This window comes from Triticum urartu, chromosome 3A, assembly GCF_056163025.1.
Source record: "Triticum urartu cultivar PI428250 chromosome 3A, HENAU_Tu73, whole genome shotgun sequence".
NCBI lineage: Eukaryota > Viridiplantae > Streptophyta > Magnoliopsida > Poales > Poaceae > Triticum > Triticum urartu.
Window position 1 is genome coordinate 675,565,343 of NC_141875.1, and position 71,302 is coordinate 675,636,644.

The 71,302-nt window shown below is 47.1% G+C and overlaps 4 protein-coding genes and 3 pseudogenes across 5 annotated transcripts; 3 read left to right on the top strand and 4 right to left on the bottom strand.

Moving 5' to 3' along the window:
• Positions 1-347: 347 nt before the first annotated feature.
• On the bottom strand, positions 348-1,118 carry LOC147981428 (uncharacterized). The gene has a single exon (XM_087515966.1). It carries the CDS (start codon positions 1,116-1,118, stop codon positions 348-350), a length of 771 nt encoding a protein of 256 aa, XP_087372092.1.
• A 3,219-nt stretch (positions 1,119-4,337) lies between these two features.
• Positions 4,338-9,009, top strand: LOC125545913 (uncharacterized). The gene is made up of 11 exons (XM_048709970.2): positions 4,338-4,621; positions 5,055-5,130; positions 5,268-5,364; positions 5,805-5,907; positions 6,023-6,153; positions 6,358-6,535; positions 6,633-6,790; positions 7,008-7,217; positions 7,378-7,725; positions 8,349-8,475; positions 8,562-9,009. Exons 1-11 carry the CDS (start codon positions 4,405-4,407, stop codon positions 8,711-8,713), a joined length of 1,797 nt encoding a protein of 598 aa, XP_048565927.1. The 5' UTR covers positions 4,338-4,404; the 3' UTR covers positions 8,714-9,009.
• A 3,380-nt stretch (positions 9,010-12,389) lies between these two features.
• LOC125547159 (putative F-box/FBD/LRR-repeat protein At5g22670) lies at positions 12,390-18,854 on the bottom strand (annotated as a pseudogene).
• A 6,085-nt stretch (positions 18,855-24,939) lies between these two features.
• Positions 24,940-26,367, bottom strand: LOC125549123 (E3 ubiquitin-protein ligase ATL6-like). Its single transcript, XM_048712608.2, has one exon. It carries the CDS (start codon positions 26,235-26,237, stop codon positions 25,188-25,190), a length of 1,050 nt encoding a protein of 349 aa, XP_048568565.1. The 5' UTR covers positions 26,238-26,367; the 3' UTR covers positions 24,940-25,187.
• A 6,150-nt stretch (positions 26,368-32,517) lies between these two features.
• LOC125547160 (FBD-associated F-box protein At5g22730-like) lies at positions 32,518-34,768 on the bottom strand (annotated as a pseudogene). The gene is made up of 2 exons (XR_015599907.1): positions 33,378-34,768; positions 32,518-33,216 (listed from the first exon to the last, which is right to left on the bottom strand). The product of XR_015599907.1 is annotated as an FBD-associated F-box protein At5g22730-like (transcript).
• Positions 34,769-42,799: 8,031 nt separating this feature from the next.
• On the top strand, positions 42,800-43,926 carry LOC147981429 (uncharacterized; annotated as a pseudogene).
• Positions 43,927-52,436: 8,510 nt separating this feature from the next.
• On the top strand, positions 52,437-53,249 carry LOC147981430 (uncharacterized). The gene is made up of 2 exons (XM_087515967.1): positions 52,437-53,023; positions 53,149-53,249. The coding sequence occupies exons 1-2, from the start codon at positions 52,663-52,665 to the stop codon at positions 53,247-53,249; spliced, it is 462 nt and encodes a 153-aa protein (XP_087372093.1). The 5' UTR covers positions 52,437-52,662.
• Positions 53,250-71,302: the final 18,053 nt, after the last annotated feature.

Sequence of the window (71,302 nt, forward strand, 5' to 3'; positions counted from 1 at the left end):
TCGTTTGACCCTAGCAATGGGCCCAACTCGTTAGCATCTATCTGTTTTCCCCGATGATGGCTTACATACTCTATGACGAGATGGGGAGACGGAAACTCATAAAAGACCTCACATGTCAATTTGCCCTAGATTTTACGGACACCCTATAAAAGTGGTTTTACGGGAAGTTTTGTACATGAACCAGCGCTGATAAACATAAAAACAAGGTCTACAACAAACGACCTAAAAAAATAACAAGCAGCAGCACAAGACGACCCATACTCGTCCAATGCTTGGCGTCGGCAATAACCTGATCGACGATCTTTAGCAGCGGCGATGAGCAGCACCAAAGTGTTCAGGAGTACTCATCACGACGTGCCCTGCTCGGCTCCGGCTACAGGATCCACGGGGGGCGCCGATCTAGCGAACCCGAGGCACTCCACAACATCACGCCGGCAAGTCGGACACGTCGACTTCCGGTCGAACCACCGCTCGATGCACCTGCTGTGGAAGTCGTGGGAGCATGGCAGCCTGACGGTCTCCTCGTCTTCGGCCCCCCGCTCCGACAAACAGATGGCGCACAGCTCGCCTGGCTCACGGCGGCGTTTCTGGCCGACCGCCGAATCTCCGGCGGCCTCTATGCATGCGAGGAGCAGCGCCTTGGGCTCGCTGTAGACCAGCTTGATCCAGAGGACCAGCTTGATGTCCAAGACGAAGCCCGTCGTGTCGTGGACGTCGCCGGCAACGATGCGCGCGGCCAGCGCGTCGGGCAGGAACTCCTCCCAGTTGCCGGCGGCGAGGTCGTACTCGCGGGTGGCCGGCGCCTCGGCGAGTGCAGCGTGGATGAGGTCGCGGCAGGCCTCGCGGCTCCGGAAGACGGCGGTGGGGTGGGCGACCTCGACACGGTGGTCGAGCTCTCGGACGACGACCGGATCATCATCCGTCGCGTCGACGCTGTTGGCCCGTATGATGGTGCGCGAGTACTCGCGGGACACGAACACGTCGCCGTGGAGGCGGACGGAGAACTGGTGGCCGTTCGGCCTGGCATGCCAATTGATATCGGTCCGGGCGCATGCGCTGATGCGGGTCTCCGTCGCGGCCGCGGCGTGCGGCCACGGTGACCGACCTGCTGCTGCCATGGCAACGGCCTGCACAGTCCAAGGCGATCGGGGGAACCGACCAACACGTACGGCCTGCTGGTAATCGATGCACCTGCGCGCCTTTTTGTATGCAAAAGTATATATGTTTGTGTCTCCGAATCCTAATGGTTTTTGGGTGGATTGATAGTACAACAAGGACTTTCTAACGAGCACCCGTCATATACATGTACCGAAAGCTTTCAACGCTTCAAATTAAATGTTTTTAATATTAAAAATGACTAATCCTGAACTTTCGGGATTTTACCATGACAAATCGAATGTTTTTTATGACAATATATAGTGACGCGAGGAAGACAAGTCTAGTTGACATGCATGGCAATTTTCAGGCAAAAAATAAAATGTGTGAGGATTTGTCATGCTTGCCAACTAAACTTATTATCCTTGTGTCACTAAATTGCCTCCGAAAACATTCAATTTGATGAAAAAAGGTTTCCCCCACTTTATATATAAAGCAACCATCACCACAACATTTGAGCAAGTTGATACAGACGCACTCCACCACCGCACACAACGCAAACACGCAAGGCAGCATGCAAAGGTGCCAGGCACCGATAGACCACCGCAACGACTACCAAGAAACCTAAGGATGAGTGAAGAAGAACCGCTTGGGCTGCTGGAGACCACCACCAAGACGAGCGATCCACCGAGGAGACTCCAAGACGATGCTTTCAGGAAAGGTACGACCACGGATAGCCACCACCATATGATCCTGAAGATTACGTTTTCACTCGGAGCATCATGAAAAGATTGGGAACATCGTGACGGGGCCTCAAGGGAGGAGAATGACGTCCATGGACGGGGCCTCAAGGGAGGAGAATGACAACCATGGACGATGCCGCCGTCGACCAGTATAAGGACTGTGCAAGTGATGTATCCCGATACTCCTATCCCTCGATAGTTCCTACAACGTTGGCCAAGGGCAGAATTGTCTTTTCAACTTTCACTTGACGGTCAACCAACGGTCAACCAGCCAGTAGTGGCATATTAGGGGCCAGTTCTTTTGGCAGCTTAAAAAAATAAGCCGCCTCCTCTTCAGCTTTTCCGATAAGCCGCCTCCCTCATCCATCGGGGCTTCTGAACTAGTTATTGGATTACTAATTTAGAAGCCTCAACAAATTTTGAAAGCGGCTTATTTTTTAAGTTGGGGTGAGGCAGCTTATTTTTAAGCCGTCCAAAGGAACTGGCCCTAGGAAGAGGGAAATTTGGAGTGGCATATGGGGGCATAGCCAAAATTTTAGTGGCATGTATGAAATTCACCCAAACATATTAGAACCGATTAATATCGAGGAAAACAAAGATGAGTACACTGGGTTCGCTCTAGGAGCAGCAATCGAGTGAAGTGGAGGTTCGCTACAACGCTTGTTCGAGAAGCCGATCGGTGTGATTCAGTGTTCCTCTTGGTGGCCCATGAAGTCTCAAAAACGGGGTAGGCCCAGGTAGCTCATTTTTTTAAGAAAAAATTAAAATTAACAAAAATAAATTTGATGTAGAAAAAGCAGAAAAAACATAATTTTACAATTGCCATGCTCTAACCTTATAAAAGAACAACTTTGTTTCGTTAAATTTTCCATAGTACAAATAATGAATTTGCCGTGGTTCAACACAATTTACCAAAAAAAGAATTTGCAAAAATGATGTAAAAAGGAATTCACAACAAATATATGATATAAATAATAAATATTCCATCAAATAATTAATATATAATGAAATTACCATGGTCTAACTGAAAATTTTCCATGGTATAACTAATGATTTTACCATGGTGTAAATAATAAAATTGTTATGGCCTAACTAAAAAATTGTCATGGTCTAAATAATTGCCATGAGACCTTAAAAACTACCACGAAGTAAATAATTAATCTGTTATGATACCTACAATAGAACTACCATAGTGTAATTAAATAAAAAAATCTTGGTGTACTTTCAATAAAAATACCATGGTGTAATAAGGACTAGCTGAAGAAAAGTGGCATGCTACCTAAGCACTGCTACGCGTCAGCCGGCGGATGTTTTTAAAAGATCCGCCGCCTCGCAGGCCATTGGATCTGAGACAATCTAGCGTTTGAAGTCTTTCTCTGCTTTGCAACAAAGACCTTGTTGCAGAAACATTTGCAACATATGTTGTGTTGCGGAATTTTTTCCGTAACATAGATTGTGTTGCTAATTTTTTTGCAACATTGATTGTGTTGCGGGATATTTTATGCAACATAAGCCGTGTTGCAGAATTTTTTTTGTCTTCACTTTTTTTCTGTAACAAGGATCGAGTTGTGGAAGAATTAATGCAAAGTAGGTAATGTTGCAGAAAAGATAAAGATGAAAGACTCGGAGAGAAACGAGATGTTTGACAAAGAGATAAGTCTCGTCTTTCCCTGCGTGAGGCTTGAGGGCATGTGGCGCTTAAACAAAGGCGACGGACACGTCGATTGTTTTTAGCCGGCTGACGCTGAACATTTCCCATAATAAAATAGCATGTGGCAAAATTAGAAACTTCCTCCTCTACAAACATCTTTTGGAATTTGTAATGCCACACAACAAAAGTTATAAAATTCTGCATGGCAACTTTTGGAAATTTGTTCTTAAAAAAAATGAGAACTTGAAGCTTGGCCACGACCCTCTAGCTACAGACCACTGCAGCTTGAACCACATCCATGGTGGAGCTTGCGCGGTCACTCAAGAGATCGATTCGAGCTCCTGCGACCTTGGTTATGAGACAAGGAAGGGCGGGGGCGAGGGCGGGGATGGCCGGAGTCGATCTCAGATAGCGGCGGCGGTGGCGAGGATGGAAGACACGGGAGCTGAAAGTTCCTTCCCGCCAACCTTTCTAGTTTACACTTCACTGTAAAAATTGCCTCCAAGATTGGATATCTAGGATGCGAGGGCTCTTTTTAGGGGAGCTGGATAGTTTTTTTTGGATGAGACCGTTTTGCAGGATCTGGAATGGACGTTTTTTCGTCTAAAACCCTAAAACAACGATTATTTTACAGTTTGGGTCCTTCTAGGGGATATGCTAGGGAATTTTGTAAAACTAGCAGGCAGGTGCGCTGGTGGCGGGCGTGTGTTTGCAAATTCACCTAGCAGCTCCGGTCCTCGCCGTCAGATGCAGATCGGACGGGCAACGCCAAAAGAGAAAGAAAAAGGCATAAAGCTTGCGCATCTTTACCCTAGCCGCCGCACGCACTCCGTTTCCTGTCGGCGCTGACACCCACAACTTGCCCCCCGCCCCCGCCCCCCTTCTCTCCCGCCGCCGCCGCCGCCGCCAGCGCGCATGGTTTGCGCCGCCGTCTCACTAGCCGGCGGAAGTGCCACTGCCACTGCCACCTCCCTCTCCCGCCGACCAGCGCTCGACCTCCACAGCCGCCGCCTGCTCTGGGCGCGCGCGATGAGCCACGTCGCGCCGCGGCTCAGCTCCGCCACGGTCGGGGCCCCCACCCCCGACCACGACCAACGGCCCGCCAGGGCCAGGGCTGTCGCTGCGCAAGCAGGTAACGCAATCGGCTTCCTCGTGATTATTTATTTATTATTGGGTATTTCTCAAAAAAATCATTATTGGGAATTGGATAGCTGATTCCCACCAGCGGTCTCAGTGTAAATACGCTCTTGATTGTTGAACTGATGAATGGAAGTCACAAGACCCTACAGTCTAATGGTTCAATTGTTGTGTACTAATCTCCAACCCCTGCAGACTGTTCTGCACACGCACTAGTTAATATTTTGTCTTCTTTAGACCGTTCTGTATTGGTTGTTCAGTTCTATCCGGTAATTGATTAATTTTGTTAGAGCTCATGTGTTTGAACAAGCAGTCAAATAACATGGGTCCCAAGAGTTGTATATTCTCTTCATTTAACTTTATCTTGTTCTTAACATTGGAAATGCTTGAAAAAGCAATGAACTAATGGCAAGTTCCTACATCAACAGGAGTGAGGCAAGCACTGATATCTCTGTCGGATAAAACGGACTTGGCCAATCTTGGAAACGGTCTTGAGAGCTTGGGGTAACTCTACTCTTTCGTGCATCACCATGGGGAATTATGTTGTACATCAATGCCTACTTCAGGCAGTGCTCAACATATATCGCCTTTCCCAAAGTTCTAGTTATGTAGGGTCTTATGAAGATTTTTGGGCCTTGTAGGTTTTCTATCATCTCCACTGGTGGTACAGCGTCAAGCCTGGAGGCAGCTGGAGTGAATGTTACAAAAGTCGAACAGATTACACATTTTCCTGAAATGGTATAGCTTAATTTATTCTTTGGCTGCTGGAGCATTTCTTCAAGCTTTTTTATTCCAACATTGTTTGTCATAGTCAATAAAGTAGTTCCTGAATAAAATTTGTTGCAAGTGTTTTAAAATTTCATTTTGTGAAATGTTTCTGTATCATGCTATACACCTATAGTTGATATAGTTGGCAAGTGTGATGTCCATTCGTGTAAAAGGTGCATGTGGATCTGATATAATAATCATTCTTTATTTCCAAATCTCTTCCCTTTGATGTCTCTTAAATCCTCATAATAGTTGTTGAATAATTGATAGGTGATAATTTACCTAACTATATTTTTGCTTGTCATCCCATTTTAGCATCTTCTGCTTTGCCTCTGGCTAGTCATTTAGAGGATATTGAGTATAAATCTTTCTTTTCATCTCCATTTACATTTCTGTTTTGGTGATTGCAGCTTGATGGAAGAGTAAAAACATTGCACCCCAGTATACATGGTGGTATTCTTGCCCGAAGAGACCAGGAGCATCATCTTGAAGCATTGAATGAGCATGGCATAGGTGAGAGTCCATTTTTTTCATCTTGGACCGTTGTAATATTCTTCCAATTATCATGCCATGATATAACAATCTTGGCTGGTATTCTCATTAAACTAGAGCATTTTTTTGGGCACAGGGACATTTGATGTGGTTGTGGTGAATTTGTATCCATTCTATGATAAGGTCACCTCTGGTACAATTACTTTTGAGGATGGCATTGAAAACATTGATATTGGTGGGCCTACAATGATCCGGGCTGCAGCGAAGGTAACTGCGTTTATCATTTGAAATTACATCCTTAGCGGCTGGTTGCAGTTGTTGCAATCTACCATAGCATTGAGTTCACGTTAACATATATCTGCTTGCTGTTTATTGAAAGTGTGCTTTATGTTCATTTATACTCACGGGATCGATGTAATAGTTCTGTACAACTGATGTACGGCTTAATACTGATCTTTGTTTACCTGACAGAATCATAAGGATGTTCTTGTTGTTGTGGATCATCATGATTACCCTGCTCTATTGAAATATCTACAAGAAAATCAAGTGGACCCACAGTTCCGCAGGATGCTGGCATGGAAAGCTTTCCAGCATGTGGCTTCTTATGATTCAGCCGTCTCAGAGTGGCTGTGGAAGCAATCGAGCGGTGGTATGATCCTTCTTTTGGTAAATGGTCAAATACTTATCTGAAAGTTCGTCTGCTATTTTCATCAGATATCACATTGGTCTTGGTTGCATGTATGTAGGAGATATATTTCCTCCAAGTTTTACTGTTCCCCTCTCGATGAAGTCGACACTTCGTTATGGTGAAAATCCTCATCAAAAGGCCGCATTTTATGGTGACAGGAGTCTTTCTCTAGTCAATGCCGGTGGTATTGCAACATCATTTCAGCACCATGGAAAGGTTAGGGCTTCACATATTTATTTTCCAGTTCTTGTTACAACAACAGTGGTCCACTAATTAGTCAAGAGTACACAAAGATCAACTCTAAATTTAATATTTGGTTTGTTCAGTACACATACACCTTGTTTTTTTATATTCCTGCTCCTTGTGAACTCATATTGTCAAAAAGTTCAGCGATGCTTCTTCAGGGTTTTTCATAACTCCTTCCTCTTTGCAGGAAATGTCTTATAACAATTACTTGGATGCTGATGCTGCATGGAATTGTGTGTCAGAGTTTGAGAATCCTACTTGTGTTGTGGTTAAGCACACCAATCCGTGCGGTGTTGCATCCCGGCAGGATGTTCTTGAGGCATACAGGTTGGCCGTAAAGGCAGATCCTGTGAGTGCATTTGGCGGAATCGTTGCATTCAACACCACAATTGACGAGGTATGCACTAGACTCTGATCTTATGTTTCACAAGCTTATACCGTTTTTGTAGTTGTGTTGCTGCCCATGACATGTTCCTGCATGCTCATTTGCAAATTCTCAATTATTCGTGAATTGTGAGAGCCTGAGAGGGGCAAATAACAAAATTTCTCTGGTGTAGGATCTTGCAAAGGAGATTCGCGAGTTTAGAAGTCCTACAGATGGCGAGACTCGGATGTTCTATGAGATCGTGGTGGCACCAGGATACACAGAGAAGGGCCTTGAGGTCCTCAAAGGTAAATCAAAGACGTTGAGGATCCTTGAGGCAAAGAGAAGTGGGAAAAACATGCTGTCGCTCAGGCAGGTCAGTGGTGGTTGGCTAGCTCAAGAATCTGACGATCTAACCCCAGAAGACATCACCTTCACGACGGGTTCTGAGAGAGCTCCGACGGACAGTGAGCTCTCGGATGCCAAGTTCGCCTGGCTCTGTGTGAAGCACGTCAAGAGCAACGCCATTGTGATTGCCAAGGTTAGTGCATTTCCCAGTGTGCCAAAGAAAAGATAGGTACAGTAAATTGCAGTTTGCAACATAACCATTGCAAGCAAAAACACCCGCCGTTTTCAGTACTTGTATTCAATATAACATCATTTATTTTGACCTTTCGCTGAACTTGCACCAATATTCGACTTTGGTTTTATGTCCATGCCTGCCTATGGACCATCTGTTGGTGTGGCGCCTCATGGGAACCTGTTTGAAACTAGTGCTAAGTGCACCCAGTGCTGAGATATTTGGCATAATCTGCAAAGAAAGAAACTCTGAACTTGCACTGATTTTCGACTTTGGTTTTATCTGCATGCCCATCTATGAACCTTCTGTTGGTGTGGCGTGTGCTGAGGAACCTGTCTAAAACTAGTGCAAAGTGCAACCAAATGTCAAGATACTTAGCATAATTTGCATAGAAAGAAACTCTGGTTTTGTATCCTTTTTCTCACTTCAACCATTGTCAAATTAGGTAGTGCAAACTCACAGTCCTATCAGCTATTCCAAGCTTTGATTTCTACTATTCGTAAACCTACCTGACTGACCTGCCAAATTTAGTTCAGTGAATGGTTTTTCTGTGAATGTATTTGATGATCCTCCTGTGAGTGCAGGACAACTGCATGCTGGGCATGGGTAGCGGGCAGCCAAACAGGGTGGACAGCCTGAGGATCGCCTTCAGGAAAGCAGGGGAGGCTGCCAAGGGAGCTGCTCTGGCCAGCGACGCCTTCTTCCCATTCGGTGAGAATGAAATAATAGCCCCCATTCGATTCGACCAAGTGAGATCTTACAGGATGATAAACTGACTTGCGTGAGTGGAACTGCAGCTTGGAAGGATGCCGTGGAGGAGGCGTGCGAGAATGGCATCGGCACGATCGCGCAGCCCGGCGGCAGCATGAGGGACAAGGATGCCGTTGACTGCTGCAATAAGTACGGCGTGTCCCTCCTCTTCACCGGCGTCCGCCACTTCAGGCACTGAGCCTAACCTGAGCACTTAAGGCCATATCACCGGTCTATCGGTAGTTTGTCGCAATAAGACAGGCGCAGGTGATTCTGAGTCCAACTAGGATTAATTGTATGACGGCGGCGAAAGCATTTTGCCACGTACGCAAGTGAGGACGCCTAGGTGTTCGTCACATTGCTGAGCCAGCAGTGGCTGGGTAATAACAAGGTCAGAAAACCAGGGGCCATGTACTAGCTAAACGAAGCAAAAACTGTGTTTGTATTCAGACGTCGACATGAATCCAACTTGTGAGGCCATTCTTGACCTTTTCAGATGCCAGCGCGTGATCTTGGCTTGAAGATTTGTGCTTACCAGCAACCTTAAGATGCTGGTTTGTAGAATTAGGCCAATTCTGTGGATGGGGAAAGGGTATCAGATGCAGCCTGAGTGTAGCTTCGGGAGAAAGAGACTGTATGATCGTTTTCTTTTGTCCTTCTGGAATTCAGATGGATATAACGAAATTTAGAAGCATTCTACTGAGAGAAGCGCGAAATTCAGATGGATATAACGAAATTTAGAAGCATTCTACATTTCTACTGAGAGAAGGAATCGTGCTGAAGCAGAATGAAATGTCAATCAACTTTCAGATGCATTTGCAACTGAACAGTGTTCTGCTTGTTGCTTGTTACAACTTGGGCAATGTACAGATCCCTGGTGTAGAATTTGAGCAACTTGCATGCTGACAGCCTCCCAGAGAGTTGTATCGCGCAATTACAGCAAAAGCAAACCATTTGCAATAACAGTATCACCCGGAAAGAAACATTTGTGCCTCATCTACGCCAGCACAACTCGGCTGATCTTTCGCTATGTATGCATAGCTAACAGTCTTGACATCCTCAAGGGCACTCCTATAGCATCGTGTCGCGCCGAGCTTGGGCATCGATGTGCACGGCCAGGTGTGATGGTCTAAGAATGAGCCCAATGCCTAATGCATACCCCTACTCACTAGAATGAGATCAATGCCAAGTTTAACTCATGCTGACAACAACAAACTTCATACCATGAATGAAACTGCAGTTGGACAAAACAGAAATGCCATACCCCTACTCACTGGAGCGGCCCTGCTGACAGAACAGAATTGGTACCACAAACATTTTATCGAAATCAATCTATTACTTCTTCCACCAGCATCCAGCCAGATATGACTTGGTGTGGCACAAACAAACTCATCATGTAATATCACCTGCAGAAAGCATGCCTTGTAGAAGTAGGTCTTTCAGCTGCTGCCCCAACACAAATTCTAGCTAGGCACCAGTAGTGTTCTGGTACAAGCGGCACGGCGCGGCGCCACCATTAAATCACATAGATCATTTGTCCCGTTGAGTAGTACTTGAGGTCGAAAGGGTCAGCAAAATCAAAAATCAGAAGCTAGCTTGTGGCTGTGAACTGTAGATTCCCCGTCGGCGAGCGGGCTGTTCAAGAGCTCTAGTTTGCAAGCTTTGCTTTTCCATTTAGCGCTGGCCAGAGGCTTCAGCTTGGCGCTCACATAATCATCCCCCGAGGAGAAACATCATTGGTCACCACAACCACCATCTTCTCTAGCACCCGAGCCCTCTCCGCGAAGAACTTGAGGAAAGTGACCTCGCTTCTCGTCCCTCGGAACTCGTAAAAGAACAGCCTCTTCATGCCAGAACCTGAGATTGACCTTGCCGGTGGACTCTTCAGATATGGACCGGGACTGCAGGTGAAATCGATCAGCATACATACATAGTTGAGGTATCTTATCAACGAGGACGGCAATTAACATGCAGTATTCTAAAAAAAGCAATTATCATGCAGCAGTCAAACAAAGGTACGGCCCTTTTTTGGTGAATGGTCTGATGATTTCTTCTCATATTTTTTATTCGATATCACATTGTCACGGTTGTGTGTTTGTAGGAGATACATTGCCCCCAAGCTTCTACTGTTCCGCTCTTGCTGAAGTCTACACTTGGTTATGGTGAAAATCCTCATCAAAAGGCGGCATTTTACGGCGACGGGAGTATTTCTCTAGTCAATGCCCGTGGTATTGCCACATCAGTTCAGCATCATGGAAAGGTTAGGAGGTCCTGTATGTTTTTTTTCAGTTCTTGCTCCAACAAAGTGGCATAGAAATTAATCAAACATACACAGGTGGTTTTGAGTCCAACTAGGAATAATTGTATGACCAGCATTCCCGCCTATGTGCTCGTCATGTTGTAACACATTGCCGGCAGCGAGTGGGTAACTAAGGACAGAAAACCAGGGCCATGTACTAGTTAAACTGGGCAAAAATATGTCTGTGTTGAGACCTCAACATGAATCGAACTTCTGAGGCCATTCTGACCATACGATCTTTTGCTTGAAGATTTGTGATTAACACCAACATTCCACTGGTTTGTAGTGATCGTGTGGAGCACAGGGATCAACTCTTGAGCTGTAGATCTGATCTCCTATTTAGATGTAGTAGATTTTGTGGATGGGCAAAGGGAATCAGATGCTGCCTGATGTGTTGCTTCCGGAGAAAGAAGAAGACTCTGATTGTTTTCTTTCAGAAATCAGATGGATACACTAAAATTTAGAAGCATTCTACAGAGAGAAGCGCGAAGGGATCACGCTGAACAATGTCAATTTACTGGAGATACATTTGCAGCTGAACAATGTCTAGATGCCCTGCTCGTTGCTTGTTACAACTGGAGCAATGTCCACATCCCTGGAGTAGAATTTGAGCAAACTTGCATGCTGATAGCCTCACAAAGACCATTCAAATGCCAGCACGTGATCTTGTCTTGAAGGTTTGTAATGAAGCACAATGAAATCTCAATCTACTTCAGATAAATGTGCAACTGAACAATGTCCAGATGTCCTGCTTGTTGCCTGTCTCTGGTTTGGAATTTGAGCAACTAACATGCTGGTACTGTGTTTCTCAAAAAACACCTTGCAAAGAGTTGCGCCGCACACTGCTGCCTAAATAGTTTAAGCAATGATTTTTCCATGAAGGAATTACAGCAAACTATTTGTAATACTTGAAGCTAGGCAAAGAAATAAATCTGGAGGCCTCCTCTTTGCTAGCACAACTGAACTGGTATTTCACTCTGCATAGCTAACAGTCTGACAACCAAATGATGCCTGAATGCGCGCTGCGGGTGTGTCGGTCTAAGAATGAGACCGGTGCCTACTGCATACCAAGTTAACTCATGCTGACAGCAACAAACTTATAACATAAATGAAGTTACAGTTGGACGAAACAGAAAGACCATAGTAATAGTCACTAGGCTAGATAGCCCTGCTGACTGAACAGACTTGCAGAAATTGGTGCCACTAAACATTTTCATCTAACTCAATCGTGCTGAGACGTGCCTAGCTGAGATATTATTTGGCGGTTTGTCTAAGTTGAGACACGCATATTGTGCCGAGATTTTGTATGGTAGACCTCATCTGAGATAGATTTTGAAAAGGTGAAGATGCTACCACTTCACTTACGAAATATGATGAAAAATAATATTGGACATGAAAACCACATTTGAACAAAAGTTTCGATGATTCTAGACAGCATAATCATATACTTCAACAATTCTAGTACAATCGACTCAACACTACAAACATATGTGTTGGAAACTTTCAACCAAATATTGGTTGTCCATGAAGTAATTAACAAGGCCATCATATCATCCTACAGTAGTGAAATAATACTTTGACTTGGGTACTAGGATGGGTGACCTTCTGGGAAGTCCTCGTGAAAGGGTTTCATATCTAGGCTACCCCAACTTGTTTGGGACAAAAGGCTTAGTAAGTAAGTAAGTACTTGGCACTAACAACCTCATCATGTCATACCACCTGCAGAAAGCATGACACAGCTTGCAAGAGAAGTAGGTTTTTCAGCTGCTGCCACAACACAAAGTCTAGCTGCATAGTATGTACCAAATAGTCTTGCACAGGTGGCACGGCGCGGCGATGCCAATTAACTCGCAAAGATCCTTTGTTCTGTGTGGTAGTACTTGAGGTCAAAAGGGTCTGCAAACTGAAAATCAGAAGCTAGCTTGTGGCTGTAAACTCTAGTTCCCCCGTCATCGAGCGAACTCTTGAAGAGTTCTAGTTTGCAACCTTTGTTGTTACATTTTGCGCTGATCAGAGGCTTGAGCTTGGCGCTCACATTATCATCCCCCGAGGAGAAACATTCCCTGGTCACCACAACCACCATCTGCTCCAGCACCCGAGCTCTCTCCGCGACAAACTTGAGGAAAGTAACCTCGCTTCTCGTCCCTCTGAACTCGTAAAAGAACACCTTCTTCATGCTCTCCATGATGCATTTGATGGGACCGCCTTCCTGCCAGAACCTGAGATTGACCTTGCCAGTGGACTCTTCACATATGCGGCGGGACTGCAGATGAAATCGATCAGCATACATACATAAATGAGGTATCTTATCTATGAGGACAGCAATTATCATGCAGTATTCCAAAAAAAGCAATTATGAAGCAGCAGCACGACAGCAGTTATATAACTGATCTGGTTCACAGTTCAGAGTTCTGACCATGCATAAACATAGCCACTGTCCGCTAGTATTGCAAAATCGCCGATGCAGAAAATGTATCTAGTTAAGTTGATCAAATTTACCTGGACATGGAGCGTCTCCACCTTAGGGAAGCATCTGAGAAAGCCAGGAACTTTCTTGACAACATTTCGGACACCGAACTGCACCTCTATCGCCAAAATCTGGACACTAGGGACAATGATCTCCTTGCTCCCAGCCTGCAATGCAACCAAGGACAGAGAAACTAATTCAGATCATACATTAGCATTATATATTAACTGACACAGCCTAGCTACACATGCAAATTACCACCACAACAGTGTTGCTAATCCCCAAATCTTGCACTCCTGGCTCAAGATATCCCAGCACACGCAGGTTAGGTGCAGGGCCAATCTTGATCCTGGAAGCGCTGTTCTTGATCCTAGGCTGAGTGGTATTGTCCATCCTGTGGGAATGGGCGAGCTCGCCAAACTGAAAGAGCCTCTCCAGGCGAGGAGCATCCACCACATCGATGTCCTCCGAGAAGGAAAAGCCAAGCTGAACGCACTGCAGGCTGTGGCTGAAGGCGGAGGCGCACTCCGCCGGCCTGGTTTCCCATGATGAAGAGGAACCCCAGGACGGGACTTCTTTCAAGCAAGAAGGTGAGATCGCGCTCTTCCATGGTATTCAAGCAGAGGATGAGCTCCCGGAGGTTGGGGAATCTGGCGCCACGTGGCACGGCGGCGGTGTCTGGGAGCCTAAAGACGCCAAGGCAGAGGCGGGTGAGGGAGGCGCAGCTGAAGAGCGTGGCCGGGAGGCGCAGGTCAATCGGCCAAGGGCGGTTGCCAAATACGAGTTCTTGGACCCCCTTGGCGATGAGGGTGTCGAGTCTGTTGATGTATAATGTGCTGCCTAGTCTCTTCCATTAGATCGGTTTTTTGGTTGCATTGGCTAGAGCATGCACTTCTACATAGTATCAGAGCTAAAAGGTCTTGAGTTCAAGACCCGACTGCCACAATTAAATTGCAGCGCACTTTCGGTTCACGTTTAGGCCCGAGGAAGCCACACATGAGGGAAAGTGTTGACGTATAATGTGCTGCCTAGTCTCTTCTATTAGATCGGTTTTTTGGTTGCATTGACTAGAGCATGCACTTCTACAGAGCCAGCGCGCCATCTCGCCTCGATGCTCGTCCATGGTGCTGCAGGTGAGGTGGACGCAGCGGAAAGGCCCCGGGTGCGCCGCGAGGGCGCTGGACACCGCGGCGGTGACGGCGCGGGGAGAGGGAGCGCCGATGATGAACGGCCCGGACGCGTCGCCGTCCGGGAGCAGATGGCTGTCGACAAGAGAGAGGGGCGCCAGCGCGAGGCGAGGGCGGCGGTGCGCGCGGCGTCCTTGGCGGGGAGGCGGGAGACGACGTCGCGGAGGACCCTTTCGGGGAGGCGACTGATGCGGTCGACGCCGTCGGGGACGCCAGATAGCGAGAGGGTGGCGGCGGGGGAGACGGGCGGGTCCGGGATGTAGGCGTACACGCAGTTGCGCTCCATTCTGGCGCACACTTGGCTCCTGGAGACGCCGAGGATCACTTGCGGGTCGTCCATGGCCGCCGGGTGGGGGAGGCGACGGCGAGGGTTTCGGTTCAGGGAGGGGGAGCAGTTGAGGAGTGGTGGCGGCCGGTGTGACTGAGAATGGAGTGGTGGGCATGTCGCTAGCTATATTGGGCCAAATGTCGGAATCAGGCCCATGAAGCAGCTTCGGCCCAACAAAGAAATTTTTAATTTTCCCAAAGGAAAAAAAGAATTTCAAATGCTCAATAGTACTAACTTTGCAAACCACCGTCCCCTCAAAAAATAAAAAACTTTGCAAACCACCAATGAAAATATTCTGGAACAAGAGAAGATTTTTTGGCTTCAGCGCCGACACGCGACATGCCAATTGGCTCGGGCACAGGGGTAGTAAGATCTTTTTTCCATCACTCTGCGACGAAGCGCAAGAAGCCTAGTGGCATCAAGAAGCTACTTGATGACGCGGAGTTTGGAAGGAAAGCATGCATGATGATTAACTTTTTTGGTGATTAATTATTTCTTGGCATTGTCTTAGTCCTAGGTATTGGAACACAAGGTGACGGTAATTAACAAGGTGACGCCTTGTGATTACCCTTGCCATGAACACAAGCCTGACGGTAACTAACAAGGTGAACCAAACCACCAGGGATATGTACCATTCTCTTGGTTCAGGTGCATTAGGCGTTCTAGGGTGTATAGCACGACCATGACAATGTCCCCGGAGTTTAAATTAAGAAAACTTATTTAATTTGTTCGTGTGTTGCAACGAGACATATATGTTGGTGTTTCATTATCAATCGTAAGTAGGGCTGCAAAAAAGCTCAAGGCTCGTGATTCGCTCCAGATTGACAATTTTTTTGGCTCGACTCAAAAAGAAATGAGCTGACTAATTGCACTTTATGTAGCTTGATCGAGAAATGAGCTTATCTTGAGCCAACACTAGCTCGTTCAAAATATAAAAATAATTATATTTAATAAACCTGATATATATATATTAGAAATAAATAGGATGATATATTATCATATATGTTGCTGTGATTTTTCTCGATTTTATCTATTACTACAAAATATGGAAGCTTAATTAAGTGCAGAGAATATTTAGGCCTCAATGTGATACGTGGTCAGCCATGTGTTCAATTCTAGTTGTTTTTTTGCCAATTCTTGAGGGCAGGCGCACATGTGTTTTCTTCTCTTGCTAACTCATCCACAATCTCTAGCTATTAGTTACTAATCTTCATTTGAGAGGGGATATGTCAAGCTACCTTGATTTTTTTATAGAGTAAAATGCATTAGTGGTCATTGAACTTATTGTGTACGCTCACTTTGATCATTGTACTTAAAAATACGGTTAATATGGTCATTATATACATGCTAAGATGATTATACGGTCACTGTGAAATTGTATAACTCCGTATTCCATCCATTTGACTGGTCAAACAGGTCAAACAATCCACATGGCCTGTGGCCCTACCTGTCAGTGGGTGGAAGTAAGAAGTAGAAATGCTGCAGTGGGGACTCAAACCGAATACCTCGAGCTAATATGCGCGCAGGCTGACCAGCCGCTTCGGTTCCAATCTTGTGTCTAATTAGAGGACAAACCCTTTTATATCTTCTAGTCATTCACGTGACAGCGTTGGGATATTTCTTTTTTGCGTATGTTCATATAAGACCATTCTATTGGTTTAGATGATAGTGCATTCTAATTCATAGTGATTTCTTCTATATCGGTTTTACCGTACCAAATTGCACCATCGCAAGCGTAATTTGGCTGACGTATATATTTCTGTTGATAGCATTTATAAGCATAATTTGGAGTACTTAACACGTGTATATTACTTCTATGCATTTGGTACGGTTCTAGACATATATTAACCATTTTGATAAGTACACTCCGCCATAATTAGCTACAAGATGACCGCACGCCAAATCCCTGGTCGTCTCGTCTACTGGAGCTGCCGCTGCGGCCGCATCACTGTCGAGCCGCCGTCCACGCGTGCATGTTGAACAAAAGAAATTGGAGTGCTAATCCAATCTCGTTTTCTTGCGAGGGAAGTGCTAATGCAATTTTGGCCATGAATCATATGTACGAGTACACAGTACTGCTAAAACAGCCTTTTAAATCCTAAAAAAGGCCCGACCACTGAAGCCGAAACGATTATTATTTAAATCCCAAATGGTTCGCACGCTAAAGAAAAAAAATGCAATGGCTGTCACGTGAATCTAGTAGGATATAAACGGTTTTTTGCTCAAGTTAGACAAGATGGTAGACAGGTGGAGCTGGTTGCCCTGCTCGCCTGGTTTCGACTCCACACAGGCGCCATAATTTTATTTCACCCTACTCCTTTCTTCCACCCACTGACAGGTAGGGCCCACACAGTCAGAAAAAAAACTGACAAGGCCTTGTTTGATCAGTCAAACAGATGAAATACATAGCTATACGATCTGGCAGTGACCATATAATCACCTTAACATGTATATAATGACCGTATTAACCGTATTCTTAAGTACAGTGATCAAAGTGAGTGTACATGATAAGTTCAATGACCACTAATGCATTTTACTCTTTTTTATATATTGCACTTGTTTTGGTTGGAATAATATTTCATAATGGTTTCTTGCCATGACATGTGAGCAGTACAAGGTGAGCAGTACTACCTGTCAGTCTTGCAATGACATGATTGTATCGTTGTGATCCATAATAGCTTTTTCATGCCATGACCAGATTGTATGGTATTCATGTGACTGCTAGAGTATCAAGGTCACATGATGCAATATACAGGGTAGAAAGCATTACAAGTTAGAATGTGCTTGCTGATATTGATTTTGACCTCAAGTTCACGTATGTGTTAGCTGGTCGGGAAGAATCAACCCATGATACTTACATTGTGGAGAGGCTGGTACCTCCGAAATTGCATCATCCATGGGCGATGATAAATGTTCAATTCAAAGCTCGGTTAAGTTCATGGTTAACTTTGTGAAGATATTTTTTTAGAAATGGAGGAGGACCCTCGGCCTCTGCATCTGGAGGATGCATGTGGTCACTTTATTAATTGTTCACACAAAACATTATAAAGTAATACAACAACAAGACTAAAGCCACCGTCTAGGCAACATCTTTCGCTATTCCTATCCAAATGATGAAGGGATGCTGATAGTTTGGGCCAAATACCAAATAGACCTCGCAGCCAAACCTAACATCTAAGACCAGAGGTCCCATTCAGGACGCCTGCCGGGTATGGGGTACCCGGTCCGGCGCACTCCTCAATCAGGACGCCTGCCGGGTATGAGGCCGCCACAGCCACCTGCCATCAATCCATCTTCAGAGTTGTACTGTTGCATCTACCTTGCACGGTCTAGTTGCCGTCGACGCCATCAAGATGCCAGACAGCTTCCTCCTCCTGCGCGAGTCCATCTCCGCGCATCGGACGCCGAGTCTCCACTGCGCCATGCCACCGAGACCCATCGTCGATGATACTATTGATGCCACACTGCTCCACCTACATGCCATCTCGCACCGACTCCGAACTACCAGCAACTCCACCACCCTGAGCAGTCCTCGGCCGACACCTTCAGGAAGGAACACGACACCAAAGTTCCATCGCCGCCCAAACAGAGGAACAGAGGCTTTCGCCTGCGCTCATGGCAGAGGTGGGGGTGTAGGATCCACACCAAAGCCTCCAGGAAGGGAATCGGCACCGAGGGCGTCGGCTTTGGTGCGGCCGCCATGCTGGCCCGGAGTTTCCCCCGGATCCATGCCCACCCGCCAGATCCGTCTAGCCAACACCGGGTAGGTATTGGAAATAGCACGAACCGGAGCAGATCGAGTCGGAGATGACGCTACCAGGATTCACAGCCGGCCGCCGCCTGCCAGATTCCCACCGCCGCGCACGTCAGAGCCGACTCCGAACGATTCCGGCCTCACGCACACACCTCTGGCCACCCCGAACCACGCCGGTGAGTGGGGCCAACCTCGGCGCGCGCCCACCGCCGCTCAGGGCCGCCAGGCCGGCGCCCGAGCCCACACCATCTGGAGGGGAACCGATCTGGGGTGGGGGCCCCAGATCCGCCGCCGCCAGCCGCCATGGCTGGCCCCACGCTGCCCCCGCAGCCGTGGAGGCCCAACCACCGCCATAATCCGATCGGGCTGCCGCCCCATCACGCCCACTCTGCCTCCACGCCGGGCGACCAGGTTCGCCATGACGTTTTGGCCAAAGGATCCCCTCGCGAGGAGAGGAGGAAGGTCCGCCGTCCGCCGGGCGAGCTTCGCTCACCGGCCTCCTCCTCCGGCGGCGGAGAATCAGTGTGGGGAGGGAGGGCTTGGAGGCAGCGGCTGCTAGGGCACCCGAGCCGCCCCCTGGAGGCGACGTGAGCGCTAGGTTTACACCTTAAAATTGGGGGAGAATTTCACTTCCCCAGCCTCTGCATCAACTAGGGATGCATACGTCCATTTTAGTATGAGTACCAAGATAAACATGATCCTCATAATTTTTTAAATGAGTATCAAGATATTTTTTGATGAGTGGTTCCACCATACTCCAAACTTGATCCTCAATAAATGAGGAAAAATCCCTGTGCATCACCTGTCAATTCTAGAAATTGAACTCGGATCGTTAGGCTGCACAACCGCATGCCCAACCACTAAGCCAAGGCTCTCTTTAGCAATTGTGTAGATCATGACCTTGCTTCCTTAGCTAGAGTGACAGGTATTTCTGAAACCTCGGTAGGCCGTGTGCGTGATAGTGTATGGTGTGTATGCAAATGACTTTGTAATGTTATCCAGTATATCTATAAATAAGCAGGTTCCATAAAAAAATGTATAGGTAGGTAGCATATGTTTTGTCCAGTTAAGTACTCAAACTAGGCGATATCTGATTTTAAACTTGTTTTATGATGCACATTATTAGATGGTATTTGATGTACTTGGACAAGGCATACGTCAGTTGTTACTTGGGAGTTGAGAAACTACTTTTCCTGCCATTCATGGCTGCAAGATGAGTCTAAGCAAATAGCAATAGATTGAAAATATGTGAGAGCAGCTGCATTGTTTGGTACTCCCTCTGCCTCAAAATGCAAGATGTTTTTTTGACACTATAGAGTATAAAAAAATTTCTTACTTTTTGAGACGGAGGGGGTATATTTTACCATGAAGATTGAACACCAGCACTTAGTGGTACTTACTTGATGTTCTGAACCTGGACATAACCTGATAGCAACAATATGAAGGTCATATAGTCACTTTATTAGAGGGTCATTTTTCGGACAAGCTATGCCTTCTATTTTTTAATCATTGCATCCTTATCCTCAACACATAAAAAGTTATATGGTTTCAGTTTTAGTTGATATTTATTTTTTATAAGATATACCCAACATAGAATCAGGGTGAAAAAAAGAGGCACTAGAGAGCCTAGATGGGCAGAGAGGAAGTCAATGATTGTTGGAGAATGGTGGAAGGAGGAAGGGCATGGTGATAGTGATGAGACGCTCAAAATCCGCATGCATTCAACACTCATTGCGATAAGTGGCCAATACATAGTTTGGCATGTGGGCTCTATGTATGTCAACTGAATTTTTTTGGGGTGTAAGTCAATTTTGCAAGGAAGACGCGTTCAGCTCGAGCCCGAAGCTGGTGACGGTGCTGCGTGTCATGAGAATCGGCGGGGAAGCAGGTTGACAAACAAGTGTGGGTGTCTGGGGCGGTGGGGGGTTGTGGGCGTCGGAATAGGTGGGGCTTAGAGGGATGGCCTTGTGTGGTGGACCTCGGCAGTTGCGTTTCCTAGGAGGCGACTCGTGAGGAGGAAGATGATCAACGATTGCACAATCCTGGCCATTGGATGGTGTTTCGTCAGTCAAAAAATTGGCTTACACCAAAAGAATCAATCTTGACTTACACGGTCTATCCCATAGTGTAAGTGCATCTAGTGCCACCCCTAGTTGGTTTTGGAGTATTGACGACAAACCTAGTTGAGGGACTAATGTGTTTGTGAGAATTGCAGGAAAACACAGGTAGAAGTCCCTCATTGATTCGGTTTTACTACCAGAGATGACCCCTAAAAATGTACGAAGACATTGAAGACAATGGTGGTTTATGAAGATATTCATATTGAAGACAATGACATGAGAAGACTCCCTATGAAGCTTTTGGAACTCGAAGACCTAGATCCTTCGTAGTTTTATTTCATTCATGTTGTGTCATAGGAACCACCGTACTGTTAAGTGGGGTCGAAGAGAACCAGTCAGAATGACTGAAGTGATGCCTAATTCAAATCCTATGTCTTCGAGAGAAGACTTTGAGAGAAAATCTTGTCCAGAGTCAGACAAGTCAGCTTTACTTGTCGCCCAAGTAAAGTTGCCGTGTGAGTTCAAAATTCGACCGTTGGTACACGTGTCAGTTCCTTAGTGACCCAGGGTCATTTCGGACAGATCAGGTCGGGTTGCCAAGTGGCTATAAATAGTCCACCCCCCACAACCATAAACGGTTGGCTGCTCAGATTTCAGTGCACGGCTTTTGTCGTTTGGGAGCAACCCACCTCGAAGCCTTTGAAAGAAAAATTCCCAGTGAGGAGAAAAGCCCTAACCACCCAGAGCCAGAGTAAATTGGGCATCACTTAAGTCTTCGTGTTTGTGTGATTTGAAGACTTATTACACTTGAGGACTGTGCATCCTCCAGACGGTTAGGCGTCGCATTCTGAGCATCCAAGAGAAATTGTGGATTGTCAGTGAACGAAGTCTGTGAAGGTTTGGGAGTCTACCTTGAAGACTTACCTGAGTGATTGGGCGAGGTCTGTGTGACCTTAGCTCAAGGAGAAAACGGTGAGGACTGGGTGTCTTGGACTAAGTGTCCTTGACTGGGTGTCCGGGACTGTGTGTCCTTTGGTTTAAATACCTAGCCGCTCCAACCAGACGTACAGTTGTCACAACAACTGGAACTGGTCCAACAAATCATTGTCTTCAACGTGTCACTGGTTTCATCTTCACTTTCTTTCACTTACAGTTATTCATTGTGAAGCCATTGCATGCTTGCTTTATCTTTTGTCTTCACAACATGAATGTATGATCTGTTCGGCTTCATAACTTCTTCCTACCTGATCCTTATTACACTGAAGCTGTTTGTCATTGCGCTTTCACTCTATTGAATACATGACCATGGCTGGCCTAGTGTAATCTAACTTCCGCTGCATAGTAATAGGCATGATCTTCACTGTTTGTCTTCACAACTCTCACGTTTTGAAGACTTCCATAAAAATTGCCTATTCACCCCCCCTCTAGTCGATATAACGCACTTTCACATAGTTTGGTTACCCTCTTTAGATTTTTACTAACCTAAGTAATTGGCATGCTACATCATATGGGGTTTTATTGCTATATATCTCTGAAAGGTGTATGACGGTGTAATAAGGATTATCATGTGTGGTTTCAATATTGACGAAAAAGGGTTTCCCGCTTTATATATTATAAAGCACCACATCAACAACCATGTCATCCAACGTTCAGAGAACTAGGTCCGAACAAGCACACACGCGCCAAATCCAGTGCAACAGGAACACAAATAAGCCTTGCTGGGGAACAACACAACAAACCCCCCCAAATAGAACTACAAGCTAATCAGGCTCCAGAGGGGGGGTGGGGCAGCCGGTGGAGCGAGATGGGCGCGGTAGAACGGAGCTCAGCAGAGATCCTGTCGATGTTGTCCCGATAGTGTCGCTTGCTAAGCGGCCTCCAGAGCCGTAAGTAACCACACATTTTGTAAATAGTGTCAGTCGCACGAAGCGGAATCACATGTTCAATCACCAATTTATTGTGGACGTTCCATAGTGTCCAAGCAAGTGTTCCTATGGAAACCCATAGGGATGGCCGCACGGTTACGGGAAAACCGAGGACCTCCCGGAGCATGTCAGCGAGGTTGTCATGGCACCAACTGCTCCAAACAACCTCATGAAGACAGCTCCATGAGAATCTAGCAGTGGCACATGAAAAGTAATTTTGGTTGGAATCTTCCGGGATCCCACATAGGGGGAACATCCCGTCGGATGGGCCATTACATTTGAGCACCTCCATGCCGGACGGAAGGCGACCACGCACCAATTGCCAAAGAAAAATGCTAATCTTCAAAGGCAATTTAATGTCCCATAGGAGATTCAGCTCGACCGGCCCTGGGGTGGGCATTATTGCTCGATATAGGGATTTCTCGGAGAACATCCCATTTGTTTTAGAGTCCAACGAACTAAATCATGGTCAACGGAGGGGGTGTAGGGCCACACACTCGATTAGCTCCTCCCACAGGTCTCATTCCATGGGGCCAAACATCCACCTAAAGGAGATATTACCGAGGTCGACCAAGACGGAGGCTACCATCATGCCTCGATCCGTGCATATGTTGAACAACATTTGGAACCACACGACGAAGGGTTGGGGCCCGACCATTGGTCTAGCCAGAATAGGGTGTTGGTTCCCGGCCCAATTGTGATAGAGGAGCCGAGACGAGAAGAACCAACAACAGTTGGATGATTGCCTGCCAGAATTGAGATCCGCCGGACCGTTGCGCAACGCTAAAGCCTACCTACGCAAATACTTGTCGCGTATAATGTCTAGCCAAAGGCCACCCTCACCAGAGGTGATCCACCATAGCCATTCGGATAAAAGGGCAATGTTCATCCTTTTGGATGAGATGACCCGTAGACCACCTTGGTCCTTGGGTTTGCATATCTCCGACCACCTAACCATGTGGTACTTTTGCTTATCTCTCTTTCCAGCCCAGAAGAACCGGGACTGGTACTTGGTTATATTGTTTTGGAGGGATTCATTTAAACTACAGAATCCCATCAGATACATTAGTAGTCTAGTCATGGAGGAATTAATCAGGACCACTTGCGCAGCCTTGGAAAGCCACCGACCTTGCCATGGTTCAACCCGGTGTTGGACCTTGGAGACTATCGGGCGGAGGTCCTTTTCAAGTATACGGGAGTCGCTAATCGGCATGCCTAGGTAAGTCATCGGGAAGGAGCCTAATCGGCAGTTAAGCTAGTTTGCTATCTGATGCTTCTCCTCCTTGGAGTATCCCATAACCATGACCTCACTCTTGGAGAAGTTGATCGTCAGACTAGTCATCTCCTGAAAGCAAAGTAGGAGGAATTTGAGGTGTTGGATGTCCTTATCAGAATCGTGTCGTCTGCATACTTGAGGTGAGTAATCCCGCGCTCTCCCAAGAGATGAGGGCAAACACCCCTGATGTGGCAGGTCCTCCTTGCCAAATTTAGTATGGCTACGAGGGCGTCGACTACCAGGTTAAACAAGAAGGGGGAAAAGGGGTCCCCTTGCGCACTCCTTGCGTGGTTTGGAAATACGAACCCACCTTGCCATTGATGTTAATTGCCGTCCGACCACTCGTCACACGTTGCATCACTCTAGTGATCCACTGGGGGTCGAAGCCTTTCCTTATTAACACCTCCCGAAGGAAGGACCAATGAACCATATCGTAGGCTTTATAGAAGTCAATCTTGAAGAAGACCTCTTTGAGGCGTTTCGTCTTGACTTCGTGTATAACCTCATGGAGAACAAGGATCCCATCGAGAATGAACCACCCATTGATAAAGGCCGTCTGGTTCGGATGGGTAACCCTAGGAGCTAATAGTGCCGCCCTACTGGCGTACCCCTTGACCAGTATCCAGAAGATCACATTAATGGCAGTGATTAGCCGAAACTGCCGAATATCATACGCTCCCGGCACCTTCGGAATCAGCAGGATAATCCCGTAGTTTAAGCCGGTAAGATCTAAAACGCTCCAGGCAAATTCCTGAAAGAGATGGTGCAAGTTCGCCAGAGAAAAAACCAATCATCGCTGGGGCTAGAGAGATGGCCGGGGGGAGACGGCATGGCGGTGGGAGGAGGTTGAGGAGAGGGTGGGGCGGCGAGGCTGCGCGGGAGCGCCGCCGGCCACGGGTAGTGGTGGTCGACAGTTCGGCCGGTGGCACGTTTGGCTCTTGGGACAAAAAGGAGGTCTGGAGGTTGAAGAAGCAATCTGCACCGCCTGTTTTCCATCCAACGGCTAAAACTAAATCAACTGACCCAAATTCGTTTTTCAAGCGACTCACATCTAGCCATTCCCTAACATTTTTGTTCTTCAAAATCCCAAGGAGAAATTGATTGAGGGAGTGCCTAGAACTCATCTAGCTGAGATATAATTTGGTCTCATTCACCTGGAAAACAAGAACAGATACAACCGACATCAGCACACACACATCTTATAACATCACATTTAATGGCTATAAAAGGTGAATGAGACATAACTAGAACTCAGCTAGATGAGTTCTAGCAAAACTGATTGATTGATGCCGTCCCGATCACAACTCACAACCACACAAACACAACTAGCTAATCATCGCAGCCGTCAAGGTTCCGCTCTCCTTTTCTCCCGATTCATCAATCGTTTCTCAGCTTGTCTTCTCCTGCTCCCCGGGCAGAGTCATCGCGCCGCCGGCGAGACGACCCCCCGGACTTCTCCTCGTCGTCTCCCCTCCGCCCATCCCCGGGCGCGAAAAGGGAGAGCAGCCTCGCCACGGCGCTCCTCACCGAATTGCCGCCGGCGCTTGGGTCATGGGCGCTCCCTTCCCTCACGCGCACGGACGCGACCGCGCTCGTCACGTGCCTCAGCCTGTGCGACATCAGGATCTCGAGACGGACGTGCTCCGGCAGCCGCAGCGCGAAGTGCTCCGTCCCGCCGGCACGCTCGTGCCCCGTCGAGTTCGACCGCGGCAGCGCCTGACGCCCGGCGGCCTCGCACCGCATCCTCCTCGCAAGGATCCTTGTCCTCTCGTCCTCCTCCTCGTTGCAGCCGGGGTCTTCGATTAGCACCACCACCGTGTCGTGATCGTGATCCGCGAGCCGGCGCGGCGATTCGTGCGGTGCCGGCGTCTCCTCCGGCGAGGGAGGCTGCATCAGCTCCTCGGGGTCGAGGACCGGCGGGTCGAGGACGCTGGCGCGGCAGAGCGGGCACGTGACGTGCTTCGCGAGCCAGAGGCCGATGCACTCCGGGTGGAACGCGTGCGGGCACGCCGGCAGGAGGCGGAGGCAGTCGTCGTCGCCGAACTCCATGAGGCAGACCGCGCACTCCAGCGGGTCAACCCCGCTGGCGCCGATCCGGTGCTGCCTGACGTCCCGATAGGACACCAGCGGCAGCGCCGCGATCTCCGCGGCGTTCAGGCCCTCCTTGTGGAGCGACCCCTCCGACGACGAGTCGTCGCCGGCCGGGGGCTCGTCCGGCGGCCGGAACAGGCGGAGGCAGGCGAACGCGAGGAGGACGACGAAGACGGGGAAGAAGAAGGCCATGAAGAACAAGATGGCCATGACGTCGGAGAAGCTCATCGAGTTGTTGTGCGATCCCGGCGGGCCTCCTGGCGTCTGCGCGGCCGCGCAGGAAGCGATCGCCGCGAGAGCGACGGCGGCCAAGGAACGCTTGCCGGAGGCGGCCATTGCGCCGCGGCGGCTAGGGTTGGTTGGTTCTGGCGGAGGAGCTGGGCCTGGCCGTGTTGGGTGGGTCTGAGTCTCGGGGAGGAGTCAGTAAACTCCATACATATACTGTGCCAGATTTTCATCAGTTAATAACACCTAATAACAATAATAAGATTTTCCGTTAAGATTCATGCATTTTGCAATTTCCACCGGCATGAAATTTCGATGCTGAATGCTAGTAGGAGCATCTCCAACGACTATCCTTTCCCCGACTGGTAATCGTCTACGAAACTGCTCCATGCACGACATAAAGGGTCGATCTATGCACGATAAATCAATCCAGCGGCCGGCGCCCTGTTCAGTTATACGTATGTACGGCCAGATTTTACCATCGTCTATGCGTCGTCCATCATTTATCGTGTGCATAGCACGACTCAATCGTCTATGTGCAACACGTCTAATTTGATATTAATATTATTTCCAAGATTACTCATAATTAATGTTCGATTCCAAGATTACTCATAATTAATGTTTGATTCCAAAATTCATTGTCTTTAATGAAATTAATGTCGTTTCCAAATTATGATCGGTGTAATTAATGTTTTTCCAACTCATCCCAATTATCTATGATGTGATTGGAGCAGCGTGAGACGTTGGATATACATAGTTGGATGACTCCAATTATTTGGATTCACCATACTCATACGTTTTCTCTACTATATACCACTCCCTCTGTTCCTAAATATAAGACCTTCTGGACATTCCAATATGGACTATATACGAAGTAAAATTAATGAATCCGCGCTCTAAAATATGTCTATATGCATCCATATGTAATCCGTATTGAAATCTCTAAAAGTGTTTATATTACTCCCTCCGTTTGAAAATACTTGTCGGAGAAATAGATCATTTCTCTAACAAGTATTTCCGGACGGAGGGAATACATACTATTTCTCACAAAATAAAATATATTATATAGTATTAAAGGCAATTGGTTCCGTCGCCCCCCCCCCCCTGGCTCGGTTTCTTCCCTCCTCGACGCACTCCCTTCCTCCTTAGTTTTCTCTTTCTTTTTTTGGTATTCTCAACCAATGTACACAATATAAAAACCAACATAAATAGAGTAACTTGGAATAATCTAAACCAAATCAGTACTTTTCCAAATCACGCCTTGCATTAACTCAATCAAATTAAAACAAATATTCCCAAAATCTCAAGAAAAATCAAAACATCTCTTTACTTCACCTACACATATCCAAATCAAATCAAATCTTACCAAAACCTCTACTAATCAATATTTTCCTTGCATTCCCTTACCCATACTCAAAGCAAATTAAATCTATTAAAATCCAAAATATTGTGGATGTAAGGCATGTGTCAAATATAAGTAATGTTGAGCCACTAAAATATGTGTGCGCCCATTGTAACGCACGGGCAATTAACTAGTATAAGTAGTAGGGTCATATTCCAAGATTAACCATATTGAATGTTGATTATTGAATGCAATTAATGTCATTTCTGCATTACAACTAATGCAATTAACATTTTCCCAAATTATTATTGATGTGAGGAATACATTATTGGAGCAGCGTGAGATATTGGACAGTGGCGAAGCTAGATAGGATGTTCAGAGGGGGGGGGGAGGTAGCAAATATGGTTGTTTGGGGGGGGGGGGGGGCAAAAGCTAAATAAATCTAATCTAAACAGCCCCCAAAAAATTTCTTCAGGTTTTGTAGTCAGGCTGGGGGGCCATGGCCCCTGCTGGCCCCAACTAAGCTCTGCTGTTGATGTTGGATATAGGTGGTTGAATGATACATATCATTAGGATTCATCAAACTTATGGTTTCATAAGTAGTAGTAGATAATTTCCTCATACTAGGGAGTTCAGCAAAAAAAGCACCAACAACTCCCATTTTCATAATAAATTATTGATGATTACCAATAAAACAGGCCCACTTCTCCTGAATGGAGGGGGAATTAACCCTCTCCGAATATGATCTCCAATAATGTCACGCCAACGCTCCACCATAAATGGCCAACGAACCACCATCGGACCGTCACCAAAACACCGTCATCGTCATTAGATTGCCCCTAGACCACCGCTCCTACCGCACACGGATAGCCATCGCCGGAGTAGGATCTCTGCCGGACAACTACTGAAAGTCGCCACCGTTGCCGGACCACTACTAGACAACCACTGCCTACAGACCATCACCACACAGTTGTCATCACCGTCCGATTACTGCCATTAGATCATCGAATCATTGATGCTGTCACCGCCGCCCATTGGACCGCCACCATAGCCACTAGAGCACTCCCACACCATCGCCAACTAAATGACAAGTGGGCCCCATATGCTAGGTTGGTTATTGGGAAAGTTCTATTGCGGAACTATTGGAGCGTTCATCCCTAATAACCAGAAAAGTGTTATTGGGAGAGATTTTTTTTGTGAGGTGTTGGAGATGCTCTAACACTAGAAGTTGTATCGTGGTTCTTTATTCATGGGTTATTTTTTTAGGTTGTATCATAATTGACCACTGGGTTGCCGTCTTTAATTAGTTATACCGGGCTCTGTTTATTTTCTTGTGGTGGCGCAACCAAACCTATACTTTCATATGGAACTGCAAATATACAAAAGATTCCCTCATAAATACAAAAGATGGTAATACTCTATGCAGGGATTTACATGCATGGTTGGCTATAGGATAAATGTCATATACCATTTTTCAATTTGATTTCTGTTGTAAAGATGTTATATGATACAGAGAAAAGCCAATTTTTATAACACGGTATAGACGCAGATGCTCATACACACACACATATACTCAACCCTATGAATGCATGCACGCACACTCTACCCTCTATGAGAACATCTGAGAGATTGAGCCGGCACATCATTTTGAGATTGACGAAGTCGTCATAGACGCCTTCGTAGTCGACTTGAACGTCCTCCAACTGAATGCACATCATCAGATGGCCTGAAATAAATTGAGAAAAATGCAAGCATCAATGCCAAGTCTAGAACTTCAACTCTGATGGGCTGGGGATATCACTGTTCTCCTAACCATCCCACCACAGGTTGGCTAACTGACACCCACAACTACATACGGAAATACCTACTGGGTTTCGGGCACCAATGGACTTGAATTGGAAAAAAAATAGAAATTTCAAAAAGAGTCAAGATTTCCTGAACTTTTTTGAATCAAACATGATTAGATATTATAGTCATGTGAAAATTCTTGCGAAGGATTATCTTTGACCGACTCCAGGGCCAAGACAAAAAAAAATTGCGAGTATAAAAAGCGTGAATAGTACTCCCTCTGTAAACTAATATAAGAGCGTTTAGATTACTAAAGTAGTGATCCAAACGTTCTTATATTAGTTTACGGAGGGAGTAACTTATATATAGTGCCAATGTTGTTTTTTCGCCTAGCATACCATGAAAATCATTCATCCGTGAAACTTTTCACGCGAGTGTAACACGTGATCATGTTTGACTCAAAAAAAATTAGGATTTTCTTCTTTTACTCTTTTTGAATTTTCTAAATTGTTTTTTTCGATTTGGGTACGTTGGCACCCCGAGCCCCAAAGATCTGTGTCGCACATACATATCACTACTTAGCAGTAAATGTTTTAGCATCCACTCTTTATCTAGTAAAGCTTAACAAATTATAAAAAATCTGAAATAAACGGTATCCATTAATTATAATTGAAAAGAATGAAGGGAAAATGTGAGGTGAAAAGTGGCAAGCAAATTCTTGATCACGTGCATGTCGGAAGAAAAACAGGCAAAACCTTGAATAACTCACTTGGGTAACTTTTTAATAAAGTACATGAGATATTATCTCAAAAACTAAAGTATCCAAATCTACATAATTATGGAAGGCATTAGAGAAGGAAATATGGAATAAGCACAATATTTGAATATGAAAAACTTCTGACTGATAGTGAACATGCATCTACAAAGAACGAGAACTAAAAACCCCTGTAAACAACTTGTGTTGGGACTAGCTATTATTTTTGACAACGAACTTGAAAACGATCTATTGCAACGTGGTTCACATCAGTTGCATATATAAAATATAATATACAAACATTATCTATTAGCTTCAAGTTACAAGAATGAGTTCAGCCATTGGCACAATCATGAGTATGGAAACAAATTAAAACTTTTGTCCAAAACACAAGGTACGTAAATGATTATCTCACTGTTTCAATACATAAGCCAATAACCATTTTGGTTGCTTCCATAGAAGATACGGACAACATGTATATATGCATTCAACGACAAGTGACAGGACACGAGGAGATGCTTTGATGAGAATGATTTCAGGTGAACTACAACACATAGAGAAAAATATGAAGGTGTTGCAAAGAATGACTTCAACAAACATAACAAGTTTTCAGAAGTCTTGTGAATATCTCCAAAGATATTAGCTTGTAGAGTGTAATATCTAAAACTGACAAAATAGGATATCAAATTTCTCAAATAAAAAGATGAACACCAATAAATAACTGAAGCTAAATTGTAAAATATTGGCAGTAAATGTTAATTTTTGATATTTAGGACTTCATATGACAATGAGAAAATAAAGATGAATCAGATTAAAAAAGTTGACAGAATCATCTTCATTATGGTTCAAAGGAGAGAAAGGAAATACAAAGCCTTTAAGCAAAAAAATTCCAATCAACAACCATTGCACAGATTTCAGTTTATAAAGTACAATAGTTCATTTATATACAGCAAGAGGGCAACATTCTAGGAAATCTTTAGGATTGTAAGCCAAATCACAGTAGAAAATAAGACCTTTTATTCAAAATTTACATGTAAGAGCTTATAAACCTGGTCAAATTCATTCATGCTGATTTCGCACATCTTTTTCCGAGCAGCACGGTACTTCTCCTCCCCTCCCTGCAGTTTTTATATTGCTTCAAAGAGAATGAGAAGACCACAATCTTCCCAGGCTCTGCATCTAAGAAGATCAATGGAGCCTTATCTTTGAATTCTGCACCTCATCATCAAATCTTTGTTTGGATGCTTGATAGAAAACCTGCAGGAAATAACCAAATTGAAACATGTCCAGACCTCCTTTGATTCATAGGATAGGAAAATCATAGGAATAGAAATGTCATAGGAAATGAATGAATCCAACTTCTGAGTCCATTCTGCCATTTTCAAGTGCCAGCATGTGACCTTGGCTTCAAGATTTTTATTACCAGCAGCCTTCCACTGGTTTGTAGAATTATGTTAATTCTGTGAATGGGTAGAGGGTATCAGATGCTGTCTGACTGTAGCTTCCGGAGAAAGAAGTATACTACGATAGCTCCCCCCCCCCCCCCCCCCCCCCCCCCCCAACACACACACACACCCCGGAATTCAGATCAGTGTATTAAAATTTGGAAGCATTCTATGCTTCTACATAGGGAATCATGCCGAAGCAGAGTGAAATTTCAATTTAAAGCAGATGCATTTGCAACTGAATAATGTCCAGATGGCCTGTTTGTTTTTTTACAACTTGAGCAACTTGCAGAAGTTACAGCAAACCATTTGCAGTAGTTTAAGCTAGGCAAAAAACATATTGGAGCAGCAACTTCCTGCTCCCTCTTTGCCTCCACAACTGAATCAAAACTTCTACTGGTGTGTGAAATTATGTTATTCTGTTCATGAGTGAACAGACAGTATAAGATGCAGTTTGATGTGTCGCTGCTGGAGAAAGAAGAGGTCAATGAATGACAGGGTTTTCTTTTAAGTTTATTTTTTGGAATTCAGATTGATACATTGAAATGTAGAGGCATTCTACAGGGAGAAGCACGAAAGGGATCAATCACGGCGAAGCAGAACGCAATATCTATCTTGTTCAGATTCATTTGCAACTGAACTATGTCCATATGTCCTGCTTGTTGCAATGTCCAGATACAGCAGTTACAGCAAACCATTTGTAACACAGTGTCTGCGTCTTCTTTGCCAGCACAACTGAAGTGATCTTTCACCATGCATAGCTAACAGTCTTGGCAAACAAACAGTGTGCAACAAAGCATGAAGGTGAGACCAACCTAATGCATAGCAAGTCCAGAAATTGCAGTTGGACAAACCAGAAAATTTAGAAGCATTCTACAGAGAGCACAACGGAGCAGAATGAAATCTCAATCTACTTCAGATGCATTGCAACTGAGCAATGCCCAGAGGTTGAGCAGCTTGCATGCTTATAGCCTCATGAAGAGTTCTATCACACACTTCCATGTAAATAGTTTAGATTCTATAGTGGAGCAATTACAGCAAACGATTTGTGACAGTTTAAGCTGGAAAAGAAAAGCATTTGGAAGCAGCAACTTCCTGCCTTGTCAACTGAACTCATCTTTCAGTATTCATAGATAACAACATAACAAACAAACAACAAGCCACAACATAGCATCCAGCCACACAATAGGACTTAATCTGACACAAACATCCTCATCATGTAATACACTGCCTGCAGAAAGCATATCACAGCTTGCCAGAGAAGTAGGTTTTTCAGCTGCTTACACAACACAAAGTCCAGAGCAGTCTTCTTGAACAAGTGGCACGGCGCGGCGCTACCAATTAACTTACAGAGATCCTTTCTGCTCTTTTGTAGTACTTGAGGTCAAAAGGGTCAGCAAACTCAAAATCAGAAGCTAGTTCGTGGTTGTAAGCAGGACCTGAACCGTCAGTGACCGGGCTCTTGAAGAGCTCGAGTCCGCAAGCTTTGCTGTTCCATTTTGCGCTGGTTAGAGGCTTCAGCTTCACCCTCACATTATCATCCCCCAGGGAGAAACACTCTATGGCCACCACAACCACCATCTGCTCCAGCACCCGAGCCTTCTCCACGACGAACTTGAGGAAAGAAACCTCGCTTCTCGACCCTCGGAACTCATAGAAGAACACCTTCTTGATGCTCTGCAGGATGCATTTGATGGGACCGCCCTCCTGCCAGAACTTGACATTGACCTTGCCAGTGGACTCTTCAGATATGGGGCGGGACTGCAGATGAAATCGATCAGGACTCTATGATCAGGCCAGTAATTAATTAGATAATTAGTCTAATTCACATTTCTGACCATGCTACATATGTACGCACTAACTAATATTGCAAAAATTGCCAATGCAGCAAGTGTATCTCATTCAAAGTTAACCAAATTTACCTGGACATGGAGCGTCTCCAGGTTGGGGAAGCATCTGAGAAAGCCAGGAACTTTCTTGACAGTATTGCGGACACCGAATTGCACCTCTATGCCCAAAATCTGCACACTAGGGACAATATTCTCCTTGTTCCCAGCCTGAAATTCACCCAGGGACACGGATCATACATTTGCATTGTTAACTGACACGGCACATCCACACATGCAAATTAAAGTAGGATCTACCAGCTCTTGCTCTCCTGGCTTAAGGTATCCCAGCACACGCAGTTTAGGAGCAGAGCCAATCTTGATCATAGAAGAGCGTTTCCTGGTGGGGCGGCCATTGTTCATCTTGGGGGACTCGGTGAGCTCGGCGAACTGAAAGAGCCTCTCCAGGCGAGGGGCATCCACCAAGTCGATGTCCTCCGCGAAGGAAAAGCCGAGCTGTATGCACCGCAGGCTCTGGTTGACGAGGCGGAGGCGTAATCCGCTCTGGAATCCCAAGATGAAGAGCGACTCCAGGACGGGGCTTCTTTCAAGCATGAAGTCGAGATCACGGTCCTCCATGGAATTCCAATAGAGGCCGAGCTCCCTGAGATTGGGGAATCTGGCGGCGCGCGGTACGGCGGCGATGTCCGGGAGCCTCCAGATGCCGAGGTGGAGGCGGGTGAGGGAGGCGCAGTTGAAGATCGTGGCGGGGAGGCGCAGGTCTATCGGCAAAGGGCGGTTGACAAAGACGAGCTCTTGGACCCCCTTGGCGACGAGGATGTCGAGCCAGCGGGCCATCTCGCCACGGTGCTCCTCCATGGTGGTGCGGGTGAGGTGGACGCAGCGGAAAGGGCCCGGGTGCGCCGCGAGGACGCGGGACACCGCGGCGGTGACGGCGCGGGGAGAGGCGGCGCCGATGACGAGCTGGCCGCCCGCGCCGCCGTCCGGAAGCAGGTGGCTGTCGGCGAGGGTGAGAGGAGCCGAGCGCCAGAGGGGCCGCCAGCGCGAGGCGAGGGCGGCGGTGCGCGCGGCGTCCTTGGCGGGGAGGCAGGAGACGATGTTGCGGAGGACCGCGTCGGGGAGGCGGCTGATGCGGTCGACGCCGTCGGGGACGAAGGCGCGCCGGAGAGCGAGAGGGTGGCGGCGGGGGAGACGGGCGGGTCGGGGAGGTAGCTGTAGACGTAGTGGAGAATGAGGTTATAGCCGAAATACACCATGTCGCGGTCCATGCCGCCGCGCTCCATGTGCGCGACCATGTCGCTCCAGGAGATGCCCTGGATCACATGCGAGTCGTCCATGGCCGCCGGTGGAGGAGGGGGGTGGGTGGGGGTGACGGCGAGGGTTTCGGGGAGGGGAGCTGGCGGCAGGTGTGATGACGGAGCCGGAGTGGTGTGGTGGGCAGAGCCGCAGAGGTGTGGCTAGCTAGATGTTGGGCCAAATGCCGGAATCAGGTACGCCTGGCCCGTGTGGTGTCAAAGCGACGTCCCTTGGCTGTGTGGTGGGGACTTTAATGAGATCACAGATAACATGGAATATTTCGGGGCCAATGAAAGAGCGGAATGGCAAATGCAAAGTTTTCATGAGGCTATCGATGAATGCAAGTTTCAGGACTTGGGGTTTAACGAAATCCCGTACGCGTGGGATAATCGCCAGGAAGACGCGGCGAACGTTAAAGTGCGCTTGGATAGGTACCTAGCCGACCCGGGCTTCATCCAGATGTATGGAGATACGGGAGTGAGGCACGTACCATCTCCACAGTCGGATCATTGTATGCTAGTCATCAAAATCAAGAAGCTGGTGAAGTGGGAGGACAGCGGTCCTCGCCGGTTTGTTTACGAGGAAGCTTGGAGACGGGAGGAGTCATATGAGCCCACGGTGGTGGCTGCATGGGAGAAGGGAGCTCTTACACTTGAGGAACTCAACTCCTCTTTATATAACATGCAGGGCCAACTCACCGATTGGAAATAAAAGAAATTTGGGGACATAAAGCGGAAGTTGAAAAAAGTGAGGAAGGAGTTTGAGAAGGAAAAGGCAAACTCGCTGTACCACGGCTCGTCCAGAAAGGAGGAGTTAGCAAGGCAGTTGAACGATCTTTTGTTGAAGGAGGAAATTATGGCGAGAGCACGGTCGAGAGCTGACTGGCTAAAGGCAGGTGACCGGAATACTGGATTCTTCCATGCTCAAGCATCAAGAAGGAAGCATCAAAATAAAATCCTGGTGCTCGAGAAACAGGATGGAACAATTGTGGATACGAGGGATGAGGTGAGAGCTGAGGTACAAAGTTTCTATACTCAGCTATATACTGCTCAAGATGAGGTGGTTATGGATGAAGTATTGCACCACGTCCCAAGCATGGTGACGGATAAGATGAATGACCGGCTGAATAGGCCTTTTTGTGAGGATGAAGTAGAGAAAGCATTGTTCGCCATGGCACCGGCGAAGGCGCCAGGAGCGGATGGTTTTCATGCGGGTTTCTATCAGCACCACTGGTCACTTATAAGGGAGGATGTAACCCGCTCAATTTTAAATTTTTTAAACGGCGGGCACATGCCGGAAGCTACTAACAAAACTGTAATAGTACTCATACCAAAGGTCAAGAACCCAAGGAATATTACACAGTACAGACCAATCTCCCTCTGTAATGTCATCTATAAAATCTGTTCCAAGGTTTTAGCTAGCAGGTTGAGGGAGATCCTAGATGAGATCATCGCAGAGGAGCAAAGCGCTTTTGTTCCAGGGCGGTTGATTACGGACAATGCCATCACAACTTTTGAGTGTATCCATGCAATGAAGAGGAAGAGGACTAAGCAAGGGTGGTGCGCGGTGAAGTTGGATATGATGAAGGCATACGATCGTGTGGAGTGGCAGTACCTCCAAGGAATCATGCTGCAGCTGGGTTTCTCGGAGGAGTGGGTGTCTCTAGTTATGAGATGTGTCAACTCTGCTACTTTTCAAGTGAAGATGAATGGAGAATTGCTGCCCTCTTTTCGCCCATCCAAAGGTATACGGCAAGGTGATCCAGTTTCCCCGTATTTGTTTCTGTTATGTGGGGAAGGACTCTCATGTTTTTTGAAGAACTATGATGCGGGATGGGTCGATAGAGGGATACGACCAGGACTGAGAGCTCCTTGGATATCGCATCTTTTATTTGCTGATGACTGTTTAGTTTTTATGAAGGCGGATTCAAGGAGTGCACAGAGGTTGAATGAAATCCTTCAAGCCTACCACCTGGGTTCGGGGCAATGTGTGAACAAGGCCAAGAGCTCGGTTTTTTCCAGCCCAAATACAAGGGCGTCGGCGAAGGCAGGGGTCCGAAGCAACTTGCAGATATATAGAGAAACTCTTGCAGAGAAGTACTTAGGCTTGCCCACGGCGGCAGGCCGGATAACGGAGGGAAGTTTTGTGCATGTGAAAGAACAAGCAAGGTCCAGAGTGCAAGGTTATTGCGAAAGGCTCATGTCAATCGCGGCTAGGATGGTTCTTCTCAAAGCGGTGATTCAAGCCCTACCGGCCTATTCTATGATTTGTTTCAAGCTCAATAAAGGCTTATGCCAGAAAGTTACGACAGTGATGTCGAAGTTTTGGTGGGATGAATCTCTTGATAAGAGAAGAATGCACTGGCAATCTTGGGAGAAGATGGTTGTATCTAAGTCCAAAGGAGGCTTGGGCTTCCGGGATTTGGAGCTGTTTAATGATGCAATGCTCGCCAAGCAGGCGTGGCGATTGCTGGATAGACCGGACAGTCTATGCGCGCGTGTTCTGAAGGGTAGGTATTACCCTGATGGAGATTTCTTGCAGGCGGGATGTCCTGCTAGCGCCTCCACTACGTGGAAGGCGATAATCAACGGCAGGGAAGTACTCAAGAGGGGGTTAATCCGTAGAATTGGTGATGGAACTACAACGGAGGTTTGGCATGACAATTGGATACAAGGGAGCAACACTTTCAAACCTGTGTGTAATATGGGAAGTGATCCCATACATCTTGTGTCCGATCTGATGACGGATGATGGTGACTGGAATGAGGAGATTATTGAGAGAACCTTCATTGCCCGGGATGCGATAGCCATCCTTAATATGCCAAGGCCGCGGGTACCTCTACCTGATTTTTGGGCATGGGGCTATGAGAGGTCGGGGATTTTCACGGTTCGTTCAGCATACAAAATGTTGATGGAAGCCCGGGAAAATGATTTGAATCAGGTGGGCAGCTCCTCCCAGGGGGAGGAGATATGGAAGTCACTATGGAGATTGAAGGTGCAGCCCAAGATACGAATTTTCTAGTGGCGGGTCCTGAAAGGATTCCTACCGGCGAAGGAAGAGTTATGCCGATGACATATAGGGGAAGATCACACTTGTCCAATGTGCGGCAATCAGGAGGAGTCGCTGTTTCACTCTTTGGTTACATGCGATCACACCAAACTGTTTTGGAGGGAGGCAGAAAGTTTCTTCGAGCTCAAGTTACCACGGCTACACCCAGCAACGTGGTCGCGGGACTTGCTTGATCCCAGCTTTATCGGGAGAGACCGGGCAGCTGTCATTATCTCAGTCATGTGGGCAATCTGGTCAAGTAGAAACAAATACACCCATGAGGAAGTCAAATATCAGCCCGGGAGATCGATGGTCCTAGTGAAGGAACTTATCCAAGCTTTGTACATCCCACCCGATGCTGGCGAGGGGAGGAGTACTACGAAGGAGAGATGGAAGCCACCGGAAGAAGGATGGTGCAAAATCAATACAGACGCTGCGGTGGATGTGAGTGTGGCTTCTTCAGCGATCGGATTAGTGGCTCGGGGCCACGATGGAGAACTGAAGCTAGCCGGAGGCCGCAAGTTGCCTGGGGTAACTGATCCTTATTGCGCTGAACTGCTAGCTGTCAGGGAGGCTGTGCGTCTAGCTATGGAGAAGGGCTGGACGCAGGTGACCGTCGAGACGGACTGCAAAACTGTTATAAGCGAGTATATGGCAACGGATTGCAGGTCGACAGGTAGCCCGATCATCAACGAGATCAAATCCTATCTCCAACACTTTCAGGGGTTGCAACTAAACTTTGTTAGAAGAGAGGCCAATGAGGTAGCTCACTGGTGCGCCAGAGAGAGTTTGGCTAGTATTTCGAATGTAACTAGTTTTGATGTTTTCCCTGCTTTATTGATTGCCCTAGTGCAATCGGATGTAAACCGTCTTAATAATGAATAAATGCCTTAGAGGGCGGTTCTCAAAAAGGTACGCCTGGCTCGTGAAACAGCCGCTTTTCTCAAAGAATCAAATCTGGATCATTAAAAAAACGAAATTGTTTCAGCATACTTTCAATGATGCTCCAGAAAAATAATTTGCAAACGTTTTTCAATACTAACTTTGCAAATCACCATTGAAAAATATTCTGGCACAAGAGGACATTTCTTGCCTTCCGCACCGACTTACCAATTGGTTGCAGCATGGGGATCTCAGGGCATCTTCAACGCAACCCGCAAATTTCCTCCTGTATATGTCTGTGGACAGGGGACTAGTCCACGGACACGGCTGCAGGAGGACATCATTCAATTATAGCCACATACATTTCAAATTGAATTTTAACTAACCTGACGAAATTCATACAAAGTGGTCGATATTCATCAAAGTTGCAACGTTAAATGATGTACATATCGTATGACGCAATGTGCTTTCGTGCGTGAAATTTTTCATGCATTTGCTCCTAGAAGGGCTCCCCTCTGCTTTGCATATAAACTCGCGGATACAGCCAGCCACGTATCACACAACAACTCATCCTCCATGGTCAAGTTGCTCGACATCCTTCGTATTGTAAAAAATGACATAGCATTTGAAATTAAGGTCAATGGCATTTTACTGATCACCTGTTGGGAGTGGCGTCTGCCATGGAGGTCATCGACAAGGGGCGGAGTGTACCTGAGTACAAACGGCTCTAGGGTGGGCAGCTCCGCCATACCGTCAAGCGAGCGTGTCGCTACTGGTAGTAGACGTCCGGCAGTGCCTCTGTGACGGCCGGAGACGTACATCAACGGCATCGGAGGTAAAGGGTGCTGATGCAATGTAAGGTAGAGAAGGGCGGAGTGGAAGGAAGTGGGACCGGGAGGGAGGATTGGGTGGGCCGGGGATGTCATAGTCCTACGTTTGCAGGTGCTCAAACTCCCACAAACCTCCCCTCACTTTGTCTCCAATTTACGAAGAAATCACATCCGAAGCACCCTGCTGGCCGATAAATGTCGGCATTGGATGGCTTCCACGGTCCGGACAGCACGGTCCAGACGGATGCGGGCCGTTCACGGGTTCACCTTGAAGATGCCCTTAACAAACCCCTTTTCCACCACTCAGCGCTTAAGCTCAAGAAGTGTAATAACATCAAGAAGACATCTTGATGGAACGAGAATTTGAAAGGAAGACACCCATGATTTAAACGATCTGGTGGTTAATTATTATTTTTGTATTGTTTTAGATTGAGGCACCAGAACTAGGCCTTGATGCAATTAGTCAGAAATTCAGAATCTGTTAGCAGGACCCTTGGTTACGGGCCGTGAAGATTCCTTTGCTCAAAGAGTCAGTGGGAAGTGGGATTATGTTAGTAGTACTCCCTTCGTCTCAAAATAAATGACTCAACTCTATACTGATTTTAGTATAAAGTTGACTCATTTATTTTAGGACGGAGGGAGTATAACCTAATTATTTGAAAGTTGAATAATCTTCGGCTTGCTAAGGGTGAAGTGCGATACCATAACCTAATCAAGGAGACACGTTTCGGAAATGGAATTTTTCTGCTCATCTGCTTGTTTGTCACCGGTTTCCTGGAGCTCCCGGTTGTGCAGGCCCCATCCCCTTAAAATTTGAGGGGGGGGGGGGGGGGGGGGGGGGGGGGGAGGGATGATTAGATTAGAAAAGAAAAAGAAAAAAAAACAACCGTAGAATGAAGTAGAAGTACAGATGGGAGCATGGAAATGGAGCAGACAAGCTGGATCCGTTGTGCAACACCACCACCGTGAAATAAGATGCGCGTTGAAGAAAACAGCCAAAAAGGAAAGGCGCCCCGATAAGGAGAGGAAGGTGGATTGGGCCAGACGATCGACCCGAAGAGTGGAGGAAGCTTCTTCGCGCGCAGCTCCGAGACCCTGTCGGGCCGAGCTAACAAAGATCACGCACGTGCGTGATAAGCAGGCGCAAGGTGCACACGGGCTCTAAAGTCAAACCGCGTGGTCGGTGCAAATAAACGTGCAAAGGAAACTACACTCCCGTAAGAGCATTCTGCATGCCATTTGCTGGCCGCCCAGCCGAACAGAAATGTGGATCCAACCTCCTCCAGACGCAACAGCGTGTGCTCGTCTCGTCTCCTCCTCCACCCGCACGCGTCGATCAGCTCGAGCGTCAGGCAAACTTTGCACCGACGCACTCGCCATCGCCAGCCGCCGCCGACGATCAGCGTCAACGCTATTGCCGGCAGGCGGCAGGCCACCTTGCCGCACGTACGCTTCGCACACACGAACCAAGCAAGCAGGTATAACGCGTATTTTTCTGTTTCAATTTGGCACCACTGGATTTCCCACGTGGTATAATTTGGACTTTACCCAAGAACGTCCTCCTACTATTATCCCCCAAAACCTGTGCAGAACGCGACCTACGGCACAGCGGCCGCGCGCTCGTACCCTGCACCTAGTGTGCTAGGGTTTCTCCTCCCCCCGCCGGCGCTGTCGCCCCTCTACCTCGTTGCCTATGGTCTTAGGACCATGAAGATGCGGTGGATCCGGCCCTTGCCGACGGGGCTTCGTTTTTTGATTATTTTTTTAAAAAAATCGTTAGGGTTTGTATCCTGTTCAGAGATGTGAGGCAGTGGTGGCTCTTTGTAGATAGAATAAGGTCCTCTCCACCTAGCCCTTGTTTCGGTGGTGTTTCAGTATCGTCGGAGAGTGTGTGAAGATTTGTCTCCGACGGATCTCGTAGGATTCGGTTGGCATTTGTCTTCTATGGATTCACATACAACCGGTCTTCGTTCGTCTGTGTTGTTATGTCTACATGTTGGGTCCTTTCGATCTATGCTTCTCTTCATCGATGTTAGTTATTGTTTCTGGTGTGTGCTGGCCTTATGGGGCCTTAGCACGATGACTTTCTGACTGTCTACTATAACAAGGTATGTCCGGCATCGATGAGGGAGGGGCGACGACGGTGACCTGTACTTGTAGTTGCTCCAGTACTTGTAGTTGCCTCTATGTGGTCTACGAACCTGGATGCATTTTTTGCTTCTGGTGTTCTCTGTACTATCTTGACAGTCGATGAATATATTGAAAGTTTTCCTTGTAAAGAAAAAAAAACTATTACCCCCAAAAGAATAGAAAAGAAAAGAGAATGAAACCATGTAGTTCAAGTCCAAGCTCACCACGTTTGCTGTGACTTATGGACGCAACGTTGAACATAGAGAATAAGTAGGGAGTGCTGCATACTCAACTAAATTCAAACACCCATGTGCAAAACCTGAAACGGGAACGCGCACTAGACAACGTGACAGAACAAACGAAGGTTCGCGGGATGGACGTCGGCCGGGCCAACGGAAACGTCGGCATGGGCAGAGCACGTGTGATTGGTGAAGTATACAAACGTGCAGATAAAATATGCTCCCACTTTTGTATGGTTAGCCATCGACTACGTACAAGTGGAGAGATATGCCTATTTCCAACAGATGTAACGTTTAGAAAATAGATTGGATGCAACTAACGATATAAGGTTAATTATCCTTTTGCCCTCAGTGGTGTTCATGTGCTCAGTTTTGCCCTCAGATACGAATTGTCCTCAGTTTTGCCCCTAGTCCGAGCACATCAACTATGACGAGGCCAAACGGCCATATTTGAGTCCATTCCGTCCGCCGGCGTTAGTGGTTGTGGGTCCGGAGCTTACACGTGGGACCGCGTGGACGTGGGTCCGGAGCTGACATGTAGACCCGTGCAACTAAATCCCCAAATCATTCTAGCTCACACCCATCCGCCCGGCCGGCTATCCTGCGCCGCCGCCGCCACCTGCGCCGCGGCCAGCACCTGCCCCGCCACCAGCTGCACGGCCTGCTCCGCCGCTACCTCCCTGCGTCTATGCTCCACGGCTACCTGTGACGCCCACCACCTTCCCGCGACGCCACGGGTGGGGCGCCCGCCACCTGCTCGATCCGCGGCGCGGCCTCCTTCCGTGCGCCCGGCCGGAGCGCTCAAAGGTGGGGGGCTGCTGGAGCTATTTAAACTAGGAGGAAGAACCCTAGGGTGAAATGGTGAGCATCGGCGACCCCGGAGTATTTGGCGAGGCAGGCATCGGGCTGGAGATCCGCCGCGTCCACGACTGGGTTCCCGAGGGGTAAGTCTCGCCTCTTGTTTAGATTGAGCTTAGTTGTGCATTTGAACACTCGATTCGAGTAGGTTTGCCCAATTAGTGTGCTGATTGCGTCTCTGTTTTTCGCCGGTTAGGATGGAGTTGCGGTTTGCTTTCATGGTGCACATTAGAAGGGACTGGTACATGTTCGATGCAAAGGATAAGAAGAAATACCAAGGAGGTTTTGATTATTGGTTGCCAATGGCTAGTAATTGGAGTTTCAGACAATTTGGGGAGGTAATTTGTAGCCAATATCCTTGGGGTTTGCTTGATGAAGTGGTATACAAATACTATGATGGGGAAAAGAATTGGGTGACAGTTAGTAATGATGAAGAGCTAGCTATCATGTTTGTTAGGCATAAAGAGAAAGATAATTTTCATGTGAGGCTGCAAGTTGATGTGCTTGAGCAGGCATTTGGACCTAGGATGGCTGGTGCAACATCTCGAGGAGAACCAAGTCGTCGTAATGGCATCTCTAGCCAGAACAGTTCAGTTGGTGCATGTTGACGTGGTGGCTCGACAAGTGTGGGCAACAGCAGTAGGGTCCCCCTTGAAGTGGAGCCTGATGGCTACAATTCTGGGGTTGATGAAGAGAAGCTATATTCTGATGTTATTTGGAATTTACGACGGGCACCTCGGACTAAAAATCAAGATGAGGCTCACAATGCAGTCCGTGTGGATGATGACGCGATGGGTGAGGACGAAGACCTTGCAGCTGTTGAGTGGGACCCTTTGAACCCTCATATGGAAGAAGGTACAGTTTTTGCATCCATGAATGAGTGTAGAAATGCACTTGTGACATACTGCATCAAGGTAGAACGTACTTTCAAAGTTGACAAGAATGATCAAGTACGTTACAGAGTGCACTGTCCGACTGAAGGTTGTCCATGGAGGCTGCTTGCATCTAAAATGCGGAATAGCACTAATGTTCAGGTCAAAGTGAACCCTTTTAAGCACACATGCCAGGAATCAACCCTTAGGAAGGATACAATCAGTAGAGCCAAGTCAAGATGGGTGGCAGAAGAAGTAAAGAAGTGGGTGAGAGAAAACCAGCAAGTGGGTCCAAAGGAATTGCAGAAGAATATCAAAGATAAGTTCAAGATAGATTTACCATACATGAGGTTGTTCAATGGTAAACAACATGCTATGAATTCTATTTATGGTAACTGGCAGGAAAGTTTTCAATTGTTGTATTCATTCAAAGGTGAAGTGGAGAGGACAAGCCCAGATAGTATTGTAGATATTGATCACCACACCGTGGAGTACACATTCAGGGGAGTGACAAAGACCAAGGAATGCTTTAGGAGGGTTTTTGTCTGCTTTGAGGCTTGTTGCCGGGTTTTTTTGGCAAGCTGCAGGCCTTATTTGGCTATTGATGCCACTTTTCTCACAGGGAGATTTAAAGGACAGTTAGTAGCAGCTTGTGCAGTTGATGCACATAGTTTTGTATTTCCAGTTTCCTATGGTGTGCTGGAGACAGAGTCTGAGGAGAGTTGGAATTGGTTTTTGCATAATCTCCGCCGGGTTATTGCACATCCCAATGGGTTGGTCATTCATACAGATGCCTGCAAAGGTTTAGAAGTGGCCGTAGACAATGTGTTCCCTGGAGTAGAGCATAGGGAATGCATGCATCACCTTGCTGCAAATTTCATGAAGAAATTCAAAGGAAAGGTGTATACCGACAATTTATGGCCAGCATCTTTGACATGCAGTGTGAAGAAGCACAACTACCACTTGAGGCAGTTATACATGAATCCCAAAGTGAAAGAATACTTGGAAACACACCACTCCAAGTTATGGGCCAGAAGCCAATTCAGTGAAGTGAGCAAAGTTGACTATGTGCACAATAATCTAGCAGAGTCTTTGAACTCAACGATCCGGAAACTAAAGGGTCATTATGTGGTGAATTTGCTTGACAGGATAAGGATAGAATACATGCAGAAATTTCATTATCGTGCAAGAATAGCCGAAGCAAAATTCATGGGCCACATTATCATCCCTGCCGTGATGAATGAACTGAAGCAGAAGACAACAGGCTTGAAAATGAACATGACTCTTTGCTCGGGTACCACAGCAGAGATATCATATTTGGATAAAGAGAAGAGGGAATGGAGATATCCAGTGGATTTAGAAGTTAGAACTTGCAGTTGTAGGCAATGGCAGATAACTGGGTTGCCATGCATTCATGCCTTGTTTTTCATCACTTCTCTCCCAGGTCCAGCAGGGAACATACAGTAGTATGTGCATGATTACTACTCTGTTGCAAGGTTCAAAGCCACATATGCTTATGCCTTGCCTGCTATGGAGGGAAAACAACAATGGGACATGGTGGACCCTGGATTCAAGCTTTGCGCTCCAATTCTGAAGAGAGCAGCAGGTAGACTAAGGAAGAGTCGAATCAGACCTCGCAACGAAGGAGCTGGACTTGGAGCGAGGAAGCGTAAGTGCACAAGGTGTGGTGGGTCTGGTCATTTTGGTAAGTATTGTGATAACACAGTAGATCCAGCGTTCATAGAGAGTTTCGATGAAGGCTTCGATGAAAATGTTGGTCAGCAGCCGGTTGCCTCAACAGATGATGAAAATGATGGTCAACAGCCGGTTGCATCAGATGAGGATTTTGACGAGGTTCCAAATGATGATGGTCAACAGCCGCATGATTTTGACGATGATCCAAAATATCCTCCAAATAATGATTCAAGTGAGGCTCCAAATGGTGATCCAAGTGAGGCTTTAAATGGTGATCATGGTGATCCAAGTGAGGCTCCAAATGATGATCCAAGTGAGGCTCCAAATGGTGACCAACCTTCTGTTGCTGTGAGTTCTGCTAGGTATGTAAATCTTGCAAGGGTCAAATACTACTGTACATCTATCACTTGACATGATCTCATTACCGTTTATGTTTTGCACAGCTCTATGGTAGGTTTGAAGAAGACGCGCAAGGTACCGACAACCAAGAGAAGAAGAGAAGAAACAATGAGCACAAAGTGCACGAGGAGCAAAGTGATGGCAAGAAGCTCAAGGAACAGACAGAAGCCCCAACGCTATCTATGAATAATTATGAAACATTATGAATAAGGGATGATGTTGTATTATGAAACATTTATCACTTGACATGTTGTATTTCTGTTGGATGATGTTGGACCTATGTTAGAAGTATGTTTGACATGATGTTTAAATATCTGTTGGATGATGTTTGAATGAGCACATGGTTTTTCCTTTTTTGATTTTTTTGAATTTTGTTTTGCTCATTTAAATTCTGGTCAAACCTAACTTTGACCAAGATTTAAACAAGTCTAAAACATTAAAATGAAAAATTAAGCCTGGATACTTCTTAGTCAATCCAAAATGAAGTTGTGGTGAGCTTTTTGAAATTTCCAGGCCTTGCATGCATGGAGGCGGTGACGTGGGTTTGCATGCGCGGGAGGCGGCGACCTGCATGCATGCGAGCGAGGCGCGCTAGGTGAGCTAGGCTAGCGAGGCGAGCTAGGTGGTTCAGTACAGTGGTTCAGGGCAGCGATTCACATGCACCACCCGGTCAAAGAGCTATGCAGTGATTCAGATGCACGCACGCGCCCCATGCATCGTTTTCGTGCAAAAATTTAAGTGTGCAAAACGTAACGGATACACACACGCATCCGGATTCACACACGCACCGTTCTCATCCTTTCTCTCTTCCTCTCTCACCCACAGGCCTATAAATGGGGTGCCTCTCTTCCTCTCCCACCCACAAGCCAGATCCGATTCTCTCCAACTTCAAACACCTAAGCGACCGAGCCCTCCCCAAGCGAGACCAAGTGAAGATGCAGTTCAACGGGACAACCTTAAACCGTCCGTCTGTCGTGCCGGAGCTGCGCTACCCACCGGGCGTGCTCGTGGAGAGGGAGCTCCGTGTGTGGGCTATTTCAAGGTGGAGGGGTTCCGTCGAACTCACCCGCGCCTTCCTCAGAGCCGGCTATGCCCACCTCCCACGGGGCTCGCCGAGGATGTTCACCCTCAACGAGGTTCGTGACCACGGCGGCATCCTCCTACTGCTCACGGTCACCTTCACCAACCCGTTTGACGCGCGCGAGCCCCTCGGCCAAGTCTTTTGGTGCGGCTGCGAGGCCATCTTCTTCACCGTCTACAACATCTACACCAACTACGAGCGCATCTTCCCCGCTCCAGGCCAGATGCACTCCCTTCCCTATGACGAGGAGGAGGAGGTGTGAAGATGAAGATGGTGTTGAAGGGGCGCGCGCGGCCAAGGTGGAAGAAGAAGGTCAAGATGAAGATGTTCAAGCCCGGAGTCAAGCTCGTCATGTTTCGTTTTTTATTTTGTTGCTTTTCTATGTCGTGTCGTGTCGTGTCATGTTTCGTCATGTGTCTGTGAACTGTCCATGAACTTATCTAAGTTATTGCAATGGTACGGTGTGTTCCATCTTATCTAAGTTATTAGGGTTTATTATGTGTGTTAAAAATGTCCGTGCCCAAACATATCATTTCTTCCCTAAACAAGTCATGAAGTTCGAGAACTTGTGGTTTTCATTAATGAAAATCGGAGGGGGTGAGAAGCCCTCTGTTTCATTCAAACAAAAAATCATGAACTAACATGCAAATTTATTCCCTTTAAATCCTAAACCAAGTGCCACTCTAACCCTAAACCAAGTGCCACTCTGACCAAAATCATGTGGTAGTGCAACATACATTTTCAACCTTCCAACCCTCCAAAATTTAAGTGCAAAACAATGGAAAACCACTCTCACGCGTGTGCAAACATTCACGGTCTCACTATTTTTTTAAAAAAAATCACAATCTCACTATGTATACCTTCCTTCCCTATCCATGTCAAAGTCTTGCCATTTGTCCTAGCGGTTACCAGCGCAGCCCTAGACACCACAAACCCACGCGGTCCTGGGTTCGAGTCCCCAGCTGCACCAATTTTTTGTGCATTTTCCACCCTTCATTTTTTAGACAAATTATGTTTTTCTCAATGTAATGCCCTTAAAAATTATTCATTTATTTTGGCACCTGGCGTAAACCTCTACCAGAGCTGAGGCACATTTTCCATGACATTTTGGTCTTTGATTTAAATCATGGTGTATTTGAATTGGATTAATTAACAGCTCAAAAAATTTCTAACCTTAATTGTTTGGCTCCGGAATAATTCAATTAGTTTCCACAAAAAGTTCCAGCATTATGATTTACTGCCTAAATTAAATCAGAATAGAAAACAGAAAAATACGCAAGAGAACCCCCGAATGGGCCTAATTGGATGCAGTTGGCCCATTAGTCTAGCCTGCACTTAGCTCTACGCTCTGAATTTGGCCCAAGAGCAACCTTTTTTTTGGACAGAAAGGCAGAGCAGAGAGCTGCATTTCATTGATCAAAAGTTTCTGAATTCCTAATTTCTTCTCTTTTTTTCCAACATATTTAAATGTTGGTCACTTCTTCTCTTTTTGTTTCAACATTTAAACAACTTTAACCAACATTTAAACTAGGTGGATTTCTCAAACAATTTCAAGATTACAAATTCCTCCATAATTCATGCCTTTCCATACATTTTCAACATTACAACCAGTGCGATTACCATACCTACAAATGCCCAAAAGTATTTGCAAATGGGTATTGGTAGTGCTTGATCTTCAAGCTTCCTAACCTTCTTCTTCAACATCCTAAGCTCAACAGCTAGCTCTCTGTCAGTGCGTGCTTCGCCCTCCATCTCTTCTTCCGAAGCTCGTGGTGCGGCCACTGCCGTTCGTGGCAGCATGCGCAACCATTCTTCATGCTCTTTTTGCAGTTCATTCATCAGAGTCTTAGCCAGAGCATCGACCCAAAGAAAGCAGCATGTCACCTGCATGAACACCAAACAGATCAACCCATTGCTCAAAGATCCCGACCACGAAAATGGTGCAATTGCCCCGATTCTTACCCCATTCTCGCTGCACACGTAGAACGGACGATTCTGGTTCCTTGGTGTCTGAGAAACCCTCCGATCAACGCCCGCCCGGCACCGCGGACAGACGAAGACAGGCATGTCCACACGCGCCCGGCTCTGCATCCGCGAGGTGGCGCGGGAGCTTGAGGAAGACATGGAGCTCGGAGCCGAAGGGATCTCAATGTCGCCGCGCCCTCCACTGCTAGCTTCTCACCGCCGCGCCCTCCACAGCTAGCTTCCCGCTGCCGTGCTCTCTCTCTCTCGCCGTGGTCACTGCCGTGCTCTCTGTCGCCGTGGTCACCGCCGCTGTCGCCCACTTATATAGCACACCCGCCAACAGCTCTCTGCTCAACGGCTCTCTGCTGGGTCCCACAAGCCACGCGTGCAACGGTCTGAATAAAATTGGCCGTTTCTGCCACCTGGTCCCACCTGTAAGGGCCGAGTCAAAAGGTTGACCTGACGGAGACGGCAGAGTTCACGGAACGAGTCGGTGCGCACGGACTAGGGGCAAAACTGAGCACAATTCGCATCTGAGGGAAAAATTGAGTACATGGACACCACTGAGGGCAAAAGGATAATTAACCCAACGATATATTCATCGAGTGCACGTATGCACGTATAGATAAGTATAAGGGATGGCCACATCCTCAACTATACATGGAACAAGAAGGGTTTGTTGTATACAAGAAATACACCTGCAATATTACATACTCAACAATAATATCTCTATGCTATAAAAAGCCTCCGTCAGTGATGATGATGTGTTTGCTATTCGTCATACATCCATATGTAGCTTATATGTAGTCTATATTGAAATATCTGAAAAGATTTATAGTTCCTCCATCCCAAAATAAATGAGTCAACTTTGTATTAACCACTTTGTATTAGCTTTGGCTAATATAATGTTGAGTCATTTATTTTAAGAAAGAGGGAGTATTGAGGACCAGAGGGAGTATAAGCTATCCCCACCGAGGGCCGAGGAAAAGCGAGACGATGCAGGAAGGTTTTTTTTGAGGGAAATGCCATCATGGCGGTTTATATTTCATGAGAAAAAAGGGCTACATCTTCTGACAAAATGTCTAACAAAAAACCCGAAGGCTCGGACTGCCATACAATGGTTCGCGAGTCCTCCGACATAGTAGCCAACATATCAGCCGCCATATTGGCTTCCCTAGGGCAGTGTTGAAAACTAACTGAAGCAAAATTACGACAAATAAAAGCGCACTCCTCATAAATAGTTGCTGCCGGTCCAAGCGAGTTGCCTCCAGATTGCATCACTTGGATCACTTCCATACAGTCGGCCTCAATCACCAGTTTGTTGCAGCCCATGTCATTTGCCAGAATGAGGCCGTCTCGGAGCCCTCGGGCTTCCGCCGTCGCCGCGTCCTCAACGAACCGAATGTCGCTACATGATGCTGCAATGAAGGATCCAGAAGCATCGCATAAGATTGCACCTGAACCCCCTGAACCAGTGTCCTCAGAAAAGGAGGCATCTACGTTGAGTTTTACAAATCCTTCACTTGGCTTGGTCCATCCATGTCTCACAATCTGGCCTGGACCCTTTTTCTTTGCTCTTGAGAAGTTCTTGGACAGCGTCGAAATCGCTTGTGCTGATCGTGTAGGATCCTGTAGCTGTTCACCGTGCGTAAACTTCCTCCGCTCCCACCACAGGTACCAAACTGTCGTTGCGATTAACTCTTTACAGTTAACACTCGGAAGCAGCGGTGCCGGTACATTAGGAGTTAGAAGTAGGTCAGCCAACACTGCCGCACCTTCCTTTTCAAGGGAGCAAAGCTCGTTGATCCTGTTTGCCATGCCCAGTGCACACCAGATAGCTTGAACACGTTGACACTTGAAGAAGGCATGGCTGATACTCTCACAATCCAGACCGCAAATAGGGCACTGTGAGTTAGTAATCATATGCCGATTAGCCATAATGCCCCGACAGGGTATTGCACCATATAGTGCCCTCCAGTAGTGAATTTTCACTTTGGCTGGGACTCGCAATTTCCAAAGAATTCTCCATATAGGACTAGTACTTGCGGAGATCATAGAATTGGTTCTCCTCAACTTTCGTCCATGCTGGTGATCCCACTCCATATGATAGGCGGTCTTAACCGTGAATATCCCTGTCCGGTTATAATTCCATGAAACGAAATCCTCCATCATACCCAAGGCAAGGGGTATGTTCAGAATTCTTTGAGCATCAACGGGCCAGAATATATCTCTGATTAGTTGTTCGTCCCATTCTCTACTCTCCAAGTTAATAAGCTCAGAAACTTTGGTGATGATTATATTACCTCTCCTTGTCATAACTCTTCTGTTTGGGCTGCTAGGAACCCACGGGTCATCCCATATGCTGATTTGGGTGCCGTCTCCCACCCTCAAAATGTACCCTTTTTTGAAAGTTTGGATACCACTCCATAAGCTCTGCCAAGTGTATGAACTCCCTTTTTTGAGGCTGCAATTTAGGATGTCCCCATATGGAAAGTACTTAGCTCTGAGTACTCTAGCACATAGTGATTCCGGTTCCGCTATTAGTCTCCAGCATTGTTTGGCCAACAGTGCCAAGTTAAAACAGTGTAGATCTCTGAACCCCATGCCACCATTTCTCTTCGGGACACACATCTTTCACCACGCAAACCAATGCATATGCTTCTTCTCATCCTCATCTCCCCACCAGTATTGGGACATAGCAGTAGTTATCCCATTACACACTTGTTTGGGAAGCTTGAAGACTGACATTGCATATGACGGTATAGCCTGCATGACGGCTTTCAATAGGATTTCCTTTCCCCCAAAAGAAAGTAGTTTTTCCTTCCATCCTCTAATCCGGCTAAGAACTCTATCCACAAGGTGTTGAAAACAATCTGTTCTATTCACCCCCACAATTGGGGGTAAACCCAAATATTTATCTGTTATTGCCTCCACCATAATATTCAGGATCGTGCAAACTTCGGCCCTAGTCTCCACTGGTGTGCAAGGGCTGAAGAAGATACTAGATTTTGCTTCACTTACCAGCTGGCCGGAAGCTGCACAATAATCATCAAGTGCGCGGCGGAGACTCGCTGCATTGGTGGCGTCCGCCCTCATGAGGACGAGTGAGTCATCAGCGAACAAAAGGTGGGACACTGCCGGCGCATCCCTGCACACCTTAACCCCCAACAAATTTCCATTCTCCTCCTCATGCATCAATAGGCTTGAAAGACCCTCAGCACATAGTAAAAACAAATAGGGTGATAGCGGGTCTCCTTGTCGGAGCCCCCTAGTAGGCACAAAATAATCTGAAAGGGAATTATTCACTCGCACCTGGTATTTAACAGACCGCACACACTCCATAATAAGTGTCACCCAAGCCACAGAAAAACCCAAGCGGAGGAGTACCTTCTCTAGGAACACCCACTCGACCCTATCGTATGCTTTGTGCATGTCAAGTTTGACCGCACAAACTCCATATTTTCCTTTTATCTTCTTTTTGATTGCATGATAAGATTCAAAACCCACCAAGAAGTTGTCCGTGATCAACCGTCCCGGGACAAAAGCACTTTGGTTTGGAGAAATTATTTCTGACATGAGAAACTTGAGCCTGTTGGCCAAAAGCTTAGAGGGCTGGAATAATACTACCATCGTACTGATAACGATGCAGGAAGGTTGGCAGCACGGACGTCCCTCGGGCCGACGAAAACACGCACGCGCGCGATAAGCAAAAGTGCAAAGCGGGTTGGAACTTGGAGGGTTGGAACTTGGACAGAGACGGGACAAGCGTCTGTCACCTGGGAACGCCTTCTCCGCTTCTCCCCTTTGCCTCCTCGCATGCATTCGAAGGTGCAATTCGTTCTCCCCTTCGGTAGGCAAGAGCTACCTCGGGCCTGCTCGCCTTTGGGTTGGCCCGCATGTGGCAGCATATATACACTTGTCGCCGGCTGCCCATGTCACCGGACGACAGCGAACAAGTACTCTCTCTCCCTATCGACGGCGGGCCGCGTGCTCCTTCCCTCCTCGCCGCCGGTCGTTTAGCTTAGCAGCGCACCACGGCGTGCAGTGGAGCAAGGAGTTTGGACCATGGCGCCGTCGACGAACCACGGCAACGCGGGGAGGCGCAGGTCCTCCGTGTGGGACGGCTTCCACCGCGTCAGCGTCTCGGGCGCCGCCGGACCGTGCGCCATGGCGACGTGCAACAGGTGCGGCACCACCCTCCATGCCAGCACAAAGAAGCACGGGACCTCGCACCTACGCCGGCACGCCAACAGCAGCTGCTGCGCGAAGCGGGCCGCCGACCGAGACGCCAAGTGGTTGGATGACCTTCTGATCGAGCCTGAGTTCGACCTCTCCGGCCGCCTCATCATCGAAGGAGTGGACGGGGAAGTGGATGCGGCGGCGGCCGCCGGAGATGATGGACGTCTTTCCCCCAACATCATTCCAGGTATGTACGCCGTCTCAACGCTTGCACAAATCAGTAAGTTTAATTATTTGCCTTCATTAATTGATCCATGCGTATATATATATATTCAATTCACTCGCCTGATCGAACCGTTCATGTGTTCCCAGATGCGCTGCCCCAGGCATCATCTTCCTCGTCCACGCGCTTCTTCCAGAAGAAAAGAGAGAGGCAAGTGTTTAATTTCTACTCCTTCCGTAAACTAATATAAGATAGTTTTACAGAGAAAGTAGTACTATAACAGTGATTCCCCATAAGAAAAAGACATTAATTTCCCACAAAAAAAGACAGTAGTATGTACTCTCTCTGTAAAGAAATATTGATCTAAACGCTTTTATATTTTTTTACCGAGGGAGTACTTACTAACTAAATTGATCACTTGATAATTGGTAGACAGACATTTGACCATTTCAACTGTAAACGTGCAGGTCCAACTTGGCTTCGCACGAAGGAGAGACAGCAGGTGACGACGACCATTCTTCTCGTGCAAATAATGGTAGACCAGCACTTCAAGCCTAGTACGTGTCCTGTGATATGCTAAGCCCCAAAGTGCAGTCTCCGTTTTAATCCCACTCGCTATTACACTTGGCATGGATAGCACATTTGTAAAACCTCAGTGTATTTCTCTCATCCCAAACCTCTGATGACGCCAACAAAACCATGGATAAGACACATTTCCTCACATTATCGTTGACATTTACCATCTCATGGTGTACCACTAATCTTTAACCGAGTTGAAGTTGCTCGAACTTTCAAAGTTGATCTGTGTTAGGTCAAGCCAATTCTTGATGTCAGCCCAAATCCGTCTCGTGTATGTGCACTTGAAAAGAAGATGAGCCGCCGGTCTCAGCTTGCAAACTTGGCATAAACTACAATTTGGCCAACCGCGAGGCCAAAGCTCATCTGCATAAGTGCTGGACCCCCCCCCCCCCCCGCGTCGCCCTCCTCTGCCGACACGGGGGAACCCTAGCCGCCGCCGCAAGGAGTCCCCGCCGCCGGCCTACCCCGCCCCGCCGCCGCCGGAGGGCCCGCCGACGAAGCCGGGCCGGGCCCCAGGAAGGTGGCGGCGGGGCGGATCTGGGCCCTCGCGCCCCCCAACGCCCCCGACGCTCCGCCTGCCACCCCGCCCAGCCGCGGCGGCGCCCTCCCCTGCTGGTTCGGCGCGAGCGGATCCGGCCACCCCCGGGGCGGCCTGGCCCCGCGCGTTGCCGGCCGGCCGCGGCCCCCCTGCCCCGCCATCCTCGGCCGCCGCGGACGCCCCTCCCCTCGCGCCTCTCTCTCTCCGCGACCCGGTCGTTTTCCGGTGATTCTCGGGCCTCGCCCCCACTCCAGCTGCTGCTCGTGCCTGCAGTCTACGGTGACGGCCGGTTGCGGGGCGTTCGCGGCCTGCCCTCGCGTGCAGGCAGCCCCCTCGTCTCCGGCGGCCCTTCCCCTCCCCAAGCAACGGTGATAGCTCTTGTGCGGAGGCGGCGACCTGTACGCGGTTGTGGCTGGCTCGGGACCCCTCGCGGTGGGTCTTTGCTGGTGCTGTTCCGGCCCCGGCGGCTACAGGCCCGCGTCTCTCCGGCGTCCCTTGCTGCTGGCGTTCTCCATTGGGCTGCTCCGGCCCGGCGACCGGGTAGTTGCGTCCCTTCCAGCCTACCTGGCTCGCCGTGATCCCAACGGTTAAGGCCACGGCAGCTCGAATCTGCGTGCTTCCAGTTCGTGCTTGCCGACGTTGCTAGTCGCCGTCGCAGCAAGACCCTCCCGCGTGGTTCGCCTCGTCGCCCGCCCTACCATTTACGCCTCAAAGCCCCCCCCTTTTGCCAGATCGTGTGCCCTTGGGTGTGGAGGTGGTGTCACCCTCCGACGGCAGGTGCAGCCCCGCCAACCCCTATGACTTGGTGATTTCAACCAGCGTTGGCCTCCCATCTTCGATCCCGGATTCGGCGGCTATGGGATTGCTCAACTCTAGGCTAGGGAGAGATCCCTGCTCGGCTCGCCGGTGCTGGTAGCGATGGCGCCCGCGGGTGTCGTTTTCCTCCTTGGAGGCGTTGCCAAGGCCTTCTTTAGCTGGGCCCCTCTTCGAGCTCGGGGGAAACCCTAGGTTCGGGTCTCCCGGACCGGATAGTGACGAAGTCTCGGCATCGTTCTCCTTCTTGAAGGCACTATCTTGCTCGCTCGCGGTGTCCCCGGTTTTGGCTCGGACGATGTGGTAGTTCTCGTTGGTTTTGGTAGCGCCGCTATTGGCTCGGGTCTGGTAGGTTTAGCTGTGATGTATCTTCTGTTTGGGCCGAGCATCCCTTGTCTCTCTGCTCCGGGCACCATGTTCACGCCTGTCTGCGTTCGTGTCATGTGTTGTACCCCCTGTACTGAATCTTCTTCTTCTTCTATCAATGGAATGATACGCAACCTTTGCGTATTCGCGAAAAAAAAGCTTATCTGCAGTCCACACTCGGTCTTGGATGACAAGACATGCAAAAAAATGCTTTGATGGTGCCCAAATCTTCCAAATCGACGGGTTCATAAGGGAAGCAGCACATGTCCCCAGTTGGGCCTTGTAGGCCGAAGAAGTCGAATAATCTCCCGATCGTGTGATTCCATACAATCTCATCATCAACGTCGTCATTGAGATTATATTTAAGCCCTAGAGGCATTCCCAAAGCTCAAAAAATTTGATGATGTGTTGGACTGAGAGGCCCAAGCTAGTCATGATGTTTAGAATCCAACAGTCGTTCTCCAAGGATTCTTGTGTGGATTGGCTCTTTCACTTGGAGATTGCAAAGATGGAAGGGGACAATGTCTTTCTGTTTGCAACCCCCAAGACATGGAGAGTGCCAAAAGGGCGCCTTCTTGCCATTGCCAACAGTAACAGAGGTACACTCATAAAGAGATCCATGTCACTTCTATCGCAAGGGTGACCTAAGCTAACCCAAGCGTGCCATGGATCCTTCCAAGCAAGCCACAGCCATCTGATGAGCAAAGCTCTTGCAAACTTTTCCATGTCTAGAATCGTAACAGAGAGAACAACCATTGCCTACTTTATAGCGATTATTTCTAGCTCACATCCCCACTATTCAATGCCAAGCTTTTCCAGGGATGCTTCCGAATGGCGATACATGTCTTCAAATATATTCGGGAGGGAGTGGTGGTGGAGTATGATGATTACTTCAAATGCAAGTATGATGCCCTTGGAAAGGTTGGCTTCTCCTTATCATAAATGTACTGCACCTATTCGGAAGCTTGCATACGGAATTCCCAGTGACCTTGTAGATGAGTATGTCCGCACGAGTGAGTCCACATGTCGTGCATCATTGTATAAGTTCTACAAAGTTGTGCTTGCAGCATTTGGCCTAGAGTACTTGAGAGAACCAACTCTTGTGGTACATCCCGGTTGTTGGCAATCAATGAATCAAGGCCAGGGATGCTTGGTAGCATAGACTTTATGCACTAGGAGTGAAATAACTATCCATTTGTTGGCAGAGGCAATATAAGAGGCATGTTAAAGCTCCCACGGTCATACTTGAAGAAGTAGCATCACAGAATCTCCTAATTTGGCACTATTTTTTTGGCATGGCAGGCTCTCACAATGGCCTCAATGTGCTTTAACGGTCTCCAGTGTTCACAAGGTTTTCAAAAGCAACTCCCCAGATGTCAACTTTGAGGTAATGATCACCAATACAACAAGGGATGCTACCTAGCTGATGGTATCTATTCTCAATGGTCGACTATTGTGAAGAGAATCTCCAAGGCAGTTGGAGAGAAGAGGGCTAGGCTTGCCGACGAATAAGAGAATGCTACGAATGATCTGGAGCATGCTTCTGGTGTCCTCTAATCTCGATGGGCTATTGTTCAGCATCCTGTTAGAACATGGAGCACTCAAATTAAAAGTTGTGGGTGGTGATGACTACTTGTGTCATAATGCATAACATAATCGTAGAGGATGAGCGTGATGATAACCCAGAACTATATGATATCGTTTGTAACCCTTTTTGATAAGTAAGAATGTCGAAGCTAACAAGGAGGTAAAGGTAGAATTTATGTTCTCTTCAAATTCTATCGACCATCGATACAACTCTATGCACACTAACATTTGCTTTACCTAGAACAAGAATAAAATTACTTTGCAAGAATAAAACTAGAAGTACTTCATGACATAATAAAAGTTAGTTTGTTGTTTAAAGCTTTTAGAGAACGGTGAGAAGGATTGTCCCTAGGCAATTGATATCTAGATCAGTAACCATTATTGCAATTTTATAAACGGGAGAGGAATAAGCTAACATATTTTTCTTCCTTGGTCCCATGCACTTATTATTGAAACTCTAGAAAGCATCCGCGACTACTAAACATCATTAAGGTAAAACTCAACCATAGCTTGTGTAAAGTCCGCTTTAATCCTATATGCAACAACCCACTTACCCGAGTTTGTGTTTCTGTCGCTCACACAACTCAGTCAGTAAGCAAATCATGAACATATTGCAACACCCTACAGGGATAATCCCACATGTCTGTGTGGCATAGAGGGCACCATAGGATAGCACAAAAAAACATACAACACACACTAACCACGATCACCAATCAACCCATAGGACAAAAGAAATCTACTCAAACATCATAGGATGGCAACATATCATTGGATAATAATATGTAGGATAATGCATCATGTTTAAGTAGAGATTATAGTGGGTAAAGAGAGGTTGCACCGCCGCAAAGAGGAGGAGAGAGTTGGTGATGATGGCGATGAAGTTATTGATGTAGGTCGTCGTCATGATGGTTCCCCCGGCAACGCTCCGGTGCCACCGGAGAGAGGGGGAGGGAGCCCCCCTCCTTCTTCCTCCTTGGCCTGCCCCCTAGATGGGAGAAGGATTCCTCCTCTGGTTCTTGGCCTCCCCGCCCCCGAGGGGTGGGAGCCCCTCTAGATTGGATCCATCTCTCAGTTTTCTAGCCAAACACCGTTTCTTACATATCCGGAGATCCGTAACTCCGATAAGGCTAAAATTTTAACACGTTTTTTTTTTCTGGGTATTAGCTTCCTTGCACCCGAAAGACAACTCCAACCGACCTCCGAGGGAGCCACAAGTTCACCCGGCACGCCCTGGGGGGTGAAGGAAATATGCCCTAGAGGCAATAATAAAAGTTGTTATTTATATTTCCTTATATCATGATAAATGTTTATTATTCATGCTAGAATTGTATTAACCGGAAACTTAGTACATGTGTGGAGACATAGACAAACAGAGTGTCCCTAGTATGCCTCTACTTAACTAGCTCGTTAATCAAAGATGGTTAAGTTTCCTAGCCATAGACATGTGTTGTCATTTGATGAACGGGATCACATCATTAGAGAATGATGTGATGGACAAGACCCATCCGTTAGCTTAGCATAATGACCATTTAGTTTTTCTGCTATTTCTTTCTTCATAACTTATATATGTTCCTCGGACTATGAGATTATGCAACTCCCGAATACCGGAGGAACACCTTGTGTGCTATCAAACGTCACAAGTAACTGGGTGATTATAAAGATGCTCTACAGGTGTCTCCGATGGTGTTTGTTGAGTTGACATAGATCGATATTAGGATTTGTCACTCCGTGTATCGGAGAGGTATCTCTGGGCACTCTCGGTAATGCACATCACTATGAGCCTTGCAAGCAATGTGACTAATGAGTTAGTCATGGGATGACGCATTACACTACAAGAAATATGTCAACTTATGACCACCACTATTGGTCACTGAATGGTCACAAATTTTCATTTATGACCTTTTTGTGACCAAAAACATAAGGTCAAAAGATGGGCGTCGTAAACTGACTATAGCGACCTTTAACAAAAGGTCGTTGATCCTATGACCTTCTGTTTTGGTCGCTAGCTCTCTCCCCAGGCCATGTCGGATCCGACGTGGCAATCTGACGTGGCAAAATTGCGACCAATTGAAAAGGTCGTTGATAAGATTCGCCCGGTCCAATTCGGTGTCTATATGGGCCGAGCCCAACAATTCGGCCCATTTAATGTTATTTTTCTTTTTAATTCTGGTCAGATACATGGGCCTGGCCCAACAATTCAACATTTTTATTTTCTGGGCCATTACTATTAATTTTCTATTTTTAGCCATATTATTTTTGTGCTGGTCCCACTGGTCAGATTGGTCCCACTTGTCATGCTGATATCACAATTGCACCCACACGTCAGAAATTTGAAAATTTGTCAAACAATTCTCATAAATATGTCCCCGTGGTCAGGTTTCCATTTCATAGTATTGAAGTTATATACACAATCAATATTTCAAACAGACTAGAGCGAATGAAATTCATCCAAAACAACACTAAATATTACAATACATTATATGCTACTCTGACTAATATTACACTCTGCCTGATACTACAATACATAATATGCTACTCTTGCTGATAGGCTTCACGACTTCGCACTTCATACTTCACCTATGAAAAAAAGAAGAATAAGAACCTGTAGGCAGCATCAAACATAGCTTATAAGCAAGAATTGACAATAAGCTCAATTTAACAAAAAAAGATTTTGATATATTTATATAGTTCACAAGGTCAACTGACTATTAACTACAGTTCACAAGGTACATAAGAAAGGAATTCATGCATGAATGACATATACAACTTAAAAATCAGGATATGAAATATTATTAGAATTGCATATTAGATGGCTGCAAGATAACTGTTGCTTCATATAAAGTAACTAGAATTAGCACCCAACAGCTAGATAGCATATGGTGCAGAAACTAGTTTCAACTAAATGGGTCGTCCAAATTGGAGGGTAACTCACTTCATTATCCAGAACATTATCCAAAAATATAGGAGTGTTGTGCATATCGAGATAAAATCCAAGACCAAGACACTTGGAGAAAGCAACTGATGTAGTAACAAGCTTTGATTGTGCGAAATGCAACAGGTTTGCATAATATGAAGTTTACCAATTATTCCAGAAAACAAGGAAAAATACATGTTGATGTTTCAAGTGCAGAAGAACATAAACTGGTACATATATTGGCCCAGAAAACACTGCTCATCCAAGATGAGAACAGAACATATCTAAGCAAACTAGCAACAATGCACTATACACATGTTTGTAGATTAATAAAAAAAGTATCACAGCCAATAATCCATTCCAGTGCAGTGCACTCTTAATCACCCCTAGTATAATTAGCTAAACTGTGCACACAGTTGTGTTTATATTATGAGCAAGTGTTGGTTCCAACTCAAGCACAAATGTACGCAGAACTGGAGGCCTGCCTTAAGAATCCCAACATTTTAACTACATCACCATTCGCCTCAAAACAGAAAAAGCACACGAAACCCCCACTACACAGCAATCTTAACATCTTTAGGTAGCAACCAAATAACAGACCAGTTAATTTTTAGGCCAGCAACCAAATTTTCTTCATCCAAATTCATGACATAGAGCAGAGTTGTGTAACAGCTAGCTAACCAGTGGAACTCATGTAGTATTGTTTCTGTTCATTCAGTTAACAATGGCAGAGTAATTTTAGGCAACCTTGAGTACCAAATGACATTGTCTCTTAAAATTTATCTAATACCAGTTAACATATGCATGCAACTGTAAACATGACCACACAGAGCTACTAAACAGGAATGGAATGGGAGAGGCAACGCCAGTTGGTGTGGTCGTCGATGACGAGGCCGGCGGCGGCCGTTGGCGTCGATAGTAGTCAACCCGACATCCTGGTGCTCGAGTGACGACGGATCTGGGAGGGAGAACGGACGAGGTGAGTAAGAGAGCGGAGATTTGGGATTATCCAAATGAGGAGAAGTGGAGGGACTCACCTGAACCGGTGGAGCAAGTGACGAAACTGAACCGGTGGTGCTCCTCCTAGGCTGCCATGGATGATCTGATGCCCGCGGGATCTTCTCCATGGCCGGCCCCTTCCTTCACAAAACCAGATCGGGTCTCTTCACAAACATGCAAGAAAATGGGCGCATGCATCAGATTTAGGGAGGGGGGAGGGGGCGAGATGCAGGAGAAGAGAAGGGGAGGAGCAGGGATGCGTACCACTGCCTTGCTTGATCTGGGCCGCGTAGAAGCACGCGTAGGTCATCTCCCGACGCTCGAGCCTGCCCTCCGTCAAGGACCGGGTCAAAGAAGCCCTTGACCTCGACGACGGCGCTGCCGGATCTGGGAGGGAGCGCCGTCGATGCTGGCCTAGGGCCACGGGGAAGCGAAGGATCGGCGGGGAGGAGGAGGCGGTTCAGGCGGGGGAAGGCGGGGAACAAGCGCATCGGCGTCGGGGAGGAGGAGGAGGGGCGGGTGAGCTGCCGCGGGTGGCCTAATGGGGGATGACCACCGGGCGTCGAGGGAATGGAGCAGGGGAGGGGTGGATCTAGCCGCCGCCATGGCCATGGCCGTGCCATGCGGCTAGGTCTAGGTCATTAGCGAGGGGGGAGCACGGATCCGACCGCAGCCATGGGAGAGAAGGGAAGGTGAGGGGTTGACAGCGACCGGGGTTGGGGGAGAGGAAGGAGGATGGTGGCGGCGGTGGCTGGGTGGTTGGGGATCGAGAGATTGAGAAGGAGCGAGAGGGTTGGGGGGTGGCGGTTGTGGGACGAGAGGGGAGAGTGGATCGGGGGAGAGGTGGGGATCCAGAAGTTAGGGTTTGGGTGAGAGGGTAAGGGGGCGAGGGCTGCCGTTGGATCCAGAAGCATCCAACGGTGGTTGACGCATGATCCGCGTGATATACCTATGGACCAATCAGAGCGCACCAGATAATTTGAAGATCTTTTGACCATATAAATTGGTCATGATTGATTAGATACAAATTTTTCATTCCATTTTTCAATCATGACCAATTTATATGGTCAAAAGATCTTTGTTTATGTGCATAACAATTATTCATTCTTCTCTAAGGAAATAGCCAGGTTATCCATTCTTCCCTGAGGAAATTGTAAGACTTATTCTACAAGTTATTCCTGATGGATCCTTTGGGTGTCCAAAGTCTGACCTTTGCTTGAATACCATGTCAATGCTATCTCGAAGCATGTCTATGGTACTCCGATTTTCAACAGGAACATTTGAAGCCCAATGCTAAATGTTCCTGCTCAATTATCCAAACACCGTTGTATGGGTAATGTCATGAAATTTCTCTCCCCTTACCTAAATGATTTTCTACTTTATATCCTGTCATGGATATCTTGCTCTGCTTGTCGTTGGGAAGGAAATACCCTTGGTTTATGTGTCAAACACATTTTCCTTTCCCTTATTCTGTTTGATCTGATGATCACATTTTCCTTTCCATTGATTTGTTTAGCCTTCCTTGTGATCCATATGATCTAAGCAGTAATATTCTTCTGCTTATGTAAACACCTTGGTATACAACCGTGTCGGTAAGACCCTGTTACATTTGTCGATAGCATTCTGGTAACCACCGATGGATGAGAACTTTGCCTATTGGTCCGCCTCGTTCAACGAGCAGGAAAATGGTTCTCTTCGTCCCTCGCCCTTGGTACTGACATAACTGATAGGCTACCCTCTGATTTGTCTTGCTATCATGACCGTGCAAGATGTCAACGCCCTTCCTACTTTTAACCACAAGGTGGGCCCATAACCCACAGTTCCAAAGGATCGAAACCTGACTCTCCTGTACAACCCTATTACTAATGGTTGTTCCGCACGCTTAGCTTCGTATTTAATTCACGGGCCACCTTCCTAGTGCTCTATTCTGGTATCAGACGCAATACTTACTCTCGCTGCTCTGAACCCCTTTCTCACTCTGGTTCGGACTTTGAGCAGCTATCTATCCGCTTGGAACCTCTTATTGTACCTTCATACCTTACTCTCGATGTATTTTATACGTTCAACTCGAGAGGTAGTCTTATGCTCATTCATGGGCTAACCCCAGATTGTTTCCCTCATAAGCATTCTGTCGTAGCCAAGCTGCCCCTTACCTATTCGTAAGTACGTTGGAGTTCCCGAAGAAAAGGACAACTTCACCATGATGACCTGAAGCGGAGAAATGAAAACATCAACGTAATGGATCGACCTTTTCGAGAAGAGCAAGCAAGACCGAGAAGACTCGTTAGAATTTCGTAACCAGATCTTTCCCCCTTACTCCCCTCTTAAATCTCGGGACGAGATTTCGTGTAGTGGAGGAGAATTGTGACGCCCGGATAATCAAGCTACAGTAAACCTCTGCTAATGGTGCCACGTCAACTCGGTTACTGTTGATAAGCTCGAGTTAGTTCGAAACCGATTCCAAATTCAAAATTCAAATCAGGCAAACAATAAAAGTTTTCAAACATTAAAACTAAAATGTCCAAAATGTGTCGAATAAATCATGGATAATAATAGTGGAGAAACCACAATTTTATAAAAGGTTTAAGTGCACAAAAATATTTAAAACACCAGCAAAACATTTAACTAACTACCCTTTTCAATTTGATAAAATATTAAACTATTTGTTTTATTGCCAAAAACTTATGGGGCAGTGGCATACTTATTAAAACTAAATTAGGAACCAGTGGTGTAGTTTATAAAACCAAATTCAAAAGGAAACTAAAGTAAGAACAGTAAAACAGAAATATAAAATAAAACAAAGTTAAAATAAAAGGGAAAGAACCCCCGCTTCCCCACCCCCACTAGGCCTCGATCCAGCCGGCCCAGTCGGCCACACCACCAGGCCGGCCCAACCTGGCAAGGGCCAACCAGCCAGTCCACCCCCGCTCCCTTATCCATCCACCTACCGGAACCCTAGCGCACACCCCCCACTCACCCCGCACGATCCCCCCACTCTCTCCCACGTCTCTCTCCTCCCTCCCCCGATCCAGATCGGGATCGGGGTGCTCACGCCCGCCCCACCTTCGTCGCTCGTGGCCCTCGCCGGATGCCACCGCCGCCTCGAGCCCCGTCATCGGCCGCCGTCCCAGACGCCGCGCTCCTCCGCCCCTCCTCTGCCCGATTCCGCTGGATCGGGAGGGAGGCCGCCCCAACGACGCCGCCCCGTGCTCGGCTTCCACCTCGGGCCGCCGCACGCCGCCACCGACTCCGACCTTCCCGGAGCGCTCCCTCGCCTGTCTGCTTCGTCTACGTCAATGCCGACGTCTCCGACCACCACCCCGACCCCCGCTGCCCCGTTCCCAACGAATCATGGTGAGGCCAACCCCGACCTCTTTTTCCCTCCCCGTCGTGCTCGCCGTCTCTGCCGCTAGCGCAGTCGCCGCCGCCCGGGCTCCTGCTCGCGGCCATCGCGGCCCCGGCCGAGCCCGCTCGACCCCGCGCGCGCGCCCCCGGCACCGTCCCTGCCCCTGCAGCGCCATCGCGCGCCCGCTCCCGCGGACTGCTGCTGCTGCACTACGCCCGCGCGCGCTCGCCCACGTCGCCGTTTCGCCCCGCCTCCGCTCGCTGCTAGCGCGCCGGGCCCGCCTTCTGCTCGCCGCGTCGTGCCCACCTACCGCTCCGCTTCCCGGCCGCCCTGCCCTGCACCTCCCGTTCCCCTGCCCACAGTTGCCGGCGGCCACTCGCCCTGAGGCTGCCACCGGCGATGGCCGTGGCCTCGTCCCCTTCCGGGCGGATGCCCAACCGGTCTCCCCACGCCGCTTCGCCCGTTAGCCCGAACCGTGATGGCCCCCTAGGGCCTATGATGAACGGGCCCGCCCCAGAACGATAAAAAAAGAGTTAAAAATAAATATAGATAGATAAATAATAAGTAAATAGAAATGTTAACTAATTAATTAATTAACTAACTAAATTAATTAAGTTAATTAATCATGTTTAACTAAACTAATTAAATGGGTTAACCTAATCTAGTAATTAAGCTAATTAACACTGATTAGTTAGTCTGAGCCTATGACGAATGGGGCCCACACGTCAATTTGACCTAGTCCCCCTTTGACCCTGCTGACTTCATGATGACATCACACTGACATCATAATAGCTTTTCTAATTAAATTAATAAAATAATTCCAATAATGATTAAATCTTTATAAATTAATATAAAATAATCCGTAACTCGGATTAAAATATTTTCAACATGAAAGTTGCTCAGAATGACGAGACGAACCCGGATACGCAGCCCGTTCATCCGCCACACACCCATAACATATCAAACTCGCAACTTTCCCCCTCCGGCTCCTCTGCCCGAAAACGCGAAACACCGGGGATTCTTTCCCGAATGTTTCCCCCTTCACCGGTATCACCTCGTACTGCGTTAGGGCACACCTAGCATCACGCTTTGTCATGTCATGCATCGTCATGCATTTGTTTACATTATATTTATTGTTTCTTCCCCCTCTTCTCTCGCTAGACACCGAGACCGACGCCGCTGCTACCCAGTACGACTACGGAGTTGACGACCCCTCTCTCTTGCCAGAGCAATCAGGCAAGCCCCCCCCCCTTGATCACCAGATATCGCCTACTCTTCTCTCTACTGCTTGCATTAGAGTAGTGTAGCATGTTACTGCTTTCCGTTAAACCTATTCTGATGCATAGCCTGTCATTGTTGCTCCAGCTGTTGATACCTTACCTGCAATCCTAAATGCTTAGTATAGGATGCTAGTTTATCATCAGTGGCCCTACATTCTTGTTCGTCTGCCATGCTATACTATCGGGCCGTGATCACTCGGGAGGTGATCACGGGTATATACTATATACTTTACACTGTTACATTACCGGTGATACTGTTTGGAGATGGGGGCTGAAGGGGCAGGTGGCTCCATCCCGGTAGAGGTGGGCCTGGGTTCCCGACGGCCCCCGACTGTTACTTTGTGGCGGAGCGACAGGGCAGGTTGAGACCACCTAGGAGAGAGGTGGGCCTGGCCCTGGTCGGCATTCGCAGATACTTAACACGTTAAACGAGATCTTGGTATTTGATCTGAGTCTGGCTACTGGCCTATACGCACTAACCATCTATGCGGGGACATTTATGGGCACTCGACGTCGTGGTATCAGCCGAAGCCTTTGTGACGTCAGCGACTGAGCGGCGCGCGCCGGGTTGGACCGCGTAACGCAACTTCCTTTGTAATGGAGGTTGCTAGGTCTGCTCACCGGCCGCGTTCGCAACGTGCAGGTGTGCAAAGGGCGATGGGCCCAGACCCCTGCGCCATAGGATTTAGACCGGCGTGCTGACCTCTCTGTTGGGCCTAGGTAGGGCTGTGACGTGTTGATCTTCCGAGGCCGGGCATGACCCAGGAAAGTGTGTCCGGCCAAATGGGATCGAGCGTGTTGGGTTATGTGGTGCACCCCTGCAGGGAAGTTAATCTATTCGAATAGCCGTGATCTTCGGTAACAGGACGACTTGGAGTTGTACCTTGACCTTATGACAACTAGAACCGGATACTTAATAAAACACACCCTTCCAAGTGCCAGATACAACCGGTGATCGCTCTCTCACAGGGCGACGAGGGGAGGATCATCGGTTAGGGTTATGCTATGCGATGCTACTTGGAGGACTTCAGTCTACTCTCTTCTACATGCGGCAAGATGGAGGTGGCCAGAAGCGTAGTCTTCGACAGGATTAGCTATCCCCCTCTTATTCTGGCTTTCTGCAGTTCAGTCCACCGATATGGCCCTTTACACATTTACCCATGCATATGTAGTGTAGCTCCTTGCTTGCGAGTACTTTGGATGAGTACTCACGGTTGGTTTCTCCCTCTTTTTCCCCTATCCCTTCTACCTGTTTGTCGCAACCAGATGTTGGAGCCCAGGATCCAGACGCCACCGTCGGCGACGACTCCTACTACACCGGAGGTGCCTGCTACTACGTGATGCCCGCTGACGACGACCAGGAGTAGTGAGGAGGATCCCAGGCAGGAGGCCTGCGCCTCTTTCGATCTGTATCCTAGTTTGTGCTAGCCATCTTATGGCAACTTGTTTAACTTATGTCTGTACTCAGATATTGTTGCTTCCGCTGACTCGTCTATGATCGAGCTCTTGTATTCGAGCCCTCAAGGCCCCTGGCTTGTAATATGATGCTTGTATGACTTATTTTATTTGTAGAGTTGGGTTGTGATATCTTCCCGTGAGTCCCTGATCTTGATCGTACATGTTTGCGTGTATGATTAGTGTACGATTAGATCGGGGGCGTAACAAGGAACCCCTCGGGGGGTTAATGGGCCTTCATGGGCCCTAGTGAAGAGAGGAGGCGGCGGCCAGGTGGAGGCGTGCGCCCCCCCCCCCCCAGCCCAATCCGAATTGGACTAGCACTACTAGGGAAAACCTTATACACAGAACATTGGCAGTAGCGCGGGCTAAAAATGCACGCTGGTGCTAATTAGCAGCAGCACGGTGTTTTAAACCGCGCTACAGATACAGTTATAGCAGTAGCGCGCCCGAGTACAAAAGCGCTACTACTAAAATTCCCACGGCTTAGCCGATAGGCTGCACATAGTAGTAGAGATCTTCGCCGAACTGCGCTACCGCTATTTGCTTTGTAGCAGCGCGTTTACGCTGAGAGGCGCTACTACTAAAGTAAATAAAATTAAATGGAAAGCAAATAGAAAAGTAAATGAAAATGCAAGAAATACAAAAAGGTGAAAGGAAAAAAATAAAATGTAAAGAAAAATAAATGAAAAAGTGGAAAAGAGAATGGTATAGCAGTAGCGCGTATCCAGGAACGCGCTGTAGCCATGTTAGCAGTAGCGCACTTCCCGGAACGCGCTGCTGCTACTTTTGACTAAACCGCTCGATTTGTTCTTCCCAACGGCCACTTCCCCCAAATCGCAACTCCTTCGCTGTCGCCACCGCCGTCGCTCGTCGGCCGCCGCGCGCTCTCTCATCGCTCTCCCGCCTCAACGCCGCCCCCGACCCCGGATTCGACGCCGCCCCCGACCCCGACCTCGACGCCGCCTGCCCCTCCCTCGCCGCAGTCACCGTAAGGCTCTGCCTCTCCTCTCCCCTACCCTCCTCTCTCTCTCTCTCTCTGCTAGGGAAATTATATATGTATTGATGTTGTGTTGATGTTCATATGAACCGTAGTTGTTCATATGAAACCTAGGTGTTCATATGAACCCTAGATTTGTTTAGGGCAGTAGGCATTTTTTAGCATTTAGGAAAAATTATTAGCAATTGTTTTAGGAAATTAGCTAGGGAATTTTTTTTATGAAAATGCCTAAACAGTAATTTCATTTGCATATTGTTGTTATATGATATATGTCATTGATGATCATTTGCATATTCCATTATTGAAGTGGTTCGATTATGCCCATGTGGCTTTGTTGTTTCCAGGAAATGAAGCCGAGTGGCCTCTGTTTTGCCGGAATCTTGATTCATTTCGGTTCCGGCAAATTTCAGGTTCTCGATTTGTCCACTTTTTAGCAAAAGTCATGCCGAAATTTTTCGTGAATTTCGGCATGACTTGTGCTACAAACTAGGACATATCGAGTGCCCAGGATTTGCCGCACCGGAAAGGAGTCAACGTTCCTGCAAAGCATAGGCCTTTTTTATGTCATTATTCATTTTATTAGGTATAGAATTAATTGACTAGATTTAGTCGTAAGAACTAGTTGAATTAATAGAACTAGTTGAACATGTCACATTTGTTGTTATTTTTTTAGTTAAAGCAATTTTTCGCGCATCGACGTCGACGATGCCTATCCCGCATCCTCATCGTCGAGTCGGCGGAGGACACCTGCGTCACCATATGGGCCATGTCTGGGACTGGGCTCCGCCGGGGTAGTACTGGGAGGCGCTACCTATCGGGGGCGCAGGTTGGTGAGGAGCTAGCCTGTCGTTGACCCGAACCTTCTTTGGTGGCGGCCGCATGGGCCAGTGACGGTCCAGAAGCTCGTGGACCCCGCGAAGGTGGTGCGTCACCGTGTCAGTGAGGAGGACGCGCACGTCCGTCGTTACTTGTTTGCGTTGGAGCACAGGTTCTCCAATACCTGGCAGGTTCTCCAGGGATCTCACTGGAGCTATGATCCTGTGATGGTTCCTTCTCTTTGGGTGTCCACCGCCCGCGCCGATACCGGTCGTGCGCTAGGGTTTTAGTTGTATTAGTGATGTTATATGTATGATACTATTCGGGATGTATTAGTGATAATATTCGACGATGTATGGACGCATGAGATGATTTACTTTTGCTTATTGAATGCATGCTAATTTGAATACTTATTTATTTTACGATTTGGTTTTGCTTATTGAATGCTCATGTCAATATGAGTCCTATAAGATATTTTGAGTATCCTGGTGTTGTCTTCAATCGATTTTCAATTAATGTTTCAACTATGAACATAGGAAATGTCTGACAACGAAAAGGATTTCGGTATTTGCAAATACTGCGAAGACGAGTGCGGCTTGTGCGACGGAATCTTCCTAGATGATGATAGGCGCTTCAGCATCAAGCTGGACGTGAACTTCGAAGTGGATACAGTAAGTCACAACGACAAGTCTTTTTTCATAATTAAGCATGACATCTGCTTCATTTGCTTTAACTTATAATTTATTTATTTTTACTATTCTACTAGCGTATCCCCTGCCATGCAAGAGTTTTGGTCTTGGATAAGATAGGTTTCAGTCGTACTATGAAGGTAAAGAAAGTTTACTTGAAGACTGAGCATGGTTATATTTTCCACGCAAAATTATACAACACAGACGACTACACCTATTTTGGATGCAAAACTTGGCGAGCACTATGCAAGACTTATGCATTTGAGCTTGATATGGTTATCACCTTTGATATTCGTCTGGAAGATGATATTGAAGGTAATACCGACATCTGGGTCGATGTGCAAACGCCTACAGTTATACCATTATGTGAGTTTCTCAACCATATTTATGTCTTTGATATTGTTTATTCAAAAATAGTTGACAACTAATTTCTATTGTTAGCTTATTTCGGTTGAAGAAAACATGTCCAGTGCTTGGTACACACGACCTACTACTGTCACGGGGCTGAACTAAACTGCGAGGAGCTAAGTCATTATGTTTCATGGCTTGAGGATCTTGATACTGTCAAGACAAATTTTCTTCTTGCACTTAGAAATGTTAGTACTGAAAACGTGCGACCAATAGTGTTTGTAATGAACTACGGTCACATCTATTTAGGAAAGATGGTAAGATTTTTACTATTTGTCCTCAGTACATCTTTTGCATACATTATTTTTTAAACTAAACTTCATTGCTAAGTATGTTACTATATGATGTTCTTCAAGAGGGACTCCCAATGAATGTTGTGCCTCATGGGATCGAGACTAATGGTACCATGAGTATTGTTAGCTTACGGCCAAGATATCCTACAATGCACTTTAGTGCATTCAGGATTTCTAAGAGTGAGGAAGTCTTAATAGTGAAAGGCTGGACCAAATTTGTGAGGGAGGAGCGCAGAGAAGTACTAGGGGGCAGCAATCAGAAGCGCATCCCACGATTAGGAGACAGGTTCATCTGCATGCTCCAACTTGATGAAGGAGGAGAGGTACACATGTTTTATGTTATTACCTGAGAGAGAGCAGCAGGAGTGATTAGCTAGCTAGAAATGAGTTTGAAGATGATGATGTGCTACACTATGACTATATATGATGATTAAATAGCTAGTGTTAGTGGTAATGACTATGATGATTATTATTAGCTAGTGTTGGTGGTGATTAGATAGCTACCGCATCTAGTGTTGGTGGTGATTAGCTAGCTAGAATGAGTTTGAAGATGATGATGTGCTACATTATGACTATGGTGATTAAATAAATACTGTTGGTGGTAATGACTATGATGATGATTAAATAGCTTGTGCTGGCGGATTAGATTCAAGTGGAGGCAACATGTGGTGCATATCGAAAGTACTACTAGTCCAAACTAGATCAAATTTGGATTAGTAGTATACTTTTGACATGCACCACATATTGCCTCCACTTGAACCTAATCCACATTCTTTTGACACACTGTTATGGATATAATGATATAAACCTCATAATTGGTATTGTACCAAAATTTGTATAACGGCGTATAAATACACTAAAAATGAAAAAAAGTACTAGTAGCGATGGGTAGTAAATACGCTAAAACTAACTAAATTAGCAGCAGCACGGGATAGAACAAGCGTTGCCGCTATGTGTCTTAGCAGTAGCGCTTGTCGCACGTGCTACTGCTAAGTAATAGCTGTAGCGCCTTATTGGTAGCGCGGCTGCCCGCGCTACTAGTGGGCATTAAACCCACGCTACTACTAGGGTTTTCCCTAGTAGTGTAGGGTTGGGGGGCCTTTCCTTCTTCGCCTCCCTCTCTTTCCCCCTTCTCCTTCTTGGAATAGGAAAGGGGGGAGCGAATCCTACTTGGACCGGGAGTCCAAGTAGGACTCCCCACCTTGGCGCGCCACACCTTG

What these genes read in the sequence shown, in the direction of transcription:
- LOC125549123 (XM_048712608.2), bottom strand. Translation starts at nt 26,237, where the DNA reads ATGGCCGCCTCCGGCAAGCGTTCCTTGGCCGCCGTCGCTCTCGCGGCG.
- LOC125545913 (XM_048709970.2), top strand. Translation starts at nt 4,405, where the DNA reads ATGGTTTGCGCCGCCGTCTCACTAGCCGGCGGAAGTGCCACTGCCACT. An exon ending in AACGGTCTTGAGAGCTTGGG is followed by an intron (nt 5,131 to 5,267) that starts GTAACTCTACTC and finishes TGGGCCTTGTAG; the next exon opens with GTTTTCTATCATCTCCACTG. An exon ending in TCAACACCACAATTGACGAG is followed by an intron (nt 7,218 to 7,377) that starts GTATGCACTAGA and finishes TCTCTGGTGTAG; the next exon opens with GATCTTGCAAAGGAGATTCG.
- LOC147981428 (XM_087515966.1), bottom strand. Translation starts at nt 1,118, where the DNA reads ATGGCAGCAGCAGGTCGGTCACCGTGGCCGCACGCCGCGGCCGCGACG.
- LOC147981430 (XM_087515967.1), top strand. Translation starts at nt 52,663, where the DNA reads ATGGCGCCGTCGACGAACCACGGCAACGCGGGGAGGCGCAGGTCCTCC. An exon ending in TTCCCCCAACATCATTCCAG is followed by an intron (nt 53,024 to 53,148) that starts GTATGTACGCCG and finishes ATGTGTTCCCAG; the next exon opens with ATGCGCTGCCCCAGGCATCA.